The sequence below is a fragment of the Hydra viridissima genome, unplaced genomic scaffold (assembly GCF_058129835.1).
Source record: "Hydra viridissima isolate aposymbiotic clone 2 unplaced genomic scaffold, HvirCarnegie_v1 scaffold_1, whole genome shotgun sequence".
NCBI lineage: Eukaryota > Metazoa > Cnidaria > Hydrozoa > Anthoathecata > Hydridae > Hydra > Hydra viridissima.
Genome location: NW_028324300.1, coordinates 4,108,738 through 4,170,018, shown reverse-complemented (window position 1 = coordinate 4,170,018; position 61,281 = coordinate 4,108,738). Strand labels below are relative to the sequence as shown.

Below are 61,281 nucleotides of genomic sequence, written 5' to 3'. Positions count from 1 at the left end.
CCTTTCTCTGAATTCAGTCCAATGGACAGAGATATCATTGTATGTGAGAGAGCTGCAAATCTAATGTCTTTCTGAGCAAAAATCTCATACTGTCCGTTCATGTTGTAATAAGTAGGATGATCTAAAGTTTTTATAGACACAATAATGTTGCTCGGTCTTCTTTCCTCCAAATCTCTAATCCTCTCTTCTAAATGAGCTAATTGCGAATCTAAACTGTGACCTTCTGCTGTAACAACATTTTTAAAAAACTTGTGAGGAGCATGCATTTTAATTTATTTAAAATAAATTTTAGATCATTTTTGCAAACTAAACAATTAATTATTATCCACCCATGAATTAAACGAGTCAGGGTATCCCAACCATATGACCAGTGATCTGCTCTTGGTTCTGCGAATGATTTTTTCAATTCTAAATATGTCTTGATGCGTCTTTGCATTTTCTTGCTCGTAAAAAGTACCTTGAATTTCTTCACTGTTGGCGTCTGCGATTTTATACGTGGGCGGATCCGTATACTAAACTTTTGACACGTTAAAAACCTCTTCAGTCCATCTCGGTGTATACCCCTCTTCAAAATGAGACTTCTTTTTTACGATCCTCACTTGATCACCCATGGAAAATTTCGGTTCTTGTCTTTCTGTTCGCGTCTTTCCATTCATGTTCATCCAAACCTTATTTTTATTCTTTTCATCTCTGGCTTCAACTGGTGTCATTTTTATAGAAGAGTGCTTTGTGCTGTTGTAATTTTTCATCATTTCATCTAAAACGTCGATGTATTTATTAGTGTTATTCGCTGAAAAATATTTAAACATTCTCTCTTTCATTGTTCTATTCCATCGCTCAACGAAGCAACTTTTTTCCTCGTTTTCAGTGGAATACAATTGCACACCTAGTGCTTTTACGTGCTTGTTGTAAAGTTCTTTTCCTTTGTCCACCCACAATTTGGTGCACTATCTTTCTACAAAAATCTTTTTCAACGCTTCTGCCACTTCAAGACCAGTTTTGCTTTTTAATGGAACAATACATCCATACTTTGAAAACAGGTCGATCACCATGAGCAAATATTTTACGCCGTTGTTGAATTTTGAAAACAATTACATGTCAACCAAATCTGCAGCCCATATTTCATCAATGTCGTTCACAATCACCTTCCTTCTTTTAAAATGATGAATCACCGGTTTATGAAGCTCCTCTGCAAGCTGATCCGTCCATTTCAAATCACTCACACCAACTCCGAATTTAGCTTTGGCTTTAATCACTGGAGCAATAAGCTTTCTTTCGTTGATTTCTATTTGAGTGGGGTTGAGGAAAGAATCCATCTCTTCAAGCATCATTTGATCTGCTAAATTTCTGTTCTGTCTGTCATTAAAATATTTATAAGCCAAATCATGGTGATACGCTGCATTGTCCACTCTGTCTACCGGCTTGCTCCACTCCTGATACATATCCGTTGAAGTCAGTCTCTTATCCAAATTCGTACCAGGCCCTGCAAAGTTCATCCCAGGAATGTGCATTTTTCCTGGAAATTTTGCCCGACAGCTTAATTTTGCTCGACAGCTTACTCATCGATTCCACCAAATCTCCTCCTTTTGTTACTCAAGATGATCCATGCGAAGAAACAAACTTGCATTTGGTCGTTCCGCAAACATCGCAAGTCCCATTCAACATATGTCTGTTGTTTTTACTCATCTCGTTTTTCAAGTGAGTCGTTTCAGTTTCTCTTTTGCATTTAACGCAATACATTTTAACATATATAAAAAAAGTTTTTAATATAAAATGGAAGTTACTAATTTGTCATGGAAAATTAATAAAACCAAAAGAAAAAACAACAAGCTTTTCCCGAGAAGCATTCGAGGTATCATCGTTGGAAAGTCTGGATGTGGAAAAACAACGTTGCTTCTCAATTTACTGCTGAAGTCTGGATGGCTCGATTACAACCATTTGCAAGTCTTCGGCAAGTCTCTTTTTCAACCCAAATACAAAATACTCAAAAGCTCCTTCGAAAAGAAACTTCCTAAAAAGAATATTCTTGATTTGTTCAAAGTGCAAAACGAAAGGGAAAAATTGAATTTAAACCCTGAAGATGTTATTGATGACCTTTCAAAAAAATATTCCGACAACGAGAATATGGAGTGTCAATTCTTTGAAACTGCTGACGATGTGCCTGAGCCTGAAGATCTCGATTCGACTAAAAACAATTTAATGATCTTTGACGACTTGCAACTCACCAAACAAAACAAATGCGAAAAATATTACATCCGAGGAAGACACTCTAACGTCGACTGCTTTTACCTCGCTCAAAATTATTTCATGCTCCCTATACAAACCATCAGAGAAAATGCTAATTTTATTTCTCTTTCCTCAAGACCAAAAAAATGTGGATCACCTCTATAGAGACCATGCTGCTGTGGACATGAATAAAGAAGAATTTAAAATGTTTTGCAGACATTGCTGGTCTCAACCTCATGGGTTTGCCGTCATTGATTTATCTTCTAAAAAGAACCAGGGAAAATACCGAAGCGGGTTTGACAATTTTTTCTTTTTCTAAAAAACAATTTAAAAAATAATTCTTATTTAAAAAAAATGCCAGGTATTATAATCAATGTAGATGGAAAATCAAGTGTTATCACAACTGAATTTTTGGATAAAATCGTTTTTCACGAAGGAAAAAGTTATGAAATGGCTTTTCTCGGTCTTGAGACTTACAACAGCATTCCAAATGTAAACAGTAAAAACAATTCTTTCAAATACAGCATGAACAACGGAGCCAATTGGGAAAACATTATCATTCCTGATGGAAGTTATGATATTAAAGACATCAGCAAGTATTTGCAAAGGTCTATTTCATTCACGATAAAAACAGCTCAACGCGGAAGTTACATTATTGCAAATAAAATTAATTACTCTCCAAACAACCTTCACATTGGAATCAATCTTAATACTTTGAAATCAACCATTAAACTCGGCTTGAATTATTTGATTGACTTTAACGTGGAGAACAGCATCGCTTCAGTTTTAGGGTTTACTAAAAGAAAATTAAATTCTAATTCTGAATACGAGTCTGATAATATCGTTAGAATTTCAAGCATTAACACCATCAGAATTGTTAACAATGTTATCGGATCGTCCTATATTAATGGAACTCAATTAAATAGCATTTACTCCTTTTATCCAAATGTTGGTCCAGGTTTTAAAATCATTGAGAGACCAATGCATTTGAATTATCTTCCTGCTAAACTGTTCGAAACTTCAACAATGGTTACTCGCATTATTGATCAAAATGGAAATTTGGTTGATTTTCGTGGAGAGGATGTTACAATACGATATCACATTCGAGAAGTGAAATAAATAATTTTTTTATGTATTAAAAATGAGCAATTATCAAAAGATCAAACTAAACATCTCACAAGGACAAGCTGATAAAATGAAAAAAGCAATGCATGATAAAACTAATGCTAGCATTAAGCTCTCTCATCAAGACTTGAATGGTGAACATGTTTTCGCTGTCACTAACGCGCAATTGAACAAAATTAAAAAAGCCTACAGCAATGGAAAAGGATTCACTCTTAAACTCAGCAAAAGACAAATCGCATACAACTCTAAAGTAAAGGGGGTTTCATTGGAGCTCTTTTACCTTTATTTGGAATGATTGGAAGCACTCTCGCCACAAAGGTTGCTCCTGCTCTTGCTACCGGACTGCTTTCAGGTGTAGGATCTTCTGTAGGTTCAGCTATGGTTGATAAAATCGCCGGACGAGTTGTGGTTTACTTGAGCAAAATTTGTAATGGAATGAAGATGAAAACTGTAAGTGGAAACGGATTGTTTATAGCTCCATGGACTAAAAATGTTCATGGTGATGGACTCTTCATTAAAACTGGAAAAGGATATAAATATGCCGGTTCTGGTTTGCTGATTGGACCTAATTCACCCTTATTAAGCATACCCTTCTTAGGTGCTATTCTATAAACTTCTTTGCTCCCACCTTTTTCAAGAACTTTTTAACGAATTAAAAAAATTTGTTAACAAAGTAAAATAAGAAACAAGAAAATTTTAGCCAATTTTCAATTGATGTATGGAATTGTTTTGCCTAATGAGGCTTTAACCAACTTTCAATTGATAAAGGCTGCTAAACAGTTAAAATTGAAAAGCTTTCTAGGTGTTTTTATGAGAGACGATTTGCCTAAAAAGCAAAAAAGAAAAGAATGTGGAATCGTGAATACGGGAGACTCAAGCACAGGTGGGTTTCATGGGGTGTGTTGGTTTAAAGACGGTGATAAGATGTTCAGTTTCGACTCATATGGCAAACACCCTCTCGTCGAGCTCGTTGACTATTTAAAAAGTCCTGTTATTTACAACAGCGAAAGGGTTCAATTTGGAGACACGTCATATTGCGGTCACTTGTGTCTTTAAGTCTTAAAAAAATTGAATGAAGGGTTTGAGTTTCAAGAAGTTATTTATACCTTGTGGTAAAGTTTTTAAAAAACTTTTTTTAAAAATAGCAAACCAACAAACTAACAAAATAAAAAAAGTTGCTCTTAGCGCCAACGATGATAAAAGAATCATCCAAAATGATGGAATCAGCACCTTAGCGATTGGCCATTATAAAAACAAACCTTGCCCTGAGCCCTGCTTTAAATTCATGGATTACGATAAAGTATTTGGTCAGGAAGAAATTTAAATCTTACGACAAGAATATTTTAATACTTCGTTGCGGATTATGGCTAGAAAAACTTTATAACTTCAACACGGGAAGAAAGCGCACATTTTTTGAAAAAAAAGGTAATTCAACAAAAAAACACGTCAAAGTTATCATCCTTAAGTATGGAAAAGTATCAATGCGCCAAAACCGGCACTTCCTAGTAGTTATAGTTATTTTTAAATGACTCCGATTTAAAAATTAACAAGTTTCAAAATGTGACCCTGCCGTTTCTTACCATGGAATCTTCAATTATCAAACCCCGCCAATTGAGCGAATAACTTGCTAGAGTCCATATTTGTCACAGGAGAAGTGAGGCTATTAGTGCTGGCGAGGCAGCGACATGTTTCTTTAAACATTCTGTGATTTAATGAGTCGTTCGAGTATAAGAGGTTGTTTCTACTCATTTTTGCATTATCCACCCTCGTAGGGTTGAGTGCAGGTAAGCTGAAATATTTGAATTGTACAAGTTAAATATTGATTTCAAACAACCAGTTGATTAGTGCACCTATTTTCTGGATTCTTCTATGGCATATGATTTTTTTGAAAGCCAGAGCAAAACGTCCTTGAAAACTCACAGCAGTTTTAGCCGCAATTAAGGCAGAAGAATCTCAAACTCTAGCGCTACATTATTGAGAGAATAGTTTACAGATGCTCCTGTGTCAGTAGAAATGTTAACTTGTGATCGATCGCTGAATACAATCTCATATTGCAGTTGATTCCCAAAGCTTGAAGAGTGGAAAGGACCTCTACCTGTAACCATTTCAAAGCTATAAACACCACCAGCGTTCGGCCCAGCGACGACGCTAGTGGTGTTACATTTGCTATGATCTGCCTGACATCAGGATCAAATTTGCCAGGATCTGCCTCATCATAATTACCTTACATCAGACAATCAGGAGAGACTCTTTGGGAGGCAGACAGATATATTAGTCTCATCATGGCCTACTATATTCACGGCCGTATATCTCACATTTTTGAGGGGGAAATTAAGAGGCCGATTTCTGTTCGAAAAAATGGCTGCACCTAATATCTAATTTTTAAAAAGCAGTTCAAACCTTAATTATTTACTTATATTTCTTCAATATAAAAGTGGCAATCGCTGTTTATTATTATATATTTATTCAAGATATATTAGTTATCAAAGATTTGAAGACATCTGTGTAATATTTGTTGGAGATTTGTAGTCATTGCTAAAATACCGAAGTTAACTGATTGTCACAAAAATTATTCAAATCAAAGTACATTTATATCTATGTATATTATATTTATCTATAATATATGTCTATATTCATGTATATTCTTAAACTATAAGAAAAATTTCAAGAAATAATTCAAAGAACTCAAATAGAAGGTAAATTTCAATAAAGTATATAAACAAATGCTATACAACTTACATAACATATAGCTTATATTTCCAATTTTTACTTTATTTTTTTATTTGTCTCTTTTTAAATGTTTTTAAGTTATCATTGCAAAGGAAATCCTTTGATATTTTTTGTTTGTTGTTAAAAAAAACATTGACAAGGATTTTTGTTGAAAACATAATTCCCCAACTTTCATGATTCTCACAAACAAATTTGCTTTTTGGTGCATATTTTTGTACCATGTATGTTGATGACTTAATTACAGGAATTGATAAAGATGAGATTTCATTCTCAATTAAATCCAAAATGGCAAATACACTACAAACAAATTCTGCAAGCTGTTTGGATGGAACAAATAGTCCACCATGTGATAACAGAGATAGATAAGAGTTATTTTCAAGATCGCAGTCCCCAGCTTTCAAATATGCTTTGCAGTTTTCACATTTAGACCTTTTTGATAATTTTTTTGCAACATAGCCTGCTATAGTTATTGCAACTTCTTGACTATTACAATCAAGAGAACTTTCCATAATTTCCTCACTTCGATTGTTAAACAGTTCATCAAGTATAGTTAATGAAGGATGAGCATCTGGTTGCAGATTTTCTTCCCAAAAGTTTATATGCTCTTTAATTAAGGAATGACACGACAAAATTCTTTCTGAATTTAAAACTTCTCTTAAACTTACAAGAAATCTGCCCCCGCTCATTTGCCTGTATTGTGAGAAATGTCTCTCAATTGGGTTACTTTGTAAACGAGCTGTCATTACATAATCATATCCATTATTCAACAGTTCCTCAACAAGCATTGCTTGAGCATGTAGAGTGACTACAAATGCTGATGCAGTTTGATTTGTGAGTGTGTATGCAGGTGAAAGAGACCACTGATCGATCCAATCAGCCAGAGCTTGGTAAAATGTCATTTTCATGTCTCCTGATACAATAGTATTGCCAATAATATTAGATGAAAATCTTTGTTTAGAATTAGCAATTGTCCACCAAGTGTTAAAAATAGTTAAAAAATTAGAAACATCTTTTCGATTCTGATAATAGCTTTTTGAAGCCGCAATTGTAGTTTCATCTATAAGTGCTAATGCAAGTGGCACACTTTGTTTATTATTTTCAGGATGTAATACTTCAAATGTAAGTTTAGGAGCTTTTCTAAGTTTACCTTTTAGTCCATTATCGTTATTGTAAATCTTGCATAAATCATCCCAATTAATATATCCTGATGGACAATCAATATTGATATTTGCATTATGATATTTGAAATCTGGAAAAACTAATTTTTTTCCATTTAGTATGTTATTTCTAAAGTTTTTGACTAAATGGACACTATCATAAAACAAATAAGTCTTCTTTCCATAATTCTGTGGGTGACTTATAAAATATTTTGATTCAGAATTGAACATTGTAACTATTGATGAGAATGCATTAACATTAGTGGAATGATTGTCTGCCACTATACCACGCACAGTGAATCCAGCAACTATTAGGTTTTCAAGGTTTTCAGCTATTTTTTGTGATAGCCATTTTCCAGAAAATGTCACTTCTGGAATTGCTTGAACAATATAAGGAATTGATTCTTTTAGTCCTATTATCATGAATGCAACTATTCCTTTGTACAAATTGCCTTCTTCGTCAGCACCAACATACTCTCCTCCCTAATATTGTGCTGCTTTTTGTAAATACATTTCATCTACCATCATAATACAATCACAAGAAATTTTTCCTTTTCCACGTAGAAGTTTTAAAGCCTTTAAAGAATCAACACCTCCTTGTTGAACTTTATTTAACAAAGATATTGACGGTAGAGGGAACTTTTTAAGTAACAGTTTGTATGCCTGCAAAGAAGTATATCTTAGAAGTAATGCATACCAAATCATCTCTGCAGAATATGGTGGCCTACCTTGTGGCTTATAAAGCTCTCTATTTTTAACCTCATCTAAAATAGTGTTGCCATTTTCTAATATTATGTTTCTAATGTAAGAAGGAAAATTTTCTAGCATATTGATTTTATCAAGTTTTGCATTGTGTCCTTTAACAAACCAAGTTGGTAATGGAAGTGGTGTCCCCTTGCAGTGCAAATGCACATTCAGCTCTGCATCAACTGTTATTGATTCTAATATAGTTGGAAAATATGTCTGTTCATTAAATGCTATATTATAAAATACAACACCTTTTTCAAATTGTTTAAATTGAAACCCAGGTGGTGCTACTGCTTCATTTAAGTCATGTAAACTTGTAAGTATATCATTTTTCTTGAATGTATCTAACTGATCTTCTTGGAATATTCTCTTTTTAGGGGGATTTCGAGAAGTCTTTGAAACAGGTAAAGATGATTTTTTTTGCAAAAGTTCATTTGAATACTTGAAAGGAACAGGTTTCATTAGCCAATTCAGGGTGCATTTATCACCTCTAGTTATATATTTATCTTCAAAATGTAGTTCACATAAAACAGAATGCTTTGTTGGAATCCAATCTAAACGATTAACAAATCGTATCCAAAGTTGATTTAAGTTTTGGTCTGATGGAAAATGAAATGATGCAATTTGCTTATGTTTGTTGCTTAAATATCCGGATGAACATTTTGGTGCAGCACATTTGTTGACCATTTTTAATATAATTTCTTTAAACTAGTAAATTCTTCAAGAAGAATAGATTTAAAAATAATACTTCAGCAATTTTTTGTGTCAATAACATTAAAAACCGGCCTCTTAATAACCCCTCAAAAATGTAAGATATACGGCCGTGAATATAGTAGGCCATGGTCTCATATACCCCATTAATCACCATAGGACTGAAGAGTTCTTTCCCCTGCATCTTGATAAACAGCTTATCCACTATGGCGCAACGAATATCATTTACAAAACGAGAGTTGAGGTCCGTGCTTCTCGTTAGAGTGACATCAAAGATCAGACGTACAGTGCCAGGCATCACAATCATTTCATTGCTTAGGCTTGTGAACCAATTCTGCAATGTTTGACAATAAGAACTTGCTATAGAGCTGACGGGCAAAGTTGACATAGTTTTCAACCTTTCACCACGGATGGCGTGTAGCGTCATCATCTCCCTGTTGGGATTGAGGTGCATGCCTTACAAGCTGGATGGAGAAGCCATCGTGGTTTAATGGGGACACAATATTTGGAGAACAACCCGATTCTCTTATTTAGCTAGCTGCATTTCATTTAAAGTTGTACTAATTTAAGAAGCGGATTTCCGGTAGATGTGGGTAAGGAAACCCCACTCATATCCAAAGAAACTGATTGGGCGGAAGAGGAGCTAGTTGGATTAGTTCGTGAAACGAAGATTGATAAAGTTCTTGTTGAATTACTCTTTGTTCCATCTGAACTTCCTCCAGCTACCCCCAGCCGGAGAAGACATTGTTAATAGAAGCACAAGGATCTTTGAAGCCATGTATCTTAAGGGCACATTCTATTAGGTAGTGAAAAAGATTTATGAGGGATACCCATCAGTCACTATTGATTCTGGCCATGTCAAAGGAGAATTTCTAATCAAAGATGGTTAGAAAAGGGGTTAAATAATATTTGAACTCAATTACAAATATATTTTGAATGGGAAAAAAGGTTTTATAGCTGTCGCGTATAAAAATAGGAACACATTTGGGAAGTTTAAGTTCTATGATTGGGAAAAACTATGCAGAGATATGAAGAAAGCTGTTGGGGTTAAAGGAGTCTATATAAATATCTACATTTAGCAAAAGGCATCTTAAACTTTTTGGAAGAAACGATGTGAGAAATAATCAATCCTAAACCGAAGAGCGCCGATTGTCTTTCGAACAGTCTCGAAAGAATCTCCGGGTCACTCAGGGATTTGGGAATCTTGACTTATCCAACAGATAAAGCCTCAAACAAGCTGAAAAGAATCGGGCAGCTAATAGATAATGAAAATATTAAAAAAGATTTAGCTGAGAAGGAAATAAAGAGGATTGAGCGAAAAATCCAGATGATCAAGGAGGAGATGTCGGAAAGAGGTTTCTGAACATCGAACAGAACATAAAAATCTTGAAGAAAAAAAATATGTTGATGCTAAAGCTCGGATAAAGAAACTACAGGGAGGCTTAAAAAGCCAGTTCGCACAGATACGCGACCTCTTTGAAAGGATAACAGGAGGAAGGGGTAAGTACATTGACATTCACTAAAAAAATAAGAGCAATATTCCTGGAACAGGGAATCATGAAAGGTTCGGTGCTGACAGCTATTACCAAATCAATAGTCTGGCTAGTTAATAGTCTAGTTAGAGTTCCACCAACCGCTCCAGATGTATCACCACCTGGGCCTGTCAAAACGTCCAGGGCCTGATCCTAAAGATAAAAAAGGGCCTTAAACAAGTTTTATAGACGTGCTGCAATGGCTCGCGGGGAAGACTGCTGACGTATTACCTGGCATACTCGTCTCTATAACTGCCTGGATAATCCGAGTCGCAGCCAAATTTGTAGGATTTCTTTAGAATCTCTAACTTGCTCTCCTCGCTGGTGTGGGACATATGATTGCTGCAGTAGATAATTACAACCAAAGACGCGTTAGATCAAGAGCAGTTGGAGAAAAGAAGGATTAGATAATTATAGTCTTGGGAGATGCAGGTTTTCCTGGCGGGCTAGTCCCGGGCGGTATAGTTCCTGTCGTGATTTGGGACCCGTCAAAGTTCGTACCGAAAGAAAACTCCATAGGAATACCGGAACTGGCAGACATACTAGCAAATGGGAGTGATGGTATTTATACTTCCATGATGTGCATCTATCCTAGCTCTGAATTCAATGAAAAATTTGTCTACACCCCAGCACATTGTTTACCTAACTTGATATAGCTAACTTGTTTACCTAAATAGACAACGTGAAACTCACGAATGATAAACCAATGCTTACTAATGGAATTTTCCGCTGTCCTCTTAGCATTGAAGACTTCGAGTCTCCGCTAAGCAATGTGAATCCTGACTTCTCATTCCGCGTATAATGTGAGTACGTGTAACAAACATTTTATTTCCCTATTCCTCGCGCTCCAGATACGTGGCGCGACCCACCTAACAAGATTATCTACCCAATCGTGATAGGCTTTGAGATGAGTATAACTAAGGCTGGGTGTGGGGCTTGGATGGCCATGCTCTACTATAGTAATCCTTTAACTAGAGCACTATATAGGTTCCACGTGTAGTACACAATCAGAAGGATCTTCTGGCAATGGTGTTCCCCTACTAAATCCAAAGATTTTGATCACTGGAATATTAATGCTCATATGAGAGGTCTGAGCAAAATTGGAAAAGAGTTCGACATTCATGTGGGGGAGGAAAAACAATCATGATAGAGTTTAATTGGGAAAGAATTATGCCCCTCAATAGGATTGGGATCACAATCATGGTTTTTGTAATATAACAAACGCAGACTTGTGTAGGACAGAAGAACTGGTGAGTTTTTCGCCATAAAAATGGCTGCTGGTCAAGTTCCTGAAATTACAAAAGGGGTAACTAAATCAGGTTTTAGATCTTAGAAACTATAAGGGGTTACATCGTGTGTGTTCTGTCAGCTCAGTTGGCAGCTCCTTAAAGCATGTTTAGGTCTTCAGCCAGCGCATAGGATGCGTAAAAGTATTTTTGTTCGTCGTTGAGAGTGTCCATAAAGGTCCATGTATCGAATGCGAGTATAGCTTTGGTGAGGGCAACCTGAGTATTATTAGCGTCATAGAATTTAAAGTTTATATGGTCTATGCAATTTTCAGATCGCATTTTCTGCCACGACTTATTGTTTAGATCCCTCAACGCTAAGAGGGCTGAGTTATTGTGGGCGACAGCATCGGGAACTGTGCGAGACCTACCTTAGAAACATGAACAACTCGAGTCAGCAGTGTCACATAAGACTAAGAAACATCATAGTTCCTGGAGGCCCTGATGTAAATTTCACTTATCCGTGAGCAATCTGAAATTTTCATGACGGGTTTGTTAAGACACTCAAAGTCAGTATATACGCCGATTGGCGCGCTTATCTGCCTTTTAGCTATTCTTAAATTTTAGTGTATTTTTGCCGAACTCCTACATCATTGTCATTTGACGTTTTCAACTGATGCCTAGACAATTCTTGCTGTGAGCCTCCAGAAGGTGAGCTCTCGAGAAACATGCAGGCATCGTCGGCAAGGGTGCTTCAAACCCATACATTTACTCGTACGATAGCACATCTCTGCCAGATTCTTGATCCAGAGAAAGTGTGTTCCATTTGGATTAGCCTTATCTACTATTAGTAGGAGGTCAATGGCCATGCCTTCCAACTCGTTGTTATGAATTGAGTACAACTCTTTCTCCCATGTGAAGATGTACACCAAGAGCCCGGAGTTCAGACGCTCAAAACTTTCGACATCTGCGACCCTCACCGGGAAATCAATTCCTGTGAAGTTGAGCTCACGTAGATACTGACTGGGCTTGGATATTTCGCGGATAGAATGGCTCTCTCAAAGAATCTGTTATCCCTATTCTTCCCGTTAATAAGGGAGTGTCTGCGGATGTATGATGGTATCTTGACATGGCTAAAACCGAGGAACAGGCATTACTAGGCAGTGCCAATGTCCAGCGATTTACAGCTAACGAGGCTCCAGCCAGATTTTTCGTTTACGTACGCTTCCAGCCACTCTATGATCTTTTCCCTCGATCTCACGAATATATCCTCAATTTCGTTTTTATTAAGGATCGTTATTGTGTCGCTCTTCAGGTAAAAGGTTTTCCTAACAGTTTCTACCCTATCATCGTCATAGACACTGCCGACAGTATATCTATCTTTTCCAAGTTTAGCCCTAAGGATGAGTGAGATTTTTTGCCCTCAATCCTCTATCTTCTTTTCCAATACTTCATGGATGCGGGAGCCATGTCAATCAGACACGCTGACGCATCAGACTATAGCCCATACCCTGGAGATGATTAGAGTCCAACCCTAAGACTCTGAGTGTTAGTCAAAACTACCATTATACATCTACTACACTAATCAACATTAAAGATTAAAAAGAAGAGAGGTAATATAACTATAGAAGTAGGTGAGTTGTTTTAAAGTCTTTGTGCAGAAGATCGAACGGAAAATAATATTTAGTGCTTAAAATGTAAAATATCTTTCAATTTATGCGCAGGAGTTAACAAAAAAACGATGAAGTATGTATGTGATGGCTGTGTTTAATGACAATTAACTCATTATTGAATTCCTTTTTTTTTTTATTAGCCATTAAATCTTAACAAAATGACCATTTTTGCTGAATTTGTTGTAAATAATAACCTAATAATTGTATTTTTGTAAATAAATAGACCTTTTTGCGATTTTAATTTTAGCGTAGTATTATTTACAATTTAAAATTAAAGTCTTTAAATGGCGATTTTTTCAAATCGCTGTATTACTAATATTTCATCTTCACAAAAAATTAAAATCCTCATTTTAGGAAAGATTATTTCATCTTTTTATGTCTATTAAAGACAGTGTTTACCCAAAAGGGACTTTAGTTTGAGTGAGAAACTAATACCCAGCTAGCCTATACAGACGGGTCCAGTACGGTATTGAACCGGGGATCTGGTATGGTTATCATCCGGGTTATGGCACCGGGAGTCAGACGGGAACCGTAAAGTTTTCCCGGGAGTTTACGCCACATCAACTGTATTAGAATTTACCTCATGCGTGAAAACTAAAATTGCCATTTTGTTGTGTGAAAGTTTTTGCGATATTTTGTTAATATTTTATTTCTTTTACGCTTTAAATTTGCTTCTTGTTCAAATAGTGGTAGATATTTTTTTGCATATATTTTTCAAATATTTCGTTAAAGTTATCCGTTTTTAAACTACTATTTTCGGATAAGAACAATTTTTTTACTGTTTGATTATAGTAAAATCTTACTTAGGATAATTTTTTTACTAACAGTATTTTAAGTATTACAGTTTCATTATATGTTTGCAGTAACTGCTTATAGATAATTCTATGTTAATTTTTGCAAAATGATTGAAGCATTAAGTTGAATACACTGGTTTTGAGTTGTCTGAGATACTGTAATTACACTACGCGAGAAAGCAATTACAAAGAGTGGACATTGCGCAGTTTCCTTAAAATCCTTTAAACATACTTTGAGCGGTATTTTTATGGACATATTTGAGTTGATTTGTAAAGTGTAAATTGAAGGCGAGTTTTTTGTGGATGGGAGTTTTTTATAAGAAGAGAAAATGTAGAGTTGAAACGCTGCGTTCGCCGCGAGAAAGCAACATATACGTTGTTAATAATTTTTATCGCATATAATTTATAAAATCTATCTTCATTTAATTTATAATAAAACTATTTTGGTAATTGGGGAATATTTATAACCTAATAAGATTTTATTACCCATGTTCTTTTTTTATATTATTTGTAATTATATTATTATCTATTTTTTGTTTGTTAATCAATTTTGTTAAATAACAGAAAAACATTTTGTAAAATTACGAAGATGTAAGTAACCTTACTATGAGTTTAGACAGAACAAAACGTAGAAAAATTGCTGTTGAAATAGCAAGAATAGTGAGAGAAGTATCATGCAATAAATCCGAGTTGTTGAATAATATTTTAGTGTTTAATTCTTCTAAATCATGTCCAATTGTCAAAAATACTTTGTTACTTGAGTCTTCTCCCAAAATTCCCGAAAATTAATGCTGGTCGGATGACAATATAAATTTACCTTTTATTAACTCTATCGTAAGTTTTGAAGAATCAAGTGATAACATTGAATGGAAAGCTTGTTTGCATGATGATTTAGACAAAGATGATATTGATGGCATCAATTGCGTAACAAAAGTATTAGATGAATTAAAGCAATGGACGATTGCATTTAACATGTATCATAGTGCTATAAATAATTTGCTTTAGATTTTACAAAAATCAAACTTAGGATTGACTAAAGATGCTAGAACAATTCTTAGAACTGATTGAAACATTATTATTGCTTCTGTAGCTGGTGGTGAATATTTTTGTAAAGGATTAAAAAACTGGTTACCTTTGCTCCTAAATAAATTTTCAATTTCATCTAATACTACACAGCTTACAATTCACATAAATATTGATGGTATTCCTTTACTTAACAGCTCAAACATTTCTCTGGCCAGTTCTTGGTTCGATTGTAGAACTTGAAGGCAACATTGTATTTCCTAGTTCTTCTCAGGAATGGTGGAGGCAGCTTGACACAATTTATCAAGCAAAACATGGCCTATTTAATGAGATCTAAGCAAGCGCGACAGTGTAACTTGATTTGCCAACGAGGCAAATTTAAATTTTGTGCACTGCAACGCTTTCAGATTTTGTTTAGTGAGTATTCATTTCAAATTTGTATGCCCACATTTAACAGCAACATATTAATCTTGAGTTATTTATTTAGATCAAAATATTTAGCCCAGAAAAGTAATACTTGCTAAATGGTATAATAATAATAATAATAATTTAACATGTATACTGCGGCATCAACATAATTGTTTTATATGTATTTAGGTGCTGCTAAACAAAACTTTGCCAAAAAGGTCATAACCAAGGAGATGCTTGAGAAGTAACTTTCTACGTGGTTTGGAAATTCACGGGATTGTGGGGAAGGGAGCCGAAAACCGAAAAGGAAGCATGCAACAGAACTAAATAAGAAGAACAGAATGTAATACAAGTTCCTGATGATGCAGTTAAAAATGTTAAAGAGTGAACAATGTTTTTTGATCTAGCATCAGTTAAGAATTTACAAACTGTTTGCAATCTGTGAAATCTGGTACGGTGGAGTTTTCCCGCCACGGCGCTTCTCCGTGCCTCATGGCAAATCCCTCTTGTTGTATTATATAGTTTAGTTGAAAATAAAGAGTATTAGCTGGAAAGACGTGTCTATATAAAAATTGAAAGTCTTTTCCCTGTCTTAAAATAGTTTATATTTTAAATTGGCGCCCGATGAGGGACTGAAAGTCTTTTCCCTGTCTTAAAATAGTTTATATTTTAAATTGGCGCCCGATGAGTAGAAAGTTGTTGCTTTATTGAGTTAGTTTAGTTCTTGTTTACATCGAGTTTGTTTAAACATCAACAAAGTTGTTTGACATAAGTTATAATTTCAGAGATTGTTTTGACATTCATACTCATTTATTATGGCAGCCTTAAATAGGAAAATATCGCGAAGAGCGGGTCTACAAAACGACATAAACGAAATTAATGAGGAAATCGAAACGAACTTGTTAAATAATGGTGATAATAATTTAGTCATTCTAAGAGGATTGAGGAACTCATTAAGTAGCAGTTTAATAGAACTTAGAGAAGTCGAGGAAGAAATTCTTAATTTAAAGGAGCCAGACGACATTGCTGAATTCGTCATTCAGTCCAAAAGATTTGTACGTCATTCTAATCAACTTCTTGCACAAATTGATTACAAAATAAATTTTCAAAAAGTGTCACCCAATTCTCAATCTGTTAGTTCACAAAGCATCTCATTTAACTGTAAATTGCCTAAATTAGAAATACAAACCTTTGATGGAAACCCTCTAAAATGGTATTCATTTTGGGACCAATTTAATGCCACCATTAATCAAAATGATTCCTTAAGTGAAATAGATAAATTTTCATATTTAAAAAAATATTTTCTTCATGCTCCTCTATCAGCCATATCAGGTTTAACATTATCAAATGAAAACTATAAAGAAGCAATTGATATTTTAAAGCAACGATATGCAGACCCTCAAGTGCAAATTACTGCACACATGGAAACCTTGTTAAAAGTTCGTCCTGTGACATCAATGGATAATCTTGAACAATTGAGGAAGCTTTATAACGAGATTGAAATCTGTATCAGAAATCTAAATTCATTAAAAATGGACATCACTTCATATGGTTGTCTATTTATACCTATTCTTAATGAAAGAATACCTGAAGAGTTAAAAATCCTTATTTCAAGAAGGTTTGGTAATAATATTTGGTCGTTAGAAAAAATGTTGGAATTTTTTAATGAAGAACTTTTAGTCAAAGAAAGATGTCAAAGTCTTCATGGACAGAAAGTACAGAAACGAAATAATGTGAATGGAAACATTCAATTTACTACACAAAACTTACATGCCCAAGGAGGTCAAGATTATAATAAGTGTTTGTATTGTCAAGGTAACCATTCCTCTACTAAATGCTGTGTAGTCACCAATATTGAAGCTCGTGTAGCCACTCTAAGAAAGTTAGCAAGGTGTTTTGTTTGTCTACGAAGTGGTCATATAAGCAAAAATTGTAGTAGTAATTTTGTATGCAATAAATGTGGTAAACGCCACCATATCTCAATCTGTCAAAAGGACAGTGATCAAAGTAAATATAAAAACCCAAAAAATCAAGAAGCAAAAGAAACTAATGCAACTCACACATGGTCAAACAACAGCAATGCTGTACTTCTTCAGACTGCCACAACTCAAGTTTCAGATTGTCAAAATTCTCAATCAAAAAAAGCGTGTTTAATGTTTGACAGTGGAAGTCAGTTTTCTTACATAACTGAAGAGTTTAGAAATGCCTTAAAACTAAAAACTTTACGAAAAGAGAGGCTCATTATTAATACCTTTGGAAACTCAGTTGGTCAAGTAAAAGAGTTAGATGTAATTCAACTTTATGTGAAACACAAGATTAACAAAGGGTGGACATATTTAGAAGCATTATGTATCCCAGAGATTTGCACCCCTATTAAAAGGCAAAATATTGCAGAAGCCGTCAATAATTATAAACATTTGAAACATTTAGCACTAGCAAACAATAAATTTAATACCACAATGAGTATTGATATTTTAGTTGGAATTGACTTTTACTATTCCTTTATCACTGGTGAAGTAGTTCGTGGTTCTGATGGTCCGGTTGCCATTAAATCATCATTAGGCTGGATTTTGGCAGGCCAAAGCAAGTTATCAATTCCAATTGACTCAAATAAACATTTTAACAGTCATTCCATGAAGTGTAGTGTTCTTCCTTTACGTAGTAATGTTGATAGTGAATTAAAAAACCAATTGGAAAAATTTTGGGAGCTTGAGTCCATTGGTGAGTTTAAGGACAGTGTTATGCATCAATTTGAAAAAGATATAAAATTTAATGGTAAAAGATACGTCACAAAATTACCCTTCAGACCAGACCATGTAATGCTGCCTGATAATTTTAACATAGCAAAGAAACGTTTAGAAAACCTGTATAAAAGGTTAAAATCGAATGAAAAGTTGTTAAATGACTATAATAAGATATTCACACAATATGAGAAAGATGGTATAATAGAAAGGGTTACAGGTGATGAAATTATAAAACCACCTGGATCAGTATGTTATCTTCCACATCATCCTGTTGTTAGAGAAGAAAAAGAAACAACAAAAATGCGTGCTGTTTTTGATGCTTCATGGGCTGTAAATTTTCCTTCATTAAATGATATTTTATACCCTGGTCCAAACTTACTCTCAAAGATATTTGACATTCTTATTAGATTTCGTTTGAATGTTTTTGGTATTACGGCTGATATCAAGCAAGCCTTTTTGAATATAGAAATTGTTCCTGAACATAGAGATTTTGTTCGTTTACTTTGGTTCAGTAATTTAAGTCATGATGGTCAATTAGTTATTTATCGATTTACTCGTGTTGTGTTTGGTCTTACTTCAAGTCCATTTATTTTAAATGGAACAATACAGCATCATCTCAATAAGTTTTTGTGTTCTAACCCCGAATTTGTTAAAAAGATCTTACCTGATTGGTATGTGGATGACTTAGTTTGTGGGTGTGACAGTTTAAGTGATGGTATACAGTTTTATCATACAGCAAAAGATATTATGCTAAAAGGAGGTTTAGAACTTAGGAAATGGACAACAAATAATTTAGAATTACAAAGCCACATTAATAACATTGAAGGAATTAACGTTGATAATGATGAATACAGTAAATATGATAAAGTCAATATAAATACTCCATTGAATAATAAAATGATTTTGGGAAATGGTTGGGACATTAAAAATGACCAGTTTGTGTTTAAGTTTCAATCACTTTTAGAAAAAGAGAAGTTGTTACCCAAGACGAAAAGAAACATTTTACGTTTGGCTGCATCAATCTACAATCCTCTTGGGCTCATATCACCAATTACTACTCGTGTTAAAACTATATTTCAAATACTTTGTAAGGATAAACTGGAATGGGATGAGGAGATTCCTGATAGCGTCAAGTTTCTATGGGAGTCCTTTGTATTACAGCTTTCAAAAATTCAGCATATATGCTTTCCACGATACGCTATAAGAGAAATTAAAGAAGATATTATATCAATAGAGTTACATGCCTTTTCAGACAGTTCAACCCAAGCATACGCTTCTGTTATTTATATTCGTGCTATATCAAGAGCATCAATAAAAACCTGCTTACTAACCTCAAAAACTAAAGTTGCACCACTTAAACCCTTGTCCATCCCGCGATTAGAACTGTTAGGTTGTCATTTGTCATCCAAACTCATGAAACAGGTCAGACATTCCATTGGCAATAAGGTTATTGTATCAAAAATTGTAGCATGGTCAGATTCTTTAGTCGCATTACATTGGATAAAAGGTAGATCATGTTGTTGGAAACCATGGGTAGAAAATAGAGTAGTAAAAATTAGGGAGATAATTGGTTGTGATAGTTGGCACTTTGTTCAGGGTGAAATTAATCCAGCTGACATTCCTACTCGTCCTGATGATTTGTCTCATTGTAAAAGCAGTAGATGGGTGGATGGCCCAGAATTTCTTAGGGAGGAAAGTGTCATTTTTCCAATGTTTGAGTTTGATAAGAATCATTTAATAGGAGAAGCTGATAAAGAATGTAGTAAGCATGGTAAAATAGTTGATTCAGAGGTAGTTAGCAATTTGTCTTCGTGTACTTTGTTTTGTGGGGAAGTTGTCCTCAAAAACATAATTGATATAAACAGGTATAGCTCTCTACAACATTTAGTTAGAGTCACCGCATATGTTTTACGTTTTGCAAAAAAATTGTTAAAGAACATTAGAAATGTTAATGACAATAGCTTAACATGTGATACACTGACAGTTGATGAGTACAATTATGGTTTACATCTATGGGTTAAAGAACATCAAAATGAGATTTGTAAGGATGAAAAATTTAATAAAGTAAGAACTGCATTTAATTTGTTTGACGACCAATATGGTTTATTACGACTAAAAGGACGTTATTGTAACAGTGAAGTTTTAAATTTTGATCAAAAGCACCCTATCCTTTTGCTGAAAAGCAGTTATTTGTGTTATCTCGTAATTCAAGAGGCCCACAAAAGGGTATTCCATCAAGGCATCGAAAGCACCCTTAATGAAGTACGAAAATTATTTTGGATCACCCAAGGTAGGAAGACTGTTAAATCAGTGTTACACAAATGCTACATCTGTAAATTCTTCCAAGGACGAACAATAAAAAAAAGGGGTGAACCTGATCTTCCAGAATTCCGAATACAATCAACCAGGAGCTTTAAATATACTGGACTTGATTATGCTGGTCCATTGTTTATAAAGGAAGATAATGAAAGAGCTAATGTGTTAAAGGTGTATGTATTATTATTGACTTGTGCAACAACTAGAGCAATTCATTTAGAGTTAACAAATGATCTTCAGACACCTTCATTTTTAAGAGCTTTGAGAAGATTCATATCCAGAAGAGGAAGTCCTGAACTTTTAATAAGCGATAATGCAAAAACCTTCAAGGCAAAACCGGTGCGTGAATTTATGTTAAATAGAGGCATCCGACAACAATTTATTCTTTCTGCTTCACCTTGGTGGGGTGGGTTTTATGAGCGATTAGTACGTTCTGTAAAACTTTGTCTCAAGAAAACCTTATGCAAAGAAATAGTTTCATATGATGAGTTGTTGTCAGTTTTATGTGAAGTTGAGTATTCGATTAATCAGCGACCGTTAGTTTATGTTAGTGATGAGGACTTGTGTGAATCATTAACTCCATTCCATCTAATGTTTGGTGCTGACATTTCTCGTAGAGAGTGTATAATATCAGATAATGTACCGATCTGTTCATATCCACAAGACTGCTCCAATCGAACAAAATATATTAGAAAACTGTTTGAAAGTATTTGGAATAGATTTTATAATAGTTACCTGAACGAACTGAGACAACATAATTTGTACAGGAAAGAATGCACTGCCTCAAATAACTGCCAATTATCCAAAGGTGACATTGTATTAATCAAAGGTGAAAACAAAATTCCCCGTGGACAATGGAGGATTGGAAAAATTGAAAAGTTAATCACTGGTCGAGATGGAGTTGTACGAGGAGCAGAGTTAGCCGTTATTTCTAAGGAGAAAAGATGTACGAAAACTGTTAGGCCTTTACAGAAATTAATTCCTCTAGAAGTTAGTACAACACAAAATGTTGAAGAGTTAACACAAGAAAATGAATCTGAAAATACCAAACAATTTGGAGCTACTCGTCCGAAGCGTAGAGCAGCACTTGTCGGAGAAGAAACTAGAAGAATCTTTGAACAACTTTATTAAAACGAAATTTTTTCTTACATAATAGTTTGTTGGTTATATTTGTATTGTTGACTACAAGGGCTGTAGTCAACGGGGGGAGTATGTGAAATCTGGTACGGTGGAGTTTTCCCGCCACGGCGCTTCTCCGTGCCTCATGGCAAATCCCTCTTGTTGTATTATATAGTTTAGTTGAAAATAAAGAGTATTAGCTGGAAAGACGTGTCTATATAAAAATTGAAAGTCTTTTCCCTGTCTTAAAATAGTTTATATTTTAAACCATCGTCTAAGTTATGATTTATAGAAAATAGTACACAATGTGATCTGTTTTTCAAGCACTGTATACATTATACTGGTTTGTCCAGCCTATAAATATATTTTGCCTTACAGCACACAGGATCTGATTTCAAACACTCTTACTTCTTTAATTCAGTTATACTCGATAAAAATTTAGTTAACTAAATGTTATTACCTGTAAGCATACATGTGTATTTCTTGGTATATTTTCAATCAGCTATGAATTACAGTGATGCAGTATTGCAATTTGCATCATTTGTATGCTATATGATAGTATTGGTGCATTTTTTGAACACTTGTTAGTTTACGACTTGTAATTGCTTTTTTTTTAAAATAGACTCTTGCATATAGTTTTTGGCAGTGTTATGGTTCCCATTAATAAAATGCATCTTATCTGCCAGCAATATAGCTACAGGATTTATTAATGTGACATAGTGGTAATGATAATAATAACAACGACAACAACAACAACAACAACAACAAGAATAATAATAATAATAATAATAATAATAATAATAATAATAATAATAATAATAATAACTAGCAATAAGCAACCCGTAAAACGGGTTATGGTCGGTCTGTAAATTTATAGTGGCTGTATTCCACAATATAAAGTTGCGAAACCATAACTAATACCCTTTTAGAAAAACGCCTTCAAATTTAAAAAACTAAACCATCTGTAAAGTTAAAATAAAAAGTATGCGGAGGTAAAATAATTTACCAATTATTTAATATTGAGTAATTTACCATTGACATAGGTCATATCAGTGTTAGGCAGAACCATTTTCCTCGATATTACCAAGTTCAACGCAATACGTTTTTAGTTACTGACTCAAAATAATTACATTTCATAATGCTTTAAATTGACGAAAAAGTGAAGCTAAATTCTTGTGATATTTTTTATAACATGAACTTTAATTTATAAGATTAATATAAAGCGAAGGTTAATTATACATAAATTATTAACTTTTTGGTTTCCCCTTTAAAAATTTCTTTAAAAAAGGAAACTGTCTTTAAAACGTTAAGTTCTCTTCAATATTTTGACACTAATAAAGGACCTCCCTTCCCCGTTTTTGCCGTTTTACCTTAATGGTGGTCAGGAGAATATTTTTATTAAGAGTAGTCAAGTTTTTGATGAAGACCTTTTACCAGAATACCGAAATGTAAAACAATGATTTACGTGTATAAGAATTTTTTCTTTTTAATATTTATAAGAATTTAACATATATCAGAATTTTTTCTTTCCTCAAAAGTGTTGCAAATGCAAACTAAGCTAATTAATTAGTTAAAAACCTTATAAAATTTAAGTAACTCGATATTTGAAAAATGCGCTAAACTACTATATTAACCACCAAATTACGTACAGCAAATTATTAGGCTTAAAATAGAGAAAACTTTAAAAAAAATTGAACTAATTGCATACATTTATATCATTTTAACTGACCAAAATTTACAATAAAAGGTAATCAGGTTTCTTTTTATAAATCGTATAAATGCGTCAATCATAAATCCTAAAGAAAAAAAAAAAAGGAATTATGATACTATAATTACAACAACAACAAAAAAAAACAAAAATAAAACACCGCATAAAAACTGAAAATCGATGTACCTATTTATAGTAACCCATTTTGACATGGCAGTTAATATAAACATTTATCGAAAATGTAACAATAAAATCTGTTTCGAAGTACAAAAGGATTAACAATACTATATATGTATATAAAAAAAAAACCAATTTAAGATATAAATTGCATTTTTACCATGTTGTCTTGGCTTTCAGTAAATAAATAAAAGCAGTAAGTTCCAATAATGAAACAACCTATTATTCATTTTTTACAATAGTCACCAACATGAAGGTGTCTATTGTTAAAAATGAATACCAACACAAAACATCACAACAATAACACATAACAATAGAATATTTACATCCTTGATCCTAAAATCCAGTGAAGATAACAAACCAAATTAAAATATGAAAGGCAAAATTAGAAAACCAATTTAAAGTTAACTATATTTATCTTTTTACTAAACATATAAATACATAAAAGTATATTTGTTTTTATGTTCAATATTAGTTATTCAATTACTTCAAATTTAGGACATGAAAACAACCTAGATTTAAAGATCAAGGTTGCATACTCTCATACACATTACGCTAAACATTAACAGACATTATTATGTGTTTTGAGAATAATTAAAAAAGGCTACACAACACAACCTAGCTCCAAAGCAGTAACTCCGCCTGGCACTAAATGCTGCCAAGTCACAACTCTGCTATAAGTACATCGCTTGGGTGGCAAGGTTATCAATCTTGCTCAACATAATGCCAAATCACACCACTTTGAAAACATGGAAACAACATAATTTAAACATATATACAACTATAAACAAATATGGTTTTATATAACACATTTGATTAATAATCTTTTCAATTAGATGAAGAGTAGCTTGTTCAGCTATTAGAAGTGGGACTGAGTGGTGAATGAAATCTTCTATCATAAAAAATTTGTATGTATTCCAGAGATGTAAAGGATTGTCAGGTTCACAAAAGGTCAAAATAATTGAAAACAACTGTCTTATTTTCATTGGCATGTCTTAAAACCGCCTCAGAAAGAGTATTCTGCCATTCAGTGTCATCTTGCAACAGACCTTTCAAATCACATGCAACACAAAACGTTTCAAGGACAATACCATTAACAGTATGCACATCCTCCCAAGATGTTGCTCCTTTTGCTTGCAAAAGTAACAGTCTAAGAACAAACTATTCTCCAGTTGGATTAACTTTATACATTCTTACTATCACCTTATTACCACCCCTTTATCTAACCTTCCATTTACAATGTTTATCATCAAACATAAAGTGATAAGGAATGTCTACATACGAATAGCAATATGCTCTTTCATTTTCAGTATTTAACTTAAACCATGCCATTAGGTGCATATCACGCTGAGCTGCACGATCTAAAGCCATATGTTCTGCTCCTTCTCTAAAATACATTAATTGATTTTCAGGTAGATGTTTACCAAGTCACAGCTCTTTGAAAACACGGAAACAATATAATATAAACATATGTACCAACTATAAACACAATAAATGTGTTTAAATATGTATATAAGGTTAAATATATTCCTTATATACATATTTAAACACATTTTTAAAACAATTATATAACACATATTAACACATACACAAGCAGTAAAAAAACACTTTACATTATTATAAAAACACATTGATAAAACAACTATAAAGCACTTATTACCACATACACATACATATCAAAAAAGCATATATGCAAACAATAAACGTGTGCAAACAAAAATTTTAAAAATGATGCCAGAAAATTTAAAAAGATACAAAATATATATTTACAAACAATAATCTTTACCTTCTTTTTTTTCTTCATAAGAACTGTAATCCTCATAACAAAATTTAACCTTTACATACAATAACATGTGACATGCGTTGTTAGTGTTGGCACAAAATTTTAATTTATTTTTCTAAATTTTCTAAAAAAGAACAAAAATAGTTAATAGCATCACAGAAATTTCAAAGTATTAATAACCCTTTTATGGAAATAGCATTAGTATAACTTTTAATAACATCCATACCCCTATTTTCTTTCTAAAAAATAAAAAAAATAAAAATAAAACTGCTAAAAGAAAAAGTAAAACAAACAAAATCTAAACGATTTAAAAAATTTAAATCCTTTCTACTTTAAATCCTTTCTACTTTATCTAATAAAATTTTTAATCCTTTCTACTTTATCTGATAAAAATGTATATATGACTATTTCATATACTTACTTCAATTATAATATGATATATAATTGATTAAGATGATTCTTTATGTAATATATCGAAACTAATAATTAAATTCCAAAAGGAAAAAAGTTTTAACTCGCTCAAAAGATCTTTCTCCAATGGCCGCGTGCATTTGAAGAACGCGCTCTACCAAAGCCTAGTAACTAATTCAAAGCCTAGGAACTAATGACGAAACGACGTTGAACATTAAGCATTTCTGTACTATTTATATTAAGATGATAAAAATAATAATAATAATAATAATAATAATAACAATTATTATATATTGTATACATATTATATATTATTATTGTAACAATAATAATAATGATAATAATAATAATAATTATTGTTGTTATTGTTATTATTATTATTATTATTATTATTATTGTTATTATTATTATTATTATAATTATTATTGTTATTATAATTATTATTATTATTATTATTATTATTATTATTATTATTATTATTATTATTATTATTATTATTATTATTATTATTATTATTATTATTATTATTATCTTAATATCTTAATATAATTAGCACAGAAACGTTTAACGTTTAACGTTTAACGTTTAATGTTTAACGTCGTTTCGTCATTAGTTACTAGGCTTTGAATAAGCGCGTTCTCTAAATGCACGCGGCCATTGGAGAAAGATCTCTTCAGCGAGTTGAAACTTTTTTCCTTTTGAAATCTAATCATTAGTTTAGATATATTACATAAAGAATCATATTAAGATAAATGATAATCGTTAAGATCATATTATAATTGAAGTAAGTATATAAAATAGTTATATATACATTTTTATTAGCTAAAGTAGAAAGGATTTAAATTTTTATCAGAAAAAGTAGAAAGGATTTTAATCTTTTAAATCGTTTGTATTTTGTTTGTTTTAGCTTTTCTTTCAGCATTTTTATTTTTGTTATTTTAATTTTTAGAGAGAAAATAGGGGTATAGATATTATTTAAAGTTACACTAATGCTACTTCCATAAAATGGTTATTACTACTTTGAAATTTCTGTGATGCTTTTAATTATTTTTGTTCTTTTTTAGAAAATTTAGAAAAATAAATTAAAATTTTGTGCCAACACTGACATGGCATGTCACATGTTATTGTATGTAAAGGTTAAATTTTGTTATGAGGATTACAGTTCTTATGAAAAAAAAAGAAGGTAAAGAGTATTGTTTGTAAATATATATTTTGTTTACTTTGAATTTTTTTAAATTTTATGGCGTTATTTTTAAGATTTTTGTTTGCACACAGTGTTTGCATATATGCTTTTTTGATATGTATGTATATGTTGAAAGAAGTGCCTTATAGTTGTTTTATCAATATGTTTTTACAACAATGTAAAGTGTTTTTTTATTGTTCGTGTATGTGTTAATATGTGTTATATAATTGTTTTAAAATTGGGTTGAAATATGTATATAAGGTATATATATAACCTTATATACTTATTTAAACACATTTATTGTGTTTATAGTTGGTACATGTGTTTATATTATGTTGTTTCCGTGTTTTCAAAGTGCTGTGACTTGGTAAACGTGTAGAGCAAGATTTGTCAACTCTGCCTGCCAAGTGATGTACTTTTAACAGAGGGTTACACGATAGTTTTTAGCGTCAAACTATTACTGCTTTAGGTCTTGCTGTTTTCAAGCCATTATTGTTAAAGATTATTCTAAAAATGCATAATGTATTTTAATAACATTTTGTGTAATGTTGTTACTTATGTTTTGTTATATATGAATATTATCTTACTTAAGTTATATTATATACATATATTTACTTATGGTGTGTGTTGTTGCTGTGATGTTTTTTTGTTATCTTTTGAGTTAATAGACATTTGGCTTAACTTCATGTTTGTGTCTGTTATTAAAAATGTTAAATAGGTAATTTTGTTAAAAATCACTGCTTTTAATCATTTACTAAAAGCCAATACAAATTATTTTGCCATATATACAATTTGTTTTATCTCAATTTGATTTTTTTGTTTTTAGCGCTTTTTACTACATGATTTTGCTATAAATCTTTTGGAATCATGATGTTCCAGCATAAATTGCTATAATCGCTCTTAGTCTCCCTTCACATAATGAAGTTGCAGTTGTATTTGTTGGTGTACTACCTGTTTCCAGGGAAGATGTTATTTACCCAAGAGTTCATCCTCTTAAAACTCTATCAAGTATGTCTGCCAACTTAGATCCTATGGTTTATCCTCTATTTTTTCCAAGGGGTGATGCTGGTTGGCATAATCAATTGGTTCACAACCCTGAACGTGCTACATTAGTTAGAAATCATGTTACATTTTCTCAGTATTACAATATAAACTTTCAGTTAGACAATTTTTTTCTTCACTCTTTTATGGCAAAAAACTGTTTCAGCAATATGCTATTGATGCGTATGTTAAAATCAAAGGCCAGCACCTTGCTTTCATCAGAAATAACCAAAACAAACTGAGAAGCAACCAGTTTAATGTCTTACATGAGCATGTAAAGAGTTAAATGCAATTGATAGGTTGTTAAAAGATATTTGCAACAACAACTTTCCTTTCTGAGGAAAAATCATTCTTTTTGGTGGTGACTATACGCAAATTCTGCCTGTTGTGAAAAGAGGACAACCAGCTGAGATAGTAGAATTGTGTATAAAATGTTCTTTGCATTGGCAATGTGTGCAGAAGTTTGCATGAACTGGAAATATGAGAGTAGAAGATGGAGAAGGTGAGTTTTCCCAATGGCTACTAAAACTTGGGAATGGAACAATACCTGTCAAAGAGGAGGATCCTTAAAAAAGATGCATTAAAATACCAAATAAGTGCATTATTAGAGAAAATAAATCGATTGTTGAAAAGATTTTTGGAGATGCTGATCAAAATGATTATTCTAAATGCATGATTTTAATACCAACTAATGTTGATTCATTATCAATCAATGAAGAAGTGCTTGAATGTCTGCCGGGTAAGGTCAAAATTTATGTAAGTGTTGATCAAATTGATACTGATGACCTTAATGAAAGAAATGACTTTCCTGTTGAGTGTTTGAACAGCTTAACTCCATCAGGTATGCCACATTGTTTAAAATTGAAAATTGGTTGTGTAATAATGCTACTTAGATATTTAGATCTCAAAGCTGGGTTATGCAATGGTACTCGAATAAAAGTTTGTGCTCTTCAAAATAATTATATTGATGCAGAGGATTTGACAGGTGTTTCTGGTGGTAAACGGTTTTTTGTTCCTCAAATTCAGTTGGCTCCATCAGGTTCTAATTTACCTTTTGTTCTGAAAAGTCGTCAGTTTCCTGTCAGATTGGCTTATTCAATGACAATAAAAGTCAAGGTCAAACATTTAATAGAGTTGGAGTATATCTCAAAAAAAAACCATTTTTCTCTCATAGTCAAGAATGTTCAAGAATGAGAGCATTTAATAGTTTGTTTTTTTTTAAATTAATAAATATCTCATTCAAGGTGTGGTAGATGAAAAGTATTACACAAATAATGTTATATTTTTTAATGTTCTTAATTTATAGTCTTAAGATTTTTATTTTGAAAATTTACTGTTTGTAAGTTGTTAGCACATTTTGTTTGTATAAATTTATTTATTATTTTAATATATATATATATTTTTTATAGTTTTTGATAAATATATCTGTCATTTAATATTGTTATAAAATGTGTTTATATGTGTTATATAAAACCATATTCGTTTATAGTTGTATATATGTTTAAATTATATTGTTTCCATGTTTTCAAAGTGGTGTGACTTGGGATTATGTTGAGCAAGATTGATAACCTTGCCAGCCAAGTTATGTTTCTGTACTAATTATATTAAGATATATATATGTATGTATATATATATATATATATATATATATATATATATATATTAGCTATGTTAATCCTTTTGTACTTCGAAATAGATTTTATAGTTAAATTTTCGATAAATGTTTATATTAACTGCTATGTCAAAATAGGTTACTATAAATAGGTAAATCGATTTTCGGTTTTTATGTGGTGTTTTTTTTTTTGGTTTTTTTGGTTTTGGTTTTTTTTTGTTATGGTATTATAATTCCTTTTTTTTTTTTCTTTAAGATTTACGATTGACGCATTTATATGATTTATAAAAAAAAACATGATTACCTTTTATTGTAAATTTTTGTCAGTTAAAATGATATAAATATATGCAGTTAGTTCAATTTTTAAAAATCTTCTCTTTTTTACTCCTAATTATTTGTTGTACGTAACTTTGGGGATCTTTGGTTTATAATTGTAGTTTTGCGCATTTGTCAAATATCGAGGTACTTAAATTTTATAAGGTGTTAAACTAATTAATTATCTTAGTTTGCATTTGCAACACTTTTGAGGAAAGAAAAAATTGTTATATATTAAAAAAAAAAAATTGTTATACATGTAAATCATTGTTTTACATTTTATTATTCTGGTAGAAGGTCTTCATCAAAAACTTTATAACTCTTAACAAAGATAAATCTATTCTCCTTACCACCATTAAGGGAAAAACGGGGAAGGGAGGTCCTTTATTAGTGTATAATTATTAAAGAGAATTAAATTTCGAGTAACAAAAGGAATTTTTAATAAATGGTAGCAAATAACCGTTTACTAAAAATTATTGAAACAAAGAGGCCACGTATAAAAATGGTCAGATTAGTGCCATAAATAGCAAAAGTCAAATGGTCAGATATTTTGAATAAATTTATTTAGTTGTGTGCATTTAACGTTTTAAAGACAATTTCCTTTGTTAAAAAAATATGTATCAAGGGGATGCCAAAGAATTATTAATTCATGTAACATTTACGTTCGCTTTATATTAATCTTATTAATTAAAGTTCACGTTATAAAAATAACACGAATTTAGCTTTACTTTTTCGTCAATTTAAAGCATGAGGAAGTAATATTATTTTGTGTAAGTAACTAAAAACGTATTGTTTTAAACTTAGTAATGTCGAGGAAAATGGTTCTGCCTTACACTGATATGACCTATTTCAGTTGTAAATTACTCAAATGTTAAATAATTGGTAAATCATTTTACCTCCGCATATTTTTTAATTTGAAGGCGTTTTTCTAAAAGGGTAATAGTTATGGTTTAGCAACTTTAAATTGTGGAAAACACCCACTATAAATTAACAGACCGACCATAACCCGTATTACGGGTTGCTTTTTTGCTAGTCATAATATAATTCCTACAGAAATGCTTAACGTTTAATGTTCAACGTCGTTTCGTCATTAGTTACTAGGCTTTGAATTAGTTACTAGGCTTTGAAAGAGCGCGTACTGAAAATGCACGCGATCATTAGAGTAAGATCTTTTAAGCGAGTTAAAACTTATCTACTTCTGGAATTTAATTATTAGTTTAGATATATTACATAAAGAATCATGGCGCTACTCGACTTTCTCCCCCCCCCCTAATTTTATGATTGATTCTGATAGAGAATTTTATGCTGATTCATAAAAATATAAAAACATAGACCTGAAAATCAACGGAAAGTGCTCTAATTCGAAGTCAAAGTTATAAAAAATCCCACTAAAAACCCTAATATTCGCCATTTTTTTTCAAAACGCTTTCATTTTTAACGAAAATTAATTACCGTTACATTGCGCAATAAACAGACCTGGTTTCCATAAGCCTTAGCATTATTATTTTAAAGTATGGTAACGAAAGTGTTATAAGGAAATGAAATTAATAGAAGATTTCAAATAAAGTTTGAACGTAGAATTTGAGAATGTAGAAAAATTGATGAATAATTATTATTGTATTGTACGCTGGTTTTTTTTTATTAAAAAAAACGGTTTGAAGGTTACATTTTCTAAATTTTACATGTGATAGAACAACTATGAACTGAGTTTCAAAAGTTCTTCTTTTTGGAAAAAAAACTGTTGAATTCTTTTTTAAAATTTATTACAATAGTACATTACTTGCAAAATAGTTTATTCTCTAATAATCAAAAAACGGCTATTTTCATTGCCACAAAAAATTGCGCAAGGTAAACGTACTTTAACGACTTTTTTAACGTAAAAACCATGCTATTAATGTATTGCTTTTGTCAGCTAAAAGTTCATTAATTTATTATTTACAAAATGGCGATTATTAGGGTTTTTAGTGGGATTTTTTACAACTTTGACTTCGAATTAGAGCACTTTCCGTTGATTTTCAGGTCTATGTTTTTATATTTTTATGAATCAGCATAAAATTCTCTATCAGAATCAATCATAAAATTAGGGGGGGGAGAAAGTCGAGTAGCGCCAAGAATCATCTTAATCAATTATATATCATCTTCTAATTGAAGTAAGTATATGAAATAGTTATATATACATTTTTATCAGATAAAGTAGAAAGGATTAAAATTTTTATTAGATAAAGTAGAAAGGGATTTAAAGTAGAAAGGATTTTAATTTTTTAAATCGTTTGGATTTTGTTTGTTTTAGTTTTTCTTTTAGCAGTTTTATTTTTATTATTTTATTTTTTAGAAAGAAAATAGGGGTATGGATGTTATTTAAAGTTATACTAATGCTATTTCCATAAAATGGTTATTACTACTATAAAATTGCTGTGATGCTATTAACTAATTTTGTTCTTTTTTAGAAAATTTAGAAAAATAAATTAAAATTGTGCCAACACTGACATGGCATGTCACATGTTATTGCATGTAAAGCTTAAATTTTGTTATGAGGATTACAGTTCTTATGAAAAAAAAAAAGAAGGTAAAGAATATTGTTTGTAAATATATATTTTGTTTACTTTGAATCTTTTTAAATTTTCTCGGATCATTTTTAAAATTTTTGTTTGCACACGTTTATTGTTTGCACATATGCTTTTTTGATATGTATGTGTATGTGGTAATAAGTGCTTTAAAGTTGTTTTATCAATGTGTTTTTATAACAATGTGAAGTGTTTTTTTATTGTTTGTGTATGTGTTAATATGTGTTATGTAATTGTTTTAAAAATGTGTTTAAATATGTATATAAGGTATATATTTAACCTTATACGTATTTAAACGCATTTATTGTGTTTATAGTTGGTACATATGTTTATATTATATTGTTTCCGTGTTTTCAAAGTGCTGTGACTTGGTAAACATCTACTTGAAAATTAATTATTGTATTTTAGAGAAGAAGCAGAACCAATGGCTTTAGATCGTGCAGCTCAACGTGATACGCACCTAACAGCATGGTTTAAGTTAAATACTGAAAATGAAAGCGCACATTGCTATTCTTATGTAGACATTCCTTATCACTTTATATTTGATGATAAACATTGTAAATGGAAGGTTAGACAAAGGGGTGGTAATAAGGTGATAGTAAGAATGTATAAAGTTAATCCAACTGGAGAGTTGTTTTTTCTTAAACTGTTACTTTTGCAAGCAAAAGGAGCAACATCTTGGGAGGATGTGCGTACTGTTAATGATATTGTCTTTGAAACGTTTCGTGAAGCATGTGTTTTGAAAGAATTGTTGACACTGAATGGCAGAATACTCTTTCTAAGGCGGTTTTAACACGTATGCCAAAGCAAATTAGACTGTTGTTTTCAATTATTTTGACCTTTTGTGAATCTGACAATCCTTTACATCTCTGGAATACATGCAAAGCTTTTATGATGGAAGATTTCATTCACCGCTCAATCCCACTTCTAATAGCTGAACAAGCTACTCTTCATCTAATTGAAAAGATTATTAATCAAAGTGGTAAAATGCTGACTGATTACAATCTGCCTGTTATTGATGAGTTTATTGGCTTAAATCTAGAAAATTTTGATGAAAATGTTCAACAACTGAAATAGTAGAATTGTGTATAAACACAACCAGCTGAAATAGTAGAATTGTGTGTAAAATGTTCTTTGCATTGGCAATGGGTGCAGACGTTTGCATTAACTGAAAATATGAGAGTACAAGATGGGGAAGGTGAATTTTCTCAATGGCTACTAAAACTTGGGAATGGAACAATACCTGTCAAAGAGGAGGATCCTTTTAAAGGATGCATTAAAATACCAAATCAGTGCATTATTAGAGAAAATGAATCAGTTGCTGAAAAGAGTTTTGGAGATGCTGATCAAAATGATTATTCTAAACGCGTGATTTTAACACCAACTAATGTTGATTCATTATCAATGAAGAAGTGTTTGAATGTCTGCCGGGTGAGGTCAAAATTTATTTAAGTGCTGATCAAATTGATACTGATGACCTTAATGAAAGAAATAATTTTCCTGTTGAGTTTTTGAAAAGCTTAATTCCTTCAGGTATGCTACCTCATTTTTAAAGATTGAAAATTGGTTGTGTAATTTTGCTACTTAGAAATTTAGATCATATGGGTTATGTAATGGTACTCGAATGAAAGTTTGTGCTCCTTGAAATAATTATATTGATGCAGAGGTTTTGATAGGTGTTTCTGGTGATAAATGGGATTTTGTTCCTCAAATTCAGTTGGTTCCATCAGATTCTAATTTACCTTTTGTTCTGAAACTTCGTCAGTTTCCTGTCAGATTGGCTTATTCAATGACAATTAATAAAAGTCAAGGTCAAACATTTGATAGAGTTGGGGTATATCTCAAAAAACCGAGTTTCTCTCATGGTCAACTATATGTTGCATGTTCAAGAACTAGGGCATTTAATAGTTTGTTTTTCAATATTGATAAACATGTCATTCAAGGTATGGAAGGTGAAAAGTGTTACACAAATAATGTTATATTTTTTTTTATTACTTTAATATTTTTTTCATAGTTTTTGATAAATATACCTGTCATTTCATATGTTTACATGTGTTATATGAAACCATATTTGTTTGTAGCTGTATATATGTTTAAATTATGTTGTTTCCATGTTTTCAAAGTGGTGTGAGTTGGCATTATATTGAGCAAGATTGATAACCTTGCCAGCCAAGTGGTGTACTTATAGCAGAGGTGTGACTTGGCAGCATTTAGTGTCAGGCGGTTTTACTGCTTTAGAGCTAGGTTGTGTTGTCTAGCCTTTTTTAATTATTCTGGAAACAGAATAATGTCTGTTAATGTTTAGCGTAATGTGTATGGGAGAGTATGCAACCTTGATCTTTAAATCTAGGGTGTTTTAATGTCCTAAATTTGAAGTAATTGAATAACTAATATTGAACATAAAAACAAATATACTTTTATGTATTTATATGTTTAGTAAAAAGATAAATATAGTTAACTTTAAATTGGTTTTCTAATTTTGCCTTTCATATTTTAATTTGGTTTGTTGTTTTCGCTGGATTTTAGGGTCAAGTGTGTAAATATTCTATTGTTTTGTGTTATTGTTGTGATGTTTTGTGTTGATAGACTGCTTGGCTTACCTTCATGTTGGTGTCTATTGTTAAAAATGAATAATAGGTAGTTTCATTATTGGAACTTACTGCTTTTATTTCTTTACTAAAAGCCAACATTATGCGAAAAATGCAGTTTATATCTTAATTTGATTTTTTTTTTTTTTTTAATTTATTTTAGTATTGTTAATCCTTTGCACTTCGAAACAGATTTTATAGTTACATTTTCGATAAATGTTTTTATTCACTGCCATGTCAAAATAGGTTACTATAAATAGGTAAATCGATTTTCAGTTTTTATATGGTTTTTTTTTTTTTTCTTTAAGATTTACGATTGACGCATTTGTACGATTTATAAAAAGAAAACCTGATTACCTTTTATTGTAAATTTTTGTCAGTTAAAATGATATAAATAGATGCAATTAGTTCATTTTTTTTTTAATTTTCTCTATTTTATGCCTAATAATATTTGTTGTACGTAACTTAGGGGATCTTTTTAAACGGGGGATGAATATTGTAGTTTTGCGCATTTGTCAAATATCAAGTTACTTAAATCTTATAAGGTGTTTAACTAATTGATTAGCTTAATTTTGAGGAAAGAAAAATTCTTATATATGTTAAATTCTTAAATCATTGTTTCACATTTTATTATTCTGGTAAAAGGTCCTCATCAAAAACTTGATTACTCTTAATAAAAATAGCTCTATTCTCCTGACCACCATTAAGGCAAAAACGGGGAAGGGAGGTCCTTTATTAGTGTCAAAATATTTAAGAGAATTAAATTTCGAGTAACAAAAGGAATTTTTAGTAAATGGTAGCAAATTACCGTTTATTAAAAACTGTTGAAACAAAGAGGCCATATATAAAAATGGTCAGATTAGTGCCATAAATAGTAATGGTCAAATGTTCTGTTATTTTTAATTTATTTAGTTGTGTGCATTTAACGTTTTAAAGACAATTTCCTTTTTTAAAGAAACATGTATCAAGGGGATACCAAAAATTTAGCATTAATGTATAATTAAGGTTCGCTTTATATTACTCTTATTAATTAAACTTCATGTTATAAAAAATAGAACAAAAATTTAGCTTTTTTCGTCAATTTAAAGCATGATGAAGTGTTACTATTTTCTGTCAGTAACTAAAAACGTATTGTTTTGAACTTAGTAATGTCGAGTAAAATGGTTCTGCCTTACATTGATATGACCTATGTGAATTTTAAATTTCTCAAATAATAATAAATAATTGGTAAATTATTTTACCTCCGCCTACTTTTTATTTTAATTTTACAGATGGTTTAATTTTTTAAATTTGAAGGCGTTTTTCTAAAAGGGTATTAGAAATGGTTTCGCAACTTTAAATTGTGGAAAACAGGCACCATAAATTAACAGACCGACCATAACCCGTATTACGGGTTGCTTATTGCTAGTAATAATAATAACAATAACAACAATAACAACAATAATTATTATTGTTATCATTATTATTATTGTTACAATAATAATATATAATATGTATACAATATATATGTCTGTAATATACAAAAATATATAATATGTATACCTTTAAAATAATGATAGTAGTAGTAATTGTTATTATTATTATTATTATTATTATTATTATTATTATCATTATTACTATTATTACTATTATTTTTATTAATATTATTATTATTATTATTATTATTATTATTATTATTATTATTATTATTATTATTATTATCATTATTATTATTATTGTTGTTGTTATTATTATTATTTATATTATTATTACTATTATTATTATTATCACTATTACTATTATTATCATTATTATTATTATTATCATTATTATTATTATTATTATTATTATTATTATTATTATTATTATTATTAATAACAATAAAAATAATAATAATAATAATAATAATAATAATAATAGTAATAATAATAATAATAATAGTAATAATAATAATAGTAATAATAATAATAATAATAATAATAATAATAATAATAATAATAATAATAATAATAACAATAATAATAATAATAATAATAACAATAACAACAATAACAACAATAATTATTATTATTATTATCATTATTATTATTGTTACAATAATAATATATAATATGTATACAATATATAATAATTGTTATTATTATTATTATTATTATTTTTTTTATCATTATTATTATTACTATTATTATTATTATTATTATTATTATTATTATTATTATTAATATTATTATTATTACTATTATTATTATTATTATTATTATTATTATTATTATTATTATTATTATTACTATTATTATTATTATTATTATTATTATTATTATTATTATTATTATTATTCTTGTTGTTGTTGTTGTTGTTGTTGTTGTCGTTGTTATTATTATCATTACCACTATGTCACATTAATAAATCCTGTAGCTATATTGCTGGCAGATAAGATGCATTTTATTAATGGGAACCATAACACTGCCAAAAACTATATGCAAGAGTCTATTTTAAAAAAAAAGCAATTACAAGTCGTAAACTAACAAGTGTTCAAAAAATGCACCAATACTATCATATAGCATACAAATGATGCAAATTGCAATACTGCATCACTGTAATTCATAGCTGATTGAAAATATACCAAGAAATACACATGTATGCTTACAGGTAATAACATTTAGTTAACTAAATTTTTATCGAGTATAACTGAATTAAAGAAGTAAGAGTGTTTGAAATCAGATCCTGTGTGCTGTAAGGCAAAATATATTTATAGGCTGGACAAACCAGTATAATGTATACAGTGCTTGAAAAACAGATCACATTGTGTACTATTTTCTATAAATCATAACTTAGACGATGGTTTAAAATATAAACTATTTTAAGACAGGGAAAAGACTTTCAATTTTTATATAGACACGTCTTTCCAGCTAATACTCTTTATTTTCAACTAAACTATATAATACAACAAGAGGGATTTGCCATGAGGCACGGAGAAGCGCCGTGGCGGGAAAACTCCACCGTACCAGATTTCACATACTCCCCCCGTTGACTACAGCCCTTGTAGTCAACAATACAAATATAACCAACAAACTATTATGTAAGAAAAAATTTCGTTTTAATAAAGTTGTTCAAAGATTCTTCTAGTTTCTTCTCCGACAAGTGCTGCTCTACGCTTCGGACGAGTAGCTCCAAATTGTTTGGTATTTTCAGATTCATTTTCTTGTGTTAACTCTTCAACATTTTGTGTTGTACTAACTTCTAGAGGAATTAATTTCTGTAAAGGCCTAACAGTTTTCGTACATCTTTTCTCCTTAGAAATAACGGCTAACTCTGCTCCTCGTACAACTCCATCTCGACCAGTGATTAACTTTTCAATTTTTCCAATCCTCCATTGTCCACGGGGAATTTTGTTTTCACCTTTGATTAATACAATGTCACCTTTGGATAATTGGCAGTTATTTGAGGCAGTGCATTCTTTCCTGTACAAATTATGTTGTCTCAGTTCGTTCAGGTAACTATTATAAAATCTATTCCAAATACTTTCAAACAGTTTTCTAATATATTTTGTTCGATTGGAGCAGTCTTGTGGATATGAACAGATCGGTACATTATCTGATATTATACACTCTCTACGAGAAATGTCAGCACCAAACATTAGATGGAATGGAGTTAATGATTCACACAAGTCCTCATCACTAACATAAACTAACGGTCGCTGATTAATCGAATACTCAACTTCACATAAAACTGACAACAACTCATCATATGAAACTATTTCTTTGCATAAGGTTTTCTTGAGACAAAGTTTTACAGAACGTACTAATCGCTCATAAAACCCACCCCACCAAGGTGAAGCAGAAAGAATAAATTGTTGTCGGATGCCTCTATTTAACATAAATTCACGCACCGGTTTTGCCTTGAAGGTTTTTGCATTATCGCTTATTAAAAGTTCAGGACTTCCTCTTCTGGATATGAATCTTCTCAAAGCTCTTAAAAATGAAGGTGTCTGAAGATCATTTGTTAACTCTAAATGAATTGCTCTAGTTGTTGCACAAGTCAATAATAATACATACACCTTTAACACATTAGCTCTTTCATTATCTTCCTTTATAAACAATGGACCAGCATAATCAAGTCCAGTATATTTAAAGCTCCTGGTTGATTGTATTCGGAATTCTGGAAGATCAGGTTCACCCCTTTTTTTTATTGTTCGTCCTTGGAAGAATTTACAGATGTAGCATTTGTGTAACACTGATTTAACAGTCTTCCTACCTTGGGTGATCCAAAATAATTTTCGTACTTCATTAAGGGTGCTTTCGATGCCTTGATGGAATACCCTTTTGTGGGCCTCTTGAATTACGAGATAACACAAATAACTGCTTTTCAGCAAAAGGATAGGGTGCTTTTGATCAAAATTTAAAACTTCACTGTTACAATAACGTCCTTTTAGTCGTAATAAACCATATTGGTCGTCAAACAAATTAAATGCAGTTCTTACTTTATTAAATTTTTCATCCTTACAAATCTCATTTTGATGTTCTTTAACCCATAGATGTAAACCATAATTGTACTCATCAACTGTCAGTGTATCACATGTTAAGCTATTGTCATTAACATTTCTAATGTTCTTTAACAATTTTTTTGCAAAACGTAAAACATATGCGGTGACTCTAACTAAATGTTGTAGAGAGCTATACCTGTTTATATCAATTATGTTTTTGAGGACAACTTCCCCACAAAACAAAGTACACGAAGACAAATTGCTAACTACCTCTGAATCAACTATTTTACCATGCTTACTACATTCTTTATCAGCTTCTCCTATTAAATGATTCTTATCAAACTCAAACATTGGAAAAATGACACTTTCCTCCCTAAGAAATTCTGGGCCATCCACCCATCTACTGCTTTTACAATGAGACAAATCATCAGGACGAGTAGGAATGTCAGCTGGATTAATTTCACCCTGAACAAAGTGCCAACTATCACAACCAATTATCTCCCTAATTTTTACTACTCTATTTTCTACCCATGGTTTCCAACAACATGATCTACCTTTTATCCAATGTAATGCGACTAAAGAATCTGACCATGCTACAATTTTTGATACAATAACCTTATTGCCAATGGAATGTCTGACCTGTTTCATGAGTTTGGATGACAAATGACAACCTAACAGTTCTAATCGCGGGATGGACAAGGGTTTAAGTGGTGCAACTTTAGTTTTTGAGGTTAGTAAGCAGGTTTTTATTGATGCTCTTGATATAGCACGAATATAAATAACAGAAGCGTATGCTTGGGTTGAACTGTCTGAAAAGGCATGTAACTCTATTGATATAATATCTTCTTTAATTTCTCTTATAGCGTATCGTGGAAAGCATATATGCTGAATTTTTGAAAGCTGTAATACAAAGGACTCCCATAGAAACTTGACGCTATCAGGAATCTCCTCATCCCATTCCAGTTTATCCTTACAAAGTATTTGAAATATAGTTTTAACACGAGTAGTAATTGGTGATATGAGCCCAAGAGGATTGTAGATTGATGCAGCCAAACGTAAAATGTTTCTTTTCGTCTTGGGTAACAACTTCTCTTTTTCTAAAAGTGATTGAAACTTAAACACAAACTGGTCATTTTTAATGTCCCAACCATTTCCCAAAATCATTTTATTATTCAATGGAGTATTTATATTGACTTTATCATATTTACTGTATTCATCATTATCAACGTTAATTCCTTCAATGTTATTAATGTGGCTTTGTAATTCTAAATTATTTGTTGTCCATTTCCTAAGTTCTAAACCTCCTTTTAGCATAATATCTTTTGCTGTATGATAAAACTGTATACCATCACTTAAACTGTCACACCCACAAACTAAGTCATCCACATACCAATCAGGTAAGATCTTTTTAACAAATTCGGGGTTAGAACACAAAAACTTATTGAGATGATGCTGTATTGTTCCATTTAAAATAAATGGACTTGAAGTAAGACCAAACACAACACGAGTAAATCGATAAATAACTAATTGACCATCATGACTTAAATTACTGAACCAAAGTAAACGAACAAAATCTCTATGTTCAGGAACAATTTCTATATTCAAAAAGGCTTGCTTGATATCAGCCGTAATACCAAAAACATTCAAACGAAATCTAATAAGAATGTCAAATATCTTTGAGAGTAAGTTTGGACCAGGGTATAAAATATCATTTAATGAAGGAAAATTTACAGCCCATGAAGCATCAAAAACAGCACGCATTTTTGTTGTTTCTTTTTCTTCTCTAACAACAGGATGATGTGGAAGATAACATACTGATCCAGGTGGTTTTATAATTTCATCACCTGTAACCCTTTCTATTATACCATCTTTCTCATATTGTGTGAATATCTTATTATAGTCATTTAACAACTTTTCATTCGATTTTAACCTTTTATACAGGTTTTCTAAACGTTTCTTTGCTATGTTAAAATTATCAGGCAGCATTACATGGTCTGGTCTGAAGGGTAATTTTGTGACGTATCTTTTACCATTAAATTTTATATCTTTTTCAAATTGATGCATAACACTGTCCTTAAACTCACCAATGGACTCAAGCTCCCAAAATTTTTCCAATTGGTTTTTTAATTCACTATCAACATTACTACGTAAAGGAAGAACACTACACTTCATGGAATGACTGTTAAAATGTTTATTTGAGTCAATTGGAATTGATAACTTGCTTTGGCCTGCCAAAATCCAGCCTAATGATGATTTAATGGCAACCGGACCATCAGAACCACGAACTACTTCACCAGTGATAAAGGAATAGTAAAAGTCAATTCCAACTAAAATATCAATACTCATTGTGGTATTAAATTTATTGTTTGCTAGTGCTAAATGTTTCAAATGTTTATAATTATTGACGGCTTCTGCAATATTTTGCCTTTTAATAGGGGTGCAAATCTCTGGGATACATAATGCTTCTAAATATGTCCACCCTTTGTTAATCTTGTGTTTCACATAAAGTTGAATTACATCTAACTCTTTTACTTGACCAACTGAGTTTCCAAAGGTATTAATAATGAGCCTCTCTTTTCGTAAAGTTTTTAGTTTTAAGGCATTTCTAAACTCTTCAGTTATGTAAGAAAACTGACTTCCACTGTCAAACATTAAACACGCTTTTTTTGATTGAGAATTTTGACAATCTGAAACTTGAGTTGTGGCAGTCTGAAGAAGTACAGCATTGCTGTTGTTTGACCATGTGTGAGTTGCATTAGTTTCTTTTGCTTCTTGATTTTTTGGGTTTTTATATTTACTTTGATCACTGTCCTTTTGACAGATTGAGATATGGTGGCGTTTACCACATTTATTGCATACAAAATTACTACTACAATTTTTGCTTATATGACCACTTCGTAGACAAACAAAACACCTTGCTAACTTTCTTAGAGTGGCTACACGAGCTTCAATATTGGTGACTACACAGCATTTAGTAGAGGAATGGTTACCTTGACAATACAAACACTTATTATAATCTTGACCTCCTTGGGCATGTAAGTTTTGTGTAGTAAATTGAATGTTTCCATTCACATTATTTCGTTTCTGTACTTTCTGTCCATGAAGACTTTGACATCTTTCTTTGACTAAAAGTTCTTCATTAAAAAATTCCAACATTTTTTCTAACAACCAAATATTATTACCAAACCTTCTTGAAATAAGGATTTTTAACTCTTCAGGTATTCTTTCATTAAGAATAGGTATAAATAGACAACCATATGAAGTGATGTCCATTTTTAATGAATTTAGATTTCTGATACAGATTTCAATCTCGTTATAAAGCTTCCTCAATTGTTCAAGATTATCCATTGATGTCACAGGACGAACTTTTAACAAGGTTTCCATGTGTGCAGTAATTTGCACTTGAGGGTCTGCATATCGTTGCTTTAAAATATCAATTGCTTCTTTATAGTTTTCATTTGATAATGTTAAACCTGATATGGCTGATAGAGGAGCATGAAGAAAATATTTTTTTAAATATGAAAATTTATCTATTTCACTTAAGGAATCATTTTGATTAATGGTGGCATTAAATTGGTCCCAAAATGAATACCATTTTAGAGGGTTTCCATCAAAGGTTTGTATTTCTAATTTAGGCAATTTACAGTTAAATGAGATGCTTTGTGAACTAACAGATTGAGAATTGGGTGACACTTTTTGAAAATTTATTTTGTAATCAATTTGTGCAAGAAGTTGATTAGAATGACGTACAAATCTTTTGGACTGAATGACGAATTCAGCAATGTCGTCTGGCTCCTTTAAATTAAGAATTTCTTCCTCGACTTCTCTAAGTTCTATTAAACTGCTACTTAATGAGTTCCTCAATCCTCTTAGAATGACTAAATTATTATCACCATTATTTAACAAGTTCGTTTCGATTTCCTCATTAATTTCGTTTATGTCGTTTTGTAGACCCGCTCTTCGCGATATTTTCCTATTTAAGGCTGCCATAATAAATGAGTATGAATGTCAAAACAATCTCTGAAATTATAACTTATGTCAAACAACTTTGTTGATGTTTAAACAAACTCGATGTAAACAAGAACTAAACTAACTCAATAAAGCAACAACTTTCTACTCATCGGGCGCCAATTTAAAATATAAACTATTTTAAGACAGGGAAAAGACTTTCAGTCCCTCATCGGGCGCCAATTTAAAATATAAACTATTTTAAGACAGGGAAAAGACTTTCAATTTTTATATAGACACGTCTTTCCAGCTAATACTCTTTATTTTCAACTAAACTATATAATACAACAAGAGGGATTTGCCATGAGGCACGGAGAAGCGCCGTGGCGGGAAAACTCCACCGTACCAGATTTCACAGATTGCAAACAGTTTGTAAATTCTTAACTGATGCTAGATCAAAAAACATTGTTCACTCTTTAACATTTTTAACTGCATCATCAGGAACTTGTATTACATTCTGTTCTTCTTATTTAGTTCTGTTGCATGCTTCCTTTTCGGTTTTCGGCTCCCTTCCCCACAATCCCGTGAATTTCCAAACCACGTAGAAAGTTACTTCTCAAGCATCTCCTTGGTTATGACCTTTTTGGCAAAGTTTTGTTTAGCAGCACCTAAATACATATAAAACAATTATGTTGATGCCGCAGTATACATGTTAAATTATTATTATTATTATTATACCATTTAGCAAGTATTACTTTTCTGGGCTAAATATTTTGATCTAAATAAATAACTCAAGATTAATATGTTGCTGTTAAATGTGGGCATACAAATTTGAAATGAATACTCACTAAACAAAATCTGAAAGCGTTGCAGTGCACAAAATTTAAATTTGCCTCGTTGGCAAATCAAGTTACACTGTCGCGCTTGCTTAGATCTCATTAAATAGGCCATGTTTTGCTTGATAAATTGTGTCAAGCTGCCTCCACCATTCCTGAGAAGAACTAGGAAATACAATGTTGCCTTCAAGTTCTACAATCGAACCAAGAACTGGCCAGAGAAATGTTTGAGCTGTTAAGTAAAGGAATACCATCAATATTTATGTGAATTGTAAGCTGTGTAGTATTAGATGAAATTGAAAATTTATTTAGGAGCAAAGGTAACCAGTTTTTTAATCCTTTACAAAAATATTCACCACCAGCTACAGAAGCAATAATAATGTTTCAATCAGTTCTAAGAATTGTTCTAGCATCTTTAGTCAATCCTAAGTTTGATTTTTGTAAAATCTAAAGCAAATTATTTATAGCACTATGATACATGTTAAATGCAATCGTCCATTGCTTTAATTCATCTAATACTTTTGTTACGCAATTGATGCCATCAATATCATCTTTGTCTAAATCATCATGCAAACAAGCTTTCCATTCAATGTTATCACTTGATTCTTCAAAACTTACGATAGAGTTAATAAAAGGTAAATTTATATTGTCATCCGACCAGCATTAATTTTCGGGAATTTTGGGAGAAGACTCAAGTAACAAAGTATTTTTGACAATTGGACATGATTTAGAAGAATTAAACACTAAAATATTATTCAACAACTCGGATTTATTGCATGATACTTCTCTCACTATTCTTGCTATTTCAACAGCAATTTTTCTACGTTTTGTTCTGTCTAAACTCATAGTAAGGTTACTTACATCTTCGTAATTTTACAAAATGTTTTTCTGTTATTTAACAAAATTGATTAACAAACAAAAAATAGATAATAATATAATTACAAATAATATAAAAAAAGAACATGGGTAATAAAATCTTATTAGGTTATAAATATTCCCCAATTACCAAAATAGTTTTATTATAAATTAAATGAAGATAGATTTTATAAATTATATGCGATAAAAATTATTAACAACGTATATGTTGCTTTCTCGCGGCGAACGCAGCGTTTCAACTCTACATTTTCTCTTCTTATAAAAAACTCCCATCCACAAAAAACTCGCCTTCAATTTACACTTTACAAATCAACTCAAATATGTCCATAAAAATACCGCTCAAAGTATGTTTAAAGGATTTTAAGGAAACTGCGCAATGTCCACTCTTTGTAATTGCTTTCTCGCGTAGTGTAATTACAGTATCTCAGACAACTCAAAACCAGTGTATTCAACTTAATGCTTCAATCATTTTGCAAAAATTAACATAGAATTATCTATAAGCAGTTACTGCAAACATATAATGAAACTGTAATACTTAAAATACTGTTAGTAAAAAAATTATCCTAAGTAAGATTTTACTATAATCAAACAGTAAAAAAATTGTTCTTATCCGAAAATAGTAGTTTAAAAACGGATAACTTTAACGAAATATTTGAAAAATATATGCAAAAAAATATCTACCACTATTTGAACAAGAAGCAAATTTAAAGCGTAAAAGAAATAAAATATTAACAAAATATCGCAAAAACTTTCACACAACAAAATGGCAATTTTAGTTTTCACGCATGAGGTAAATTCTAATACAGTTGATGTGGCGTAAACTCCCGGGAAAACTTTACGGTTCCCGTCTGACTCCCGGTGCCATAACCCGGATGATAACCATACCAGATCCCCGGTTCAATACCGTACTGGACCCGTCTGTATAGGCTAGCTGGGTATTAGTTTCTCACTCAAACTAAAGTCCCTTTTGGGTAAACACTGTCTTTAATAGACATAAAAAGATGAAATAATCTTTCCTAAAATGAGGATTTTAATTTTTTGTGAAGATGAAATATTAGTAATACAGCGATTTGAAAAAATCGCCATTTAAAGACTTTAATTTTAAATTGTAAATAATACTACGCTAAAATTAAAATCGCAAAAAGGTCTATTTATTTACAAAAATACAATTATTAGGTTATTATTTACAACAAATTCAGCAAAAATGGTCATTTTGTTAAGATTTAATGGCTAATAAAAAAAAAAAGGAATTCAATAATGAGTTAATTGTCATTAAACACAGCCATCACATACATACTTCATCGTTTTTTTGTTAACTCCTGCGCATAAATTGAAAGATATTTTACATTTTAAGCACTAAATATTATTTTCCGTTCGATCTTCTGCACAAAGACTTTAAAACAACTCACCTACTTCTATAGTTATATTACCTCTCTTCTTTTTAATCTTTAATGTTGATTAGTGTAGTAGATGTATAATGGTAGTTTTGACTAACACTCAGAGTCTTAGGGTTGGACTCTAATCATCTCCAGGGTATGGGCTATAGTCTGATGCGTCAGCGTGTCTGATTGACATGGCTCCCGCATCCATGAAGTATTGGAAAAGAAGATAGAGGATTGAGGGCAAAAAATCTCACTCATCCTTAGGGCTAAACTTGGAAAAGATAGATATACTGTCGGCAGTGTCTATGACGATGATAGGGTAGAAACTGTTAGGAAAACCTTTTACCTGAAGAGCGACACAATAACGATCCTTAATAAAAACGAAATTGAGGATATATTCGTGAGATCGAGGGAAAAGATCATAGAGTGGCTGGAAGCGTACGTAAACGAAAAATCTGGCTGGAGCCTCGTTAGCTGTAAATCGCTGGACATTGGCACTGCCTAGTAATGCCTGTTCCTCGGTTTTAGCCATGTCAAGATACCATCATACATCCGCAGACACTCCCTTATTAACGGGAAGAATAGGGATAACAGATTCTTTGAGAGAGCCATTCTATCCGCGAAATATCCAAGCCCAGTCAGTATCTACGTGAGCTCAACTTCACAGGAATTGATTTCCCGGTGAGGGTCGCAGATGTCGAAAGTTTTGAGCGTCTGAACTCCGGGCTCTTGGTGTACATCTTCACATGGGAGAAAGAGTTGTACTCAATTCATAACAACGAGTTGGAAGGCATGGCCATTGACCTCCTACTAATAGTAGATAAGGCTAATCCAAATGGAACACACTTTCTCTGGATCAAGAATCTGGCAGAGATGTGCTATCGTACGAGTAAATGTATGGGTTTGAAGCACCCTTGCCGACGATGCCTGCATGTTTCTCGAGAGCTCACCTTCTGGAGGCTCACAGCAAGAATTGTCTAGGCATCAGTTGAAAACGTCAAATGACAATGATGTAGGAGTTCGGCAAAAATACACTAAAATTTAAGAATAGCTAAAAGGCAGATAAGCGCGCCAATCGGCGTATATACTGACTTTGAGTGTCTTAACAAACCCGTCATGAAAATTTCAGATTGCTCACGGATAAGTGAAATTTACATCAGGGCCTCCAGGAACTATGATGTTTCTTAGTCTTATGTGACACTGCTGACTCGAGTTGTTCATGTTTCTAAGGTAGGTCTCGCACAGTTCCCGATGCTGTCGCCCACAATAACTCAGCCCTCTTAGCGTTGAGGGATCTAAACAATAAGTCGTGGCGGAAAATGCGATCTGAAAATTGCATAGACCATATAAACTTTAAATTCTATGACGCTAATAATACTCAGGTTGCCCTCACCAAAGCTATACTCGCATTCGATACATGGACCTTTATGGACACTCTCAACGACGAACAAAAATACTTTTACGCATCCTATGCGCTGGCTGAAGACCTAAACATGCTTTAAGGAGCTGCCAACTGAGCTGACAGAACACACACGATGTAACCCCTTATAGTTTCTAAGATCTAAAACCTGATTTAGTTACCCCTTTTGTAATTTCAGGAACTTGACCAGCAGCCATTTTTATGGCGAAAAACTCACCAGTTCTTCTGTCCTACACAAGTCTGCGTTTGTTATATTACAAAAACCATGATTGTGATCCCAATCCTATTGAGGGGCATAATTCTTTCCCAATTAAACTCTATCATGATTGTTTTTCCTCCCCCACATGAATGTCGAACTCTTTTCCAATTTTGCTCAGACCTCTCATATGAGCATTAATATTCCAGTGATCAAAATCTTTGGATTTAGTAGGGGAACACCATTGCCAGAAGATCCTTCTGATTGTGTACTACACGTGGAACCTATATAGTGCTCTAGTTAAAGGATTACTATAGTAGAGCATGGCCATCCAAGCCCCACACCCAGCCTTAGTTATACTCATCTCAAAGCCTATCACGATTGGGTAGATAATCTTGTTAGGTGGGTCGCGCCACGTATCTGGAGCGCGAGGAATAGGGAAATAAAATGTTTGTTACACGTACTCACATTATACGCGGAATGAGAAGTCAGGATTCACATTGCTTAGCGGAGACTCGAAGTCTTCAATGCTAAGAGGACAGCGGAAAATTCCATTAGTAAGCATTGGTTTATCATTCGTGAGTTTCACGTTGTCTATTTAGGTAAACAAGTTAGCTATATCAAGTTAGGTAAACAATGTGCTGGGGTGTAGACAAATTTTTCATTGAATTCAGAGCTAGGATAGATGCACATCATGGAAGTATAAATACCATCACTCCCATTTGCTAGTATGTCTGCCAGTTCCGGTATTCCTATGGAGTTTTCTTTCGGTACGAACTTTGACGGGTCCCAAATCACGACAGGAACTATACCGCCCGGGACTAGCCCGCCAGGAAAACCTGCATCTCCCAAGACTATAATTATCTAATCCTTCTTTTCTCCAACTGCTCTTGATCTAACGCGTCTTTGGTTGTAATTATCTACTGCAGCAATCATATGTCCCACACCAGCGAGGAGAGCAAGTTAGAGATTCTAAAGAAATCCTACAAATTTGGCTGCGACTCGGATTATCCAGGCAGTTATAGAGACGAGTATGCCAGGTAATACGTCAGCAGTCTTCCCCGCGAGCCATTGCAGCACGTCTATAAAACTTGTTTAAGGCCCTTTTTTATCTTTAGGATCAGGCCCTGGACGTTTTGACAGGCCCAGGTGGTGATACATCTGGAGCGGTTGGTGGAACTCTAACTAGACTATTAACTAGCCAGACTATTGATTTGGTAATAGCTGTCAGCACCGAACCTTTCATGATTCCCTGTTCCAGGAATATTGCTCTTATTTTTTTAGTGAATGTCAATGTACTTACCCCTTCCTCCTGTTATCCTTTCAAAGAGGTCGCGTATCTGTGCGAACTGGCTTTTTAAGCCTCCCTGTAGTTTCTTTATCCGAGCTTTAGCATCAACATATTTTTTTTCTTCAAGATTTTTATGTTCTGTTCGATGTTCAGAAACCTCTTTCCGACATCTCCTCCTTGATCATCTGGATTTTTCGCTCAATCCTCTTTATTTCCTTCTCAGCTAAATCTTTTTTAATATTTTCATTATCTATTAGCTGCCCGATTCTTTTCAGCTTGTTTGAGGCTTTATCTGTTGGATAAGTCAAGATTCCCAAATCCCTGAGTGACCCGGAGATTCTTTCGAGACTGTTCGAAAGACAATCGGCGCTCTTCGGTTTAGGATTGATTATTTCTCACATCGTTTCTTCCAAAAAGTTTAAGATGCCTTTTGCTAAATGTAGATATTTATATAGACTCCTTTAACCCCAACAGCTTTCTTCATATCTCTGCATAGTTTTTCCCAATCATAGAACTTAAACTTCCCAAATGTGTTCCTATTTTTATACGCGACAGCTATAAAACCTTTTTTCCCATTCAAAATATATTTGTAATTGAGTTCAAATATTATTTAACCCCTTTTCTAACCATCTTTGATTAGAAATTCTCCTTTGACATGGCCAGAATCAATAGTGACTGATGGGTATCCCTCATAAATCTTTTTCACTACCTAATAGAATGTGCCCTTAAGATACATGGCTTCAAAGATCCTTGTGCTTCTATTAACAATGTCTTCTCCGGCTGGGGGTAGCTGGAGGAAGTTCAGATGGAACAAAGAGTAATTCAACAAGAACTTTATCAATCTTCGTTTCACGAACTAATCCAACTAGCTCCTCTTCCGCCCAATCAGTTTCTTTGGATATGAGTGGGGTTTCCTTACCCACATCTACCGGAAATCCGCTTCTTAAATTAGTACAACTTTAAATGAAATGCAGCTAGCTAAATAAGAGAATCGGGTTGTTCTCCAAATATTGTGTCCCCATTAAACCACGATGGCTTCTCCATCCAGCTTGTAAGGCATGCACCTCAATCCCAACAGGGAGATGATGACGCTACACGCCATCCGTGGTGAAAGGTTGAAAACTATGTTAACTTTGCCCGTCAGCTCTTTAGCAAGTTCTTATTGTCAAACATTGCAGAATTGGTTCACAAGCCTAAGCAATGAAATGATTGTGATGCTTGGCACTGTACGTCTGATCTTTGATGTTACTCTAACGAGAAGCACGGACCTCAACTCTCGTTTTGTAAACGATATTCGTTGCGCCATAGTGGATAAGCTGATTATCAAGATGCAGGGGAAAGAACTCTTCAGTCCTATGGTGATTAATGGGGTATATGAGACTAATATATCTGTCTGCCTCCCAAAGAGTCTCTCCTGATTGTCTGATGTAAGTTAGTTATGATGAGGCAGATCCTGGCAAATTTGATCCTGATGTCAGGCAGATCATAGCAAATGTAACACCACTAGCGTCGTCACTGGGGCGAACGCTGGTGGTGTTAATAGCTTTGAAATGGTTACAGGTAGAGGTCCTTTCCACTCTTCAAGCTTTGGGAATCAACTGCAATATGAGATTGTATTCAGCAATCGATCACAAGTTAACATTTCTACTGACACAGGAGCATCTGTAAACTATTCTCTCAATAATGTAGCGCTAGAGTTTGAGATTCTTCTGCCTTAATTGCGGCTAAAACTGCTGTGAGTTTTCAAGGACGTTTTGCTCTGGCTTTCAAAAAAATCATATGCCATAGGAGAACCCAGAAAATAGGTGCACTAATCAACTGGTTGTTTGAAATCAATATTTAACTTGTACAATTCAAATATTTCAGCTTACCTGCACTCAACCCTACGAGGGTGGATAATGCAAAAATGAGTAGAAACAACCTCTTATACTCGAACGACTCATTAAATCACAGAATGTTTAAAGAAACATGTCGCTGCCTCGCCAGCACTAATAGCCTCACTTCTCCTGTGACAAATATGGACTCTAGCAAGTTATTCGCTCAATTGGCGGGGTTTGATAATTGAAGATTCCATGGTAAGAAACGGCAGGGTCACATTTTGAAACTTTTGACTTTTTACACTTTACTAACCACAATAGTATATTTTTTATTTGAATTCAAATCAAATAAATGATTTGATGGATACTTAAAGGTTGATGGAATCTCTTTTCTTCATTATACAAAAAACTACCAGCCCAAAGAACTATTTTTAAGAATGTAATAATTGCTCGGTATTTTCAAAAAGACATCAATCCACCAAGTTTACTTCCTTATTTTTTTAATTATCAAGACTTATATTGATAGCTCTAGGACTTTGTTTTTCAAAATAGTAACAGATAATCTGGTTAATCTTAATTTAACCATTTGCGGTCCAATGTCCCGCGTGACGAGACATCATGACATTGTTGTTGCGGTCTCATGTCCCTTGCCACGGAACATCTACTATGTTGATGTTTAATGTTTAATTAATTTAAGGTTCAAAGGGTAATATTATAGAGTGTTTTCAACTTAGTGCTTTTCAATAACATTTTTTAAACCTCTAACCTTACTTATACACTTAGAAACTTTTATAAAAATTTATTTAAAAATGGCAAGGAAACGTTATACAACCGAAGAAGTATTGAAGGCATTTGATGAAACAAGAACTGAAAGCGACAGTGAATACACTTTTAGTGAATCTGAGACTGAATTCTCAGAAATATCAAGTCAGAGGAAGATATTGAACTAAATGAAACTGATGATAATGGACCTGCTTTGAACATAGGATGGACAAAAGAAGTGCAAGATACTCCAGCATTTGAAGCATTGCCATTTACAGTAGCAAATGTAGGCCCTCAGCATGCAATAAACAGCACGTGAACTAGATTTTTTCAAGTTATTTTTTACTAATGAGTAACTTGCAGATATTGTAACTCAAACTAATCGTTATGCTGAGTCAAAACTTAAAAATAACGATTTGGAATATCATTCTATTTGGCATAAATGGAAAGATGAGACACTTGAAGAAATTCATGCTTACTTTGGTACTAGTTTGAATATGGCTCTGAATGAAAAATGAAGCATAAAACATTATTTCTCTTGTGATTGCCTGAACTACATGCCATTTTTCAGCAGTTTTCTCTCGAATTCGGTTTCTTCAGTTACATTGGATGCTACAGGTATCCCCATCATCAAATCCGTCTAATAAATTGAATTGACGTGCAAGGAAAGTGCATCAAGTTGTATCAGAAATGAAAAATTCCTGTTCTAAAATTTTCTCCTATCTTGTAACATTACAATTGATGAAAGTACTATTGGATTCAAAGATAGAGTTGTAAAATCCACAAAAATGAACGAAGAGGAAGGCGATCATCATTAGATGACAATGAACGCCTCAACCAAAAGCTACGTTTTATTGCACAAGTTCCAAGTAAAAATGTCAAAGACTGTTTAGTCTGCAGTGACAGAAAAACAAAGGGTGGTAAAAAAAAAAAAAAAAAATCGAGGTAATTACGAATAAGAGTTCGTTTGTTCAAGTTTGCATTTCTGCATTTACTTTAATCTTAGGGATAAAAAAGGGAAGATTGGAGACAATAAAAAGAAGTCTTTTAAACACAGGCAAATTATAATTTTTTATTGAACACATTAATTATTAAATCTTTACACTTACTGCAAGTTTTCAATAACTTTAATCATATGTAAAAATAACGTTTTTTCAAAGAGGAAAACACAAAAATCATTGTAAAAATTTTACTCCTGAACTTAAAAATAAGATATGTGATCACATTTCTTCTATCGGAAGTCGAGAGCTCTAAAAGAAGAAATGTAATCACATATTTTATTTTTAAGCTCAAAATAAAACTAGACAAATAAATCTTCCTGAGGAACTGAATATTACCAAGATATTAAACCTGTTTAAAATCAAGTATGGAAATGATAAATTTTCATATGAATCTTATCACAATATATTTAACACTAGTTTTAACATTTCTTTTTGGTACCCTTGGACTGACACTTGCTCTAAATGTGATGAGTTTAAAATTAAAATCGAAGCAATAAAAATTAAACTATCTTTTAATTCAGAATGCAAAAAGCTTAAACAACAATTAGATGAGATAGAATTACAGAAAGAATAACACCACAAAAAAGCAGAATTATTTTATTTTAGAAAACAAAATGCACAATTTAAAGCACTAAGGGAACAAAGATTTGAGTCTATTGCTTTTGACTTCCGAAAAAATCTCAACTTGCCAAATCTATTTACCAATGACTTTTACTACAGAAGAAAATTGGCATTTTATTTATTTAAGATTCACGTGGTTTAAAGTAATGAAGTTTTTTTGTATTGTTATGATGAAACTATTTCTATAAAAGGGCCTGGTGAGGTAGCTTCAATGTTATATGATTTTTTTATGAAGCATTCATACAAAGAAATTCGATCTGTAGAGCTATTTTTTAATTCATGTGCCGGCCAAAACAAAAGTTATACATTAATTCATTTTAGGGATTTCCTTATTCATGAAAATAAAAAAGGTTTGTCTTCATTAAAGTTTTGTTGCCAGAAAGCGGATATTCTTACATGGAATGTGATAAAGATATGGGGTTAACTAATTGCAAAGCACCCGCATGTGTTCCATCAGATTGGATTAACACATTCAGAAATATTCGTAAAAGACCCACTATATTTCAAATTGTAGAACTGATCCAAGATATGATAAAAAATAAAACTGATTTTATAAGAACAAATGTCCAATTCTAACACGTCCCGTTCGTGAAATTTGTTATAGAGGAGACTCAACTGGCATTATGCTTCATCGTGATTCGTGGAATGGATTATTGTTAAAAACAAATTTGAAAAATAATAGGAAGAGAGCTGTAAAAGCTGAGATCCCAATTCTAAATAATGCAAAACTTTGTATCTTTGAGGCAAAGTACAGAGACCTACAAATATTAAAAATGTTCAGATCCTATATAGAGTTTTATGATTCTCTGCCTTACTATCAGACGCTTGTCAAAACATTTCATAAAAATATTGGTTCTGCAGATGAGGAATAAATAGACACCTTTCATTTGTAATTAGTACTTTTTTTTTTTTTTTTCTATTTTTTTGTTAACATTTCTTAAAGGATTTTTAAAAGTTCATTTGTTTTTTCTTTCTGCGCATTTAAACTGAAACAACTAATATAATTTATAATTACAAGATGAAATATAAATATTAAGATAAAAATTGAGAATAAACATAAATATTATTTTTTTGGTTAGATTGTATTTATCAATAACAATTTAAAGCTCATTTATTATCAGGAAAGACTCCATCCAATAAATACCTGTTTCTACATACAGTTTTGCGAAATCTGTTTGAGCAAGGCTTTAAACCTTAGAATTAAAAAGAGAAATTGCATTTTGTCATCAACAACAAAAAAGTACTTTTAATTTATACTGGCCCCAAGACTGTTTTAAGGTCGAAATAAGATTCCAGTGGCGAAGTCTGTTGATAAAAAAGCTCCTGTCTAATTTTGTTTATAAGCTAATACAAAAAAAATTGATAATTTCACCTTTTACTTGATCTAAAGACTAAAAAAGACTTTATACCGGGGAAAAAACGGCAGTCCAAAAAAAACTTCACTTAAAAAAGAAAGTCTAAATTAAAAATTATTTCAATTAAATTGAAAATATAACTTTAATTGTATACAAAAATGGTTATTTTTGCAATATACTTTAAAAATGCACACATTTTTCCAAAAAATTCAAAACTTATATAGGTTTAAAAGTTTAATAACGAATTATCTCAAAATGAAAAAGTGTGACCGTACCGTTTCTTCCATGGAGTCTTCATTTGGTAACAATCCAACTAATAGTATTACAGGTACCTTTTTAAGTTTATTATTCTTTTTTTTAAATAGTTTTTTTTTTCTTCTGTAATAATGTTTCTATTAAACACAGTAAGAACTTGAACTTGGTTTAAGGTGTTATTATTGATGTCAATACCCACTATAATCGGTAGTAGCAACTTAAATATACCATTACCCAGATAGCATAAACTGATTGGCCCAACATCGGCCCATTGTTGGCAGCCAACTATCTTAACGTTGGTCCGATGTTGGCTTTCTGCTATGGGCCAACATTGGCGTGATACAACGAACAACATCGGCCCAAAAATGGCTAACTAGTACGGGCCAACATTGGCATTATACTTTGCGCGACATCGGGTCAATGTGGTGGCTTAACATAATTATATTGCTATCTCTGATAATTGTCAGTTATACGGGTCGATTGCACCTAACATTATGCAAATTATTGCAAATGAAAAGATAAGAAGTAGGGAGGAATGTTATAAACAAAAAAAAAATATATCAACATTTTATTACATTTTAACTAAAAAAGCGAACGTGTACATCTAATTGATGACCTAGTCATTGTATTCATCTTCACTATCTGGATCAGCACGCGGTCTTTTCAAAGGTCGCGCCCTACCACCGTTTCTATCTTTGGCATAGCGATAACAGTTCATAATAGCATTTTTTATTTCATGATTTGTTGCTTTAGCTGCCCTAAAATTGGAGCGAACTGCTTGTATTACGACATTGCTCAATGCCAATGAACAAAAACTGTGTTTTCCATTTTTCCCCATCCAGTTCATTTCAAGTGCCAATTCATGCGTAAACAAACTTTTTAAGACGTTTCTAGCTGTATATTTTACATCAGTTCCACCAGTCATTCCTAGAAAAGCAATCTGAAATTTAAAATACAAAACTTTTTAAATAGCTTATTAGCAAAAACTTAACGACAGTTATATTTTTTTAACGTTTAAAAAATTTTGTATCTAGTAAACTATTTGTTTGTTGAGCTAACTAATTTAATAAGTTGAATTTACCATAGGATTTTTAAAGTCACTACATTCAAGTTTGTCATCAAAATCTTTAGTCTCTGCCCAAGTCGCTGATATTTTAAAACCTTCTGGAGCTTTAGTGTTCTGAGAGCATACTTCAAGTTTTTTTAATACTTCATTCAACATTGCATTGCATGTCTTTATTTCCATGCATAGCTCTTTGATCTCCTCCTTTTGTTCAACTATCAGTTGCAACATATGTTGGTTAATACCTATAAATATTGTAGTAAATATATTTTAAAAGTAAAATATTAATTGTTCTACGTGGGCTAGGTTACCTTCACTGTGACAAAGAACCTAATTTTCACATAAGTATTATAAAATATTTTATACACTATTGAGTATACATTTTATATAAATTATAAAGATAATTTATTTTTAATTAACCTGATAAATGTTTTGGAGACAATTTGTCATCATTTAATGTAAAGTGTGACCACCTTTTGGGTGCATTGATAAATGGTCTTATTTCAACCAAATTTGGTGTAGAGCTATCTAAAAAAAATATCTTTTTTTACCTTGAAAAATTTATATATATATATATATATAACTATAGTGTCACTCACAAGGACAAGTTAAACCAGATATTCACAGTAACAATGAACATTTTTGTGCACCCGTTGACTTTTTTCTGCGTAAAAATATAATTTTTTGGGAAAAAATATCCTTGTAAGCAACTATTATGGATAATGAATAGTATCAAATGACTTAGGAAGAGCACAAAAAGTATTAGTCCACCATCTGGATTATTTTAAATGATTGCATGAAGCAGATTATTAAAGAATAATAAGGTTAAAAATAAACAAACACTTTTTATTGGTATTCTAAACAAAATTGTAAGTCTTTATCTTACTGTTAAATTTGATAATTAAGACGGTATCGTGTATTATTCATAATAAAAATATTTACAAACGGAAAATAAAGTGTATTCTTACTAATGGCAGAAGGAAGTCCAGAAGGAACAGTGGGAGCAAATGGCAACAGACTTTTTTTGTTCTTTGCTACTCTAACTTCCTTGTGACTTTCATCATGAACAAATTTAAATTCTTCCAAACTATGAAAAGCATTCATTTTGATGCTCGACTTCGTACTTTAAAATCTAAAACATTATCTTCAACTTCTGTTGTAGAGGTTAATTCAGCCCTTGTTGCAATTTCTATTGCTTTTTCATATGTATCTATTAACACAACTTAGTTGCATATTTCATTTTGTTTTTAATTTTCAAGACAAAAAAAAATTCATTTAAAAAGTTCATTCCATAAATTAATCAAATATTATTAAGAAATAAACATAATTTTTTGTTTGAACAGACAGTTCAAGTGCAATGTTAAGAAAAACCCGCAGTTCCAAATGATCGAATCACTTCATGCATAGACCTATTGTCTGTATTAGGTATTTAAGAAGTAAGAACAGCTTTTTTTATCTTTGAAGTAATATGATATGGTGGCCAATAACAATACTTTTTATCTCCAGACAACCACGTTAAAGGAACAGGTTCTACTTCATCTCCAACAAACTCTACAATTATATATTTACCACCAGCCATAGTTTTTCTAAATTAATAAACTTTAAACTGTGTGTCACACAACAATATATAAAAATCAAAATAACGTAAAACAAAAAACTGTTTAAAGACAAATAATCAAATGCTTCAATTGTATAATTATCTAATATAACTATCAACAATACATGTTAATTGCGTAATCTCTATATTTTTTTTATGAAATAAGAAATTCAGGAATATGTGTGAATGAAAGGTAAAGCAAGATATCTAGTGTTATCCAACTTTATAAGTATACACTTGGTTATTATATCCGACACTGGAAAAATAATCAGGTCCGTGTTTACATCTTTTACTACACTATGTGTAGGCAGCTTGATTGTAGGGGGTAGTCAAAATAATCATTTGATGAAATAAATTTATGGCAGAGTAAAAATGATTTTACTATCTTGAACAACAATGTTTTTAACAAGGCAATACTGATTTTTGCTTTGTAACACACAAGTCTTTATAACATTCAGAAACACTTATTAAAAAACAGCTAGTTTTCAACTTTAAATACTGAGCACAATTTGAAAATATTGATAAAATGGGACCTTGCTCATGTTTGCCAGACATAACAAACTCATAGGAAATCGTATCTTGTTCTACAGAAAAACTTTTCATCTCAGCTAATCGTTTTACAACTTGCTGTATTGGCTGCTTAGGTTTTCTTATCAACTTTTTTAGCTTTCCCAAAAAGTTTTCGAATGGAAATGCACTAAAACTGTCAAGAGGACCAAATCTTTGTGCGTCTGAGGCTAAATGCACAAGATTGTGAACATTATACACTAAAAATTCTTTTCCGTACAAAATGTGTGCATGCTGAACAAACAATTTGAGGAGACTGCCAGCGTACTCTGAATGAGTTTTACATAGTAGAGGGTTCACTAAAATACTTTCTCCACAGACCAACAACAAAAAATGTTTATAAACATCATCATCAACAATTCCATTTAATGCAGCAATACCAGAATATAGAAGGAAATTTCTATGCTCAGTTGCTTTCCAATAACTAATTTCATGAATAGCACGTGGTTTACGAGAAAACTCACTTGGAAAACATTTAGCCATGCTAATTAGTTTATCTGAAATTTCAGCAGTTTTTTTTGCAGGGTAACGGCCCATAAGACCACCTTAACCTATCCACTGCTTAACTAACTTACCAACAACACCTATACAGACTAGATGCATATAATCAATTGGAAAACCTGTCACCATGCCTATTCCAAGCTCAAGTAATGGAGTTGAACCTTTATGGTGTTCTGGGTCATCCATTGCAGAAAAACTTTCATTGGTACGTAATGGGCAATTCACATCTGTGAATATTACTCTTCCGCACCATTCACCTTCAACCACACATTTCTCACAGGCAGAATATCCACTGTGAAGCTTAATATTTTTCAAAAAAGCTCTCGCAGGTGTGTCTCAAACAAAAGCACCTATTTGTATAGTGTAAAGAGTTCCGTTATATAAAATACCTTGTAACAACAATTCTTTAGCTTCGGTAATAAATTGGTCAAAATATTCATAAAGTGAGTCTGGCTTTGTTTTACCCATGTATATACCAACAACAAATGGTTTTGGATTTTTAGATTGCATAACATAACATAGTATTGGCCAAAATTGATCTAAAGTACTTTTAGATAAGGGAATGCCATCAACATTTAAACATAATGTTATCACACTTTCATCTGTCGTGTTGTTACAGAGAAAGCATTCAATACCACTGCGCAGTCCTAAATAATAGTAAGATCCATTGCCACGTTCTCTAACTACAACACTACGTGGAGTTTTAAGCAGTGTTCTGGAATCTAGAGGCAACAAGGGGTGATGTGAATTCATATAGTTTTAATAGTGATGTTAATGATACATGTGTTATACCAAACTTAACAGACCACTCACGCAACTGCTCTAAAAGTTCTAACTGGATCAACTCACTATTAACTGTTTCGTTATCACTGCTGTACTTACTCTGTTGAAAAAAGTCATCATAAGTATAATCATTATAAAACCTTCCATCTAATTCATTTTCTATTTTATAAATAAATGAAAAATTGGGGATAACATTTTCTGAATTACTGTCACAACTTGATGAAGTATTCAACTCATCTTTAATAATAGAAGCTCTATTTGTTTTCCATTCTGTTTCTGTTTCAGATATATATTTCATTATAGAAGCTATAGCTTTAGATATTCGTCGCCTCTTTGAAAAGTATCTTGATCTTGATTGATTATTTGATTCCATTATTAATTTAACACTTATTGTAAAACAATTTTAATACAATAAAATTTCAATACAAGTGAAAAGGGGTCAAATTAAACAGTTAAGAACTATGTACCGTTTACATATATAAATATATATATATATATATATATATATATATATATATATATATATATATATATATATATATATATATATTTACAAAAAAAAAGGTTAGCATCTAAAAGAATAGATCCAAAACTTCATTATTTTTGATTTCACATCTTTGATATTATTTATTAGAAATTTATTTCACATCTTTTATTGTTATTATTTTATTACTATATTCTTCATAAAAATATATCTCAATAAAAGTATTTTAAAATAATAAAATAAATTTTATGCGCAGGATGCCAACAGCACGCTTAAGTAAGTCAAGATTTCGTTAAAATATTTTTCGGGTATCTACAACATGGAGTATTTTTAACATGAATGATGGACCACCGTTGGCCCAAATAGTCGTTTTTTATTAATTTTACTTTTTAAGAATCAATGTTTGCATCCTAGGTCCAACGTTGGCCCAACAGCACTCTAAAATCATAAATATTTTTAATTAATTATTTTATTTTTATGCCCAAATGTAAAATATAACATTCGGTGATAATTTAAAATAAATATTTCCTTTTAAAACGCAAGATTTGTATTTTTGGTTGGTATTATGTCGGCATATGACATTGGGCCAACATAAACCAAAAAGTATCTGGGTACTTAATTCTATAAAGTTCTCTTAAAATATAATTGAATAAATCTTTAGGCCGTCTACGACGTACCGAGTACGACATCTTTATTCACTTAAAGCAGTTTTTTGTAAAATGTCTTTTTGATGCACAACATAGACCTTTTTAAGACATCTTCAAGACGTCTTTTTTTAGCTAGAAAAGGCGTCTTTAAGATGGCTAAAAGACGACTTTAACATTACTAAAAGACGTCTTATGTGTGTTGGTCTACTTGACTTAACCTTCTTGAATAAAAAGTTTTTAGTCCGTCTTAAAACTTAAGATAGTATATTAAAACTATTTTTTTCGATTATCTCCAATTAGACACTCTAGACTTAATAAGTTTTTCCACCATCCCGACGATAATATACAATTTAAAAACAAAAATAATGACGCTATTCAAGAAAAAAAAGTATAAAAGTATTTATTAATGACCTTTAACACCGCAATTCTGTGATTGTTTTCATTGAGGTTTTTTTAATTTTACGTTGTTAAGGATATGGACAAAACGTTTTTTTCATGAAGGTG

At 31.9% G+C, this 61,281-nt stretch overlaps 3 protein-coding genes, 1 long non-coding RNA gene and 2 pseudogenes across 7 annotated transcripts; 3 read left to right on the top strand and 3 right to left on the bottom strand.

Moving 5' to 3' along the window:
• The first annotated feature begins 16,167 nt into the window (after positions 1-16,167).
• LOC149892954 (uncharacterized) lies at positions 16,168-21,543 on the top strand. Its single transcript, XM_090086555.1, has one exon. The coding sequence runs from the start codon at positions 16,168-16,170 to the stop codon at positions 21,541-21,543; it is 5,376 nt and encodes a 1,791-aa protein (XP_089942681.1).
• Positions 21,544-23,231: 1,688 nt separating this feature from the next.
• On the bottom strand, positions 23,232-25,358 carry LOC149892953 (uncharacterized). Of its 2 annotated transcripts, none has more exons than XR_016451158.1 (3): positions 25,203-25,358; positions 24,699-24,803; positions 23,232-24,566 (listed from the first exon to the last, which is right to left on the bottom strand). It is a non-coding gene; the product is annotated as an uncharacterized LOC149892953 (long non-coding RNA). The 2 variants fall into 2 exon arrangements; XR_016451159.1 differs by having other exon boundaries at positions 23,232-23,327; positions 25,203-25,357.
• An 873-nt stretch (positions 25,359-26,231) lies between these two features.
• LOC149892952 (uncharacterized) lies at positions 26,232-34,836 on the top strand. 3 transcript variants are annotated; one of them, XM_090083157.1, is made up of 4 exons: positions 26,233-26,394; positions 26,560-26,793; positions 27,149-28,903; positions 34,091-34,836. In XM_090083157.1, the coding sequence occupies exons 3-4, from the start codon at positions 28,507-28,509 to the stop codon at positions 34,123-34,125; spliced, it is 432 nt and encodes a 143-aa protein (XP_089939283.1). In that variant the 5' UTR covers positions 26,233-26,394; positions 26,560-26,793; positions 27,149-28,506; the 3' UTR covers positions 34,126-34,836. The 3 variants fall into 3 exon arrangements, with proteins under 3 accessions (XP_089939270.1, XP_089939277.1, XP_089939283.1); XM_090083144.1 differs by lacking the exon at positions 34,091-34,836 and having other exon boundaries at positions 26,232-26,394; positions 27,149-29,421; XM_090083151.1 differs by lacking the exon at positions 34,091-34,836 and having other exon boundaries at positions 26,232-26,394; positions 27,106-29,421.
• A 3,153-nt stretch (positions 34,837-37,989) lies between these two features.
• Positions 37,990-43,365, bottom strand: LOC149892951 (uncharacterized). The gene has a single exon (XM_090086491.1). The coding sequence runs from the start codon at positions 43,363-43,365 to the stop codon at positions 37,990-37,992; it is 5,376 nt and encodes a 1,791-aa protein (XP_089942617.1).
• A 7,509-nt stretch (positions 43,366-50,874) lies between these two features.
• Positions 50,875-54,397, top strand: LOC149892950 (uncharacterized; annotated as a pseudogene).
• A 1,354-nt stretch (positions 54,398-55,751) lies between these two features.
• On the bottom strand, positions 55,752-60,019 carry LOC149892949 (uncharacterized; annotated as a pseudogene).
• Between the last annotated feature and the right edge of the window lie 1,262 nt (positions 60,020-61,281).

Bases quoted from the DNA above. Each gene is read 5' to 3' on its own strand.
- LOC149892952 (XM_090083144.1), top strand. From the start codon at position 28,507: ATGATTTTAATACCAACTAATGTTGATTCATTATCAATCAATGAAGAA.
- LOC149892951 (XM_090086491.1), bottom strand. From the start codon at position 43,365: ATGGCAGCCTTAAATAGGAAAATATCGCGAAGAGCGGGTCTACAAAAC.
- LOC149892954 (XM_090086555.1), top strand. From the start codon at position 16,168: ATGGCAGCCTTAAATAGGAAAATATCGCGAAGAGCGGGTCTACAAAAC.